At 38.8% G+C, this 72,089-nt stretch overlaps 3 protein-coding genes and 2 long non-coding RNA genes across 5 annotated transcripts; all 5 read right to left on the reverse strand.

The window, feature by feature from the left end:
- Positions 1-620: 620 nt before the first annotated feature.
- LOC311303149 (MICOS complex subunit MIC60-like) lies at positions 621-6,616 on the reverse strand. The gene is made up of 4 exons (XM_084429464.1): positions 6,399-6,616; positions 4,121-4,252; positions 2,747-2,876; positions 621-1,742 (listed from the first exon to the last, which is right to left on the reverse strand). The coding sequence occupies exons 2-4, from the start codon at positions 4,217-4,219 to the stop codon at positions 1,135-1,137; spliced, it is 837 nt and encodes a 278-aa protein (XP_084285590.1). The 5' UTR covers positions 4,220-4,252; positions 6,399-6,616; the 3' UTR covers positions 621-1,134.
- A 15,041-nt stretch (positions 6,617-21,657) lies between these two features.
- Positions 21,658-24,597, reverse strand: LOC311303150. The gene is made up of 4 exons (XR_014629722.1): positions 24,468-24,597; positions 24,345-24,374; positions 21,903-21,995; positions 21,658-21,800 (listed from the first exon to the last, which is right to left on the reverse strand). It is a non-coding gene; the product is annotated as an uncharacterized lncRNA (long non-coding RNA).
- A 12,343-nt stretch (positions 24,598-36,940) lies between these two features.
- On the reverse strand, positions 36,941-40,178 carry LOC311303104. Its single transcript, XR_014629712.1, has 5 exons — positions 39,344-40,178; positions 38,963-39,053; positions 38,654-38,851; positions 38,285-38,428; positions 36,941-38,102 (listed from the first exon to the last, which is right to left on the reverse strand). It is a non-coding gene; the product is annotated as an uncharacterized lncRNA (long non-coding RNA).
- Positions 40,179-62,465: 22,287 nt separating this feature from the next.
- LOC311303151 (collagen alpha-1(I) chain-like) lies at positions 62,466-68,499 on the reverse strand. Its single transcript, XM_084429465.1, has 6 exons — positions 67,202-68,499; positions 67,011-67,118; positions 66,868-66,921; positions 65,407-65,597; positions 64,459-64,701; positions 62,466-63,798 (listed from the first exon to the last, which is right to left on the reverse strand). Exons 4-6 carry the CDS (start codon positions 65,533-65,535, stop codon positions 63,652-63,654), a joined length of 519 nt encoding a protein of 172 aa, XP_084285591.1. The 5' UTR covers positions 65,536-65,597; positions 66,868-66,921; positions 67,011-67,118; positions 67,202-68,499; the 3' UTR covers positions 62,466-63,651.
- Positions 65,673-66,513, reverse strand: LOC311303343 (collagen alpha-1(II) chain-like; the record flags this gene model as incomplete). Its single annotated transcript, XM_084429768.1, has 2 exons — positions 66,120-66,513; positions 65,673-65,978 (listed from the first exon to the last, which is right to left on the reverse strand). The coding sequence occupies exons 1-2, from the start codon at positions 66,186-66,188 to the stop codon at positions 65,673-65,675; spliced, it is 375 nt and encodes a 124-aa protein (XP_084285894.1). The 5' UTR covers positions 66,189-66,513.
- Positions 68,500-72,089: the final 3,590 nt, after the last annotated feature.

A 72,089-nucleotide genomic window follows, 5' to 3' on the forward strand; every position in this document is an offset into this window, starting at 1 on the left:
ATTCCTCAACCTTTCCTCCAATTTGGATGTGAATACCCTTAAAATTAAGCTGAGACTGTGCACTTTAAGCCCATATTCATTATTAACAGTAATTTGAGCATGTTTTGGTAAACAGCTAAAATAAAAAAATGTGTTAAACTCATCTTTGATCACCAATATGAAAATTTTTTTTTTTAATCCTTGAAAAAAAAGTCTTCATGCCTGAAAATATCTTGAATGTAACTCGACACCCTTGCCTCATTTAGTATGCGCGGTTCTATGAATATGCAAATGAGCCCCGCCTCCACTCACTCGCTCAGCTCAGAGATCCACTGGTTGACGATCACACGTTGATCTGATTGGTTACAAGGTAGTTTGTGACGTCAGAAACACCAGCGATTTCAAAGCGTGTGTTTGAGACTGTCTTTGGTTCACTGCAGTTTTAAGGAGGAAATACTCAGCAATGGTGTCGACTTATGAACTTACACATGGTTTGTCTTAAAGCATATTAAAAACACCACATAGACACATAAACAACATTAAAAGCTGGATTATCACCACAGGGGGACTTTAAATTAAAACGAACCCCTGCTAAACCAGATCCGACCGTTTTTAAAACTCAGACATGCAAATAACTGAAATGCCATTCTTGTCAACAACCATGATTTATTGATCTCCAATATTGAATGAGAAAAGCACTGATTATTCTCAACAATCTGGATTAATAAACAACCAGTAAATATTTAACTTTGAAACTGAAGAGTTACACGTGCATCGTGAAGCGGTGAACAGGTTACCATCCGATGACCCGGAGGCACTTCAATCATATACAGTGAGTGCCGCCACTGTCAAGATCAACACAACCTTGAGAGGTGTTTCTCTGCATATATGAGGTGCAGCTACTGGCTGTTCCTGATGGTATGCCACTTGAGAACTGTTTTAAGGGCAAAGACTTCCTGCAAAAGTAATTCGGACAGATTTCTGGCTAGCACACAAAACTATTAATAAATTAATCAGCTGAGCAGAAGGCTCCGTTAACAGCGGGCAAATGACATGCCTCGTAATTTACATCATCTCCACAGAGTGGGTGTGGCTAAGGGACCAGTGGGTGTGGCTAAGGGGCATTTGGGTGTGGCTAAGGTCATGTGGGTGTGGCTAAGGGGCCTGCGTGGTGCCCAACCCCACGGCATTAGCATACGCCGAGAGCAGGCTGATCACCTGCTTGGTTTCTAAAGTGAGCCGGGCTTCTTTGAGCCAGTCCTGCGCCACGCGCTGCGACTCGCCGCGTAGCTGGTTGATGAACTTCGCGGCTAGTTCCAGGTCTCCGCGCTCGATGCTGTACGTAGCGTAGGCGAGCAGCTTGAACGTGTCGAGATCTTCGGCCGCTAGTTTAGCCGGCGGCGCTTCTTGCTCTCTCTCGAACAAAAGGACGGACTGCAGGTAGGATAGGAAGTACTGGTATAGGCTGTTGCGGGTCTCGTCGATGAGCGCCACGCGGCGCGCGAGCCGGCGGATGTCGTAGAAGCGCGCGCGGAGGCTAGCTTCGCTGTAGACGCCTCGGCTCAGAGACTCTTCGGGAATGGCGGTGGCCAGCGCCTGGGCGAACTCGTTTTCCGCACAGGTTTCTTTGATGGCCAGCACAGCGCCCTCTAGAGGCTCGGTGGGGGAGTCGGCACCCGCGGACTTCAGCGTGTAGTTCAGAGCCTCTACGGAAAGCCACAACTGGTGAGCCTTGCGAGCCTCTTCCTCAGCAGTCACATGACCTTCGAGACAGGAGAGAACACGTCAAGCGAAGGTCAAACGCAAGCCGGATGTGGCTGAAGTTTTAAAAACTTTATTGAACAATTTTAACAACCATAATTGGCCTGGTACAAAATATTAAAAGTCTCAATCAGACAACAGACAAGTACCATAACATGAGATAAAGAAAATATAAATAAAGTAAACTAAAGAAATAAAGAAATAAAAGATTAGGGTTTTCAGCGAGTTTAAGATCCTCTATCAAAGTAGATAAGATTAAGGCATTCTCTTTCTTCATTAATTTTAATGATAAGAAGTAATGGCACAGTTCCTTATGAAAAACGTTTGGAAGTGTTTTCAGGAATCTGGTCTTGTGTAAAAAGAATTTCCCAAGAATAATAAATGCGTTAACTGCCACGTCATGCGTCTCACCTGTCATAAAAATACCAAATATTACATTTTCCTTTCTTAATACAGGCAAATCTTCAAATATAGGAAACCAGTAATGCGAATCCTCCCAAAAGGCACAGGCAAATGTACAATCATAAACCAGATGTTCTGTTGTTTCAATCTGATCAACACAAAAAGAGCAAATCGACATCTTAATCATTTTCTAGATGGAGATACTCCATAAGAGCTTTAACGTGCAATTCTTTAGCATATGGTGCAACTGGAAATTTAAGATATTTTGTTCTTAAACTCTTAACTTCAACTCTTAACTTTTATTTTAAGAAAAAGGATATAATTCCTTAAAGGCTTTCCGAGTTGTAATATTGGGTAAGTTTAGGTGAGTGAGAGACACTCTTAGGAAGACCGCGGGTTACGTTACTGTGAGGAACGTTTAAGAGGATATCTGGATTATAGATTGCGGGATCGCTTTGATAAGGTTATCATACGGTTTTCTGTCCAATAAAATACATTTTGAACAGAAAAACTCAGGTATTATCTGAAATATGCATCACAGACCATATTACTTTCTCCCGCCCATTTTTGAACGTGTGTGAAGAGCGAGTTTGGGAAGGCTTACTGTCGATGGCCTCCTCGATGCCCTTGAGTCGGGCGTACGCTGCGTTCATGTCCAGCGTGAAGGTGTCCAGCTGCTCCTGGGTCAGTCTGCGGTAATGAGTCTCCTGCTCCATCATCTTACTGCTCAGGACCTGCACACACACACACACAACGTTTAGATGGATATCATCATCTCTTTTCAATACTGATTCAGTAGAACTGGAGAACACTAGAGATAGTTATGGAAATAATGGATTAGTGATGCTACTAAAATGATGTAGATGTAGCATCAGAAACAGAAACACCAAAACCGAAAATAATGTTTTATAAGTTCTATTATTGTTGTTATTGTTTTACCCTCTTCTCTAGTTTTAGGCCTAACAACATCTGGCAAAGGAACTACCGATGAAAACTAGCCTTCGGGCTAATCTGGGTACATTTACATTTGTGCCGTGTGTAATATGTTAATATAATACATATCATTGTAACATGATTAATGTACACTGTCCCTTTTCTAAATAATAATAATAATAATAATAAAAAATTAGTTTTACTTAACCGAAACTGAAAATAAAGTTTAATAATAAACAAATCAAAATGTAGACTCAAATAAAAAATTATTTGTATACAAATATTTAAATTTTACAAAAGGAATTTTTATACACATTTTTTAATTATATAGTTATAGTTTCTACTCCAATTTGTTGTTGAAAAATAAATAAATTAAAAACCTGTTTTCATGACAGATCTATTCAAGTATACATTAAATAATGAAGACAACAGGTTAAGTAAAAATATAGTATATAATGATACAGTTATTTTTCCATCTGACTGTCGAGTTTATGATCACTGAACGGCTTTTCTGAGGTAAACGTGACGTTATATTGTTTTATTGACGTCTTTCTGCGGTTGAAACACTGACTGATGGACTACATGAGACATGACTGAGTTCAGTGAGTTGTTCTGTATATCCTGATGCTCACTGATGTTTATTTGCTGCTGTAACTAGTAAAGAGGAAGAGATGATCGCTTCATCTGTCACACACACATTAGAGAGACACAAACACACATTTACTGACTGAATTAAGTGATGAAACTGACAGAATTTGTTACTTTTGATATTGAAAAAACTAAGTCTCAGCTTTCAAAGCACAAAGCCTATTGCGATTAATTGGACGGCAGGCGCTACAAATAATGTTTAGTAAAGTTTTGTTCACGCATCCACTGAAAACAGCACAGACTAAAAGATTGATTCTTGGGATTAAAGATGTAAATATTGGTTGATCAAAGGAGAATCGACTAAAATTGAGTCAGTCAGACAGGTAGCCCATCCCATTTCTGTCGTGAGGAACTCCTCTAATTGTTAAATGAGCGACTGATGTGCATCTGTGCGCACCTCTTGAGCCTCCTCACGCAGCTCCTGCTCCTGGACCTTCAGCACGTCCCTCAGGTGATCAGTGTGAGCCGCCGCCTGACGCCTCAGCTGAGTCCTCATCTCAGCCTCCAGCACCTCACGCACCTCCTGGAGCTGACACACACACACACACACACACACCTTTAAGCTTTAAAACTGCTCCAATTTTAAAAAGTTCCAATTTCATGCTATTAAATCTGCGTAAAAAATTCTCGCCAGGCTTTCTAAAGCTGGAGTAATGATGCTGAAAATTCAGCTGTCAGGAATAAATTACACTTTACTATATATATATATATATATATTCACATAGAAAACAGTTGTTTACATTGGAATAATAATTTCACAATATTACTGTTTTTTCTGTATTTTTAATCAGATAAATGCAGCCTTGATGAGCAGAAGAGACTCTTTCAAAAACTAAAACAGTAACATATCCCAGCGTTTAAGCAGTTCTGCGTTTAGCTTTAGCGTGTGAGTGTGTTGCAGCGTGTGAGTGTGTGTTTAGCATGTTAGCATGTGAATGCGAGTGTGTTGCAGCGTGAGTGTTTAGCTTGTTAGTGTGTGAGTGTTTAGCGTGAGTGTGTTTAGCGTGAGTGTTTCAGCATGTGAGTGTGTTTAGCGTGAGTGTGTTTCAGCGTGAGTGTGTTTCAGCGTGTGAGTGTGTCTAGCGTGAGTGTGTTTCAGCGTGTGAGTGTGTTTAGCATGTTAGCGTGTGAGTGTTTAGCGTGAGTGTGTTTCAGTGTGAGTGTGTTTAGCTTGAGTGTATTTCAGCGTGTGAGTGTGTTTAGCGTGAGTGTGTTTCAGCGTGTGAGTGTGTTTAGCGTGAGTGTGTTTCAGCGTGTGAGTGTGTTTAGCGTGTTAGCGTGTGAGTGTGTTTAGCGTGTTGCAGTGTGAGTGTGTTTTAACGTGTGAGTGTTTCAGTGTGTGAGTGTGTTTCAGTGTGTGAGTGTTTAAGCATGTGAGTGTGTTTAAGCGTGCGAGTGTGTTTAAGCGTGCGAGTGTGTTTAGCGTGAGTGTGTTTAGCTTGTTAGCGTGTGAGTGTTTAGGGTGAGTGTGTTTCAGCGTGTGAGTGTTTAGCGTGAGTGTGTTTCAGCGTGTGAGTGTGTTTAGCGTGATTGTGTTTCAGCGTGTGAGTGTGTTTAGCGTGAGTGTTTCAGCGTGTGAGTGTGTTTAGCATGTTAGCGTGTGAGTGTGTTTAGCGTGTTAGTGTGTGTGTGTGTGTGTTGCAGTGTGAGTGTGTTTTAGCGTGTGAGTGTTTCAGTGTGTGAGTGTGTTTAAGCATGTGAGTGTGTTTAGCGTGTGAGTGTTTCAGCGTGAGGGTGTTTAGCTTGTTAGCGTGTGAGTGTTTAGCGTGAGTGTTTCAGCGTTTGAGTGTTTAGCGTGAGTGTGTTTAGCGTGTGAGCGTGTTTAGCGTGTTAGTGTGAGTGTGTTTTAACGTGTGAGTGTGTTTAATGTGTTAGCGTGTGCGTGTTGCAGCGTGTGAGTGTGTTTAGCGTGAGTGTTTCAGCGTGTGAGTGTTTAGCATGAGTGTGTTTCAGTGTGTGAGTGTGTTTCAGCGTGAGTGTGTTTCAGCGTGTGAGTGTGTTTAGCATGTTAGCGTGTTTAGCATGTTAGCGTGTGAGTGTGTTTAGCGTGTTAGTGTGTGTGTGTGTTGCAGTGTGAGTGTTTTTTAGCATGTGAGTGTTTCAGTGTGTGAGTGTGTTTAAGCATGTGAGTGTGTTTAGCGCGTGAGTGTTTCAGCGTGATTGTGTTTAGCTTGTTAGCGTGTGAGTGTTTAACGTGAGTGTGTTTCAGCGTGTGAGTGTTTAGCGTGAGTGTGTTTAGCGTGTTAGTGTGTGTTGCAGTGTGAGTGTGTTTTAGCGTGTGAGTGTGTTTAATGTGTTAGCGTGTGCGTTTCAGCGTGTGAGTGTTTAGCGTGAGTGTGTTTCAGCGTGAGTGTGTTTAGCATGTTAGCGTGTTTAGCGTGTTAGTGTGTTTAGCATGTTAGCGTGTATGTGTGTGTTGCAGTGTGAGTGTGTTTTAGCGTGAGTGTGTATGTGTGTGTTGCAGTGTGAGTGTGTTTTAGCGTGTGAGTGTGTTTAATGTGTTAGCGTGTGCGTGTTGCAGCGTGAGTGTGTTTAGCGTGTTAGTGTGTATGTGTGTGTTGCAGTGTGAGTGTGTTTTAGCGTGTGAGTGTGTTTAATGTGTTAGCGTGTGCGTGTTGCAGCGTGTGAGTGTGTTTAGCGTGAGTGTGTTTCAGAGTGTGAGTGTGTTGCGGCACCTTCTTCTCCTGCTGGATCCTGATGTCCTCTCGGCTGTGCTCGAGTGCTGACGCCACGGCTCTCTCCTGCGCTCGCTGGTTCTCCAGCTTCTGCTGCTCCAGCGCCGTCTCGATGTGGATCTGCTCACGCACGCGCTGCTCCGCTAGCTCGCGGTTCAGCTGGTCGATGCGCCGGTGCGCGTGAGCGATCAGGGAGTTCAAGTCATCGGCGCTCAGCTTTCCCGCTGGCAAACACAACAGAGCAGTGCTGGAACTAGTTTGGCATGAGTGGATACACTTCGAGCATTATTAAAGACAAGTAAACACTCGGTAATTAAAAAAGGACAAATTAGCAATCGCAACAAATAGACACAACTGAACAAATATACGATTGAAATAAACAGTGTTTTAAGATTTTCAGGTTCAGAAACTGTAATCAAATGTAAAATAACAGGCTACTTTATATATAAAATATACATTACAAACATAGTTACAAAGGTTATTCAGTGAAGAACGAGTGAATCTTCTGTCTTTTGTTGTTTGATCAGTGTTATTATAGAGACGCAGCAGGAATATTAGTGCTGTCACTTTAAGAGCTGCACAGATCCAGTATACTGACACACACTCCTGAAGAAAACAGTGTAAGAGTCTCACGCTTTAATGGTTTAAAGTCATATTGAAATGCTCACAAAGGAATCATTTCATTTTGATTCAATTTGATTACTTTCATTTCTGTAGTATTTCTTACCTGAATATACTGTTGGACCTGGCTGAAAGTCTGAAAGCCCTGTTTATTTCATTTGTCTGTTTATTCTATTGTATTTATTTGTGCTATCTTTTTGTTCTTATTTTACTACTGCATGTTTACATTACTTTTTTTTGTAAAACTAGTTCAATGATTTAAATTAAGCCTGTTGTGCTGTGTGTAAGTTACTACAACAAAATTACCCAAATTATCAAAACGTTATGAGATAATATCAAATTATCTGGCGGTATGGCAGTTTTCTCCATGGTACTGAATATCAATATTATTCAAGGTATCGTATCGAAGTTGGAAATTCTTGGAAAATTGACAACACTAGTTTACTCCTGGTATTAAGATGAGTTGTGGTGGATCGGATCACAAGTAGACGAGGGAGACACATTCCCCTGGACACCTGGTCTCTTTTGTCCACTTTTAGCCACTTCTGTCCTGATTTCTTCAAAAGAAAGGGTCATTGGCGGGTAAATATATGGGTTTTTTACAGATCTTTCCATCTAACAAACGCTGTGAGTGACTCTGTCTGGCGAACTGTGAAAAAAACAACAAAAAAAAAAACATTAATCTTCCACTGACAAAACTGGTTTACTCACAGCATAAATGCTAGAATAGAGGTTATGCGTGACGTCACCGTCGGCTGGAGTGACTGCGGTTACGCCCACTAAGTGGCAAAAAGACTAAGCGGCAGCATTTGTTTTCAGCATAAATGCCGCGAAAAACACACAAAGCACATCTAAAATGGAAAAGAGCTTTGAGATTGACAATACAACTAGATTTGACAAGAAAGCAGAGGTTTTATTTTAACAGACTGTCAGTGTGTTAGAAATCAGGAATGGTGAGAGAACATTGTGCTTGGCACGTTTCTCACCTTCAAACCTAACTTGTGTCTTCAGCTGATAAAGTGTAAATCCCGTCTGGCTCGAGCGTTTCCCATAATGTCACGCATGAGGTCAGTAGACGGAGAGAAGACATTCGACCACATGAGCGTTTACACTAGTAAAGCAGTGTGTGTTTAACTCCCTCTGGAAGTGCTGGAGAGAGTGGACGAGCTCAAAGCGTTTCAGACCCGTTTACACCTGTGTTTAGAGTCGTCCACTGGTGATCCGATCGACCAAAACACATCTCAACACCTGGAGTAAACGATTGCGGGAAAAAAAATCAATTCATATATGAATTGCGATTCTATCTTCTACCGATTTGTATCAATTCACAAATTTAAAAAATTGATTTTCTAAAGTGTTAGACTTCTTTAACTTCGCAGTCCTACTTAAAAGTTAAAGTAAAGGACTGAAGGCGGAGCTCGCGCTGACGGACACACAGATGAAGTACGAGCACAGATGAGCCTCTCACATGCGATCGCCAGTGCAGTTCTCTTTCACAGATACACACACGGTTGTGTCAAAGTGCACATTATGTGGAGTATTCAGTGTAAACAGAGTCTGTTATGTCCTACGTGAACGAAAACAAATGAGAGAAAATCAGATGTGTAACAGTATATTAGATCCGTGCATTCACTCTTAAAGGGACAGCAGCCTCATAAACTGTTGCCTTCAGTTTCATTAATATGAAATTGTTATGAAAAGTAACACAAAACAGTAAACGACAATCAAATCTATGCACATATCAAATCGAAATTTGATAAAAAATCGAGAATCGATCTGAATGGAATCGTGAGGTGCCAAAAGATCCCCACTCGTAGTAAACTGGGCCATGTGTGTGTGAGATCTTACAGAGTCCCTTCCAGTTGGCCTGGATCTCCGGTGTGATGTTGGCGAGCTCCTGCTGGAACTGAGCTTTGGCTTCGTTCACCAGCTCATTGTACTGAGACACGACCTTCACCTCCGACTGCGCCGTCTGCACCTGCACAACACACGCACACACACACACACACACACACACACACACACTCAGGTGTGAGACGCACTCCAGACGGGACACACTGATGCGCCTCTGTGAGTATTAAGATAAAGGGATTACAGGCTCTATTCTCATTCATACAGTCAAACCTTCATTATTCAGACTCCAACATTTCTCACATTATTACAGGTTATTCGCTATAGTTTAGAAAATGATGATAAAATATGAGCAGAACTCAGTTGATATTTGACTGGTTTTGTCCGTCCTTCTGTTAGACTGTCTCACACATGAATTATGTTGAACATCTGTCAGCTGTTAAATTTAACTACACAATTAGATAATACCAGTTTAGCTCAACCAATCACCAAGCAATGCTTCATTGTGTTCAGTCTGTGTGTAAAAAGAGCATTAGTTATTAAAGAGAAAACACTTCAGCAAAACATGATCAGCTCAAAGTGTCTGAATCATTTTTGGTCCCAAATTTTTACAAATTTTACCGGTAGTCACTGAATGAAGAATATGTGGGTATAATATGTCACAGTTTACTTTATTCCCTTAAGTTTAATGAACATCAGCTCTGTGATTGGTTCTAATTTCTTTCATCTCCGCTTTCTTGCTAAAATTAAGGCGTTTCTATCCGAGAAGTCTCTGGAAGTCCCAATCCATGCTTTTATTACGACTAGGCTGGATTACTGCAACTCCATCTACTATGGTACATCTAAAGCTCATATTTCTCATTTACAAATGGTTCAAAATGCAGCTGCACGATATTTGAAGGGATGTACAAATGTACGCGTCTCAGTTCCCCTTCTGAAAGACCTGCACTGGCTGCCAGTTAATTACAGACTCGAGTGTTAAATCCTATCACTGGTCTATACATCTCTACATGATCAAACGCAGAGCGATCTGTCTGTTTTACTACACCTCTACAATCCCTCACGGGTTTATAAGGTCTGAAGATCAACACTCACTCCACACTCCAAGAGCTGGCTCGGGTGATAGAGCTTCTTCTGTGGCTCGTCACACTTCTTCTAATACATCGTAATGTCTTGTTTTGTTCTTCTCTGTCTCCTGTTATCTGTCATCTTATGGTCTTCTTCTTCTGTACTGTACACTGTGGTCAGCCGTGCTGCTGTCACTAAATGTGCTTTAGAAATAAACTAAACTGAAACTGATGTTGCTCTCCTCACTCACATTAATGAACTATAGTGTCCTGCACACACTAGTAAAAAATATCAAAAATGATATCTGGTGTCTGAATAGTTTGTGGTTTGACTGTATTAACTCAGTCAGATTGAGATCTTCACCTTGGTCAATACTTTTTTTTTATTTTTTTTTTTTTTATATACATTATTAAAGATAAACATCAATACAATCAGAGAAGCAAAAGTTAAAGAAAAACACAAAAAGGAGAGAAAAGAAATAATAAAAAAAAAAATTATTTACACAGACAGCGAGCAAAACAAGATTATTAATCAAATAAACACATTAAACAGTACAATTAACCACAGTTTTAACAGCTTTTTTGTTTTGTATGGAAGAGACGGTAGAAATATATTGTTCTATTTCAGTTTTTAGCACCGAAAAAAGTGTTTTTTTATTACTAAATTTGCACTTATGGATATGGAATTTGGCAATAAATAAGATTAGGTTTACTAGAAATAGTGCATCATTGTCTTTCCCACAGTCACTAAAACAACCAAAAATTACATTTTTGTAGTACAGGGAGAACTCAGGAAGAATATTGTCAACTAAAAATGAATTAATGTCTTTCCAGAGCTTATATGTGAATTCACAAGACCAAAATAAATGTGAAATAGTTTCAGGATGTAAACCACAAAATGAGCATTTGACATCAATGTCATTCTTATTTAAGCATACATTTGTGGGGTAAAACCTGTGTAGTAACTTGAATGAGACTTCTTTAATTTTGTTAGTTAAAAGGAACTTTTGGGGTAGGGACCAGACTTTTTCCCAGTCTATATTAAGGTCAAACTTATTCCAATAGAAGGATGCAGGAGAAATCGAGACTAGGTCCGCTTGAAACAAAGATCTAATTTTGGAGTTCGATGCTTTATAGGTAGAGAAACAGACTTTACCAAACGGAAACAGAGTCGGATCTGGAGGTGACATTGATAATGGCGGAGAGATATCAATTGACCTGAATAACATACGAAGACCTGAGGGTACAGCATCAAAAACTATAGAAAATTCTTTTGGGCTTACTGGAATCTTATATTTGGTAAGAAATTCTGAATAACTGTATAGTAGTCCATTCTTATTAAAGGCACAATATGTATTTTTTTTTTGCTTTAAAAATATAAAAAATCACTATATCTATGTTATATATTTTTTAAAGTTGTGTATTTACATTATCCCGACAGTTCCAATTAACTTCTAAATCCAGAGAAATTAATATTTTAATTCGAAGACACGGACCGTGTCTTTATTTCCGTTTTGTCGCCGTCAATGCCGTCATATCCGTGTTGTCTCTGGTTTCCGCTCGTGCTGCCATGGCAACCAGAGCTATGACCCAGAGCCCTCTGATAGTAACCAAACTGACGCGGCCAACTGTGTAGTTCGCAATGTCTATTTGCACGCTGTTGTTGTTTTGTTCAAACATTATGGACCATGGCAAGCAGACTTTGGATAAAAAAGGAGAACTAAACCGAGAATCAATATCAGCGCTGTGTTTTCGAGATGCCGAGAGCTCCCATAGACAGTATATAAACGAGAGCTCCACGTCCGAGACTTCGACAACTCCTACATGTACTTTATTAAACAGGTGAGCACATTTACATAAAACTAATCAATATTATATAGTTCAACAATGATAAAATGTTAGAATATGATCTGTATGTTATTCTAATGTTGATCTAGCTTACTGCTAGTCTCATACAGACAAACTAACGTTAACACATACATTTCAACACATTCAAATGCAGTTTAGAGTGATTGTGTAATGTTAGACCAAGTGAAACAGCGCTGCATTACCTCACAAGTTTAATTTGTCTAGTAAACTGACCTGTGAGTAGTAATTCTGCGTGTAGTTCGGTAGAATGAAATGTCCATATTCCTTTTATATCCGTGGGACTCGCATCGCGTTTGGAGCTGATAGATGTCTCTTATCAATCCCGAACTGCTTCATATCACAGTCATGATAAAAGCATCGATGTATTCAGTCATCCATAAACATTATTAGATCGGCCGGCTTGACGTTGACGACAACATCCATAATTCTTAGCATGTGTAGCGTCATCAAACTACGCCTTTGTTATTGTAAATAGGTTAGCGACCCCTAGTGGAGAAAAATTCCATACTGTGCCTTTAAAGAGCTGACTGACTAATAAAATACCGTTGTTGAACCAATTATCGTAAAAAAGCGACTTGTTCTTATAAACAATATTAAAGTTGTTCCATATATAACATCTCTGTGGAGAAAAGTTGTGCTTGTAAAGCAAAGCCCATGCTAAGAGAGCCTGTTGATGGAAATTGCAGAGTTTAACTGGGATTTTTTGTATTTTATTGCAGAGCAGAATAAATTTTAGGCCACCTAACTGTGAAAAGACATGATGAGAAATACAATTCCAGATGGAAGTAGGGTGTTTGAGATATTGCTTGATCCAATTTATTTTGAATGTGTTGTTGAGAGAGCTAAAGTCTATGAAATTTATGCCCCCTTTGTTGTAAGAATTCAGAACTACAGACTTACGAATATAGTGAGTTTTATTTTTCCATAGGAAATTAAATAGCATCTTATCGACAGATTTACAAAGCGAGTTATCTACATGTAATGACTGAGCAGCATAGGCTAAACGAGAAATACCTTCCGCCTTGGTGATTAGAACTCTGCCTTTCAAAGAAAGATCTCTTTGTAACCATCGGTTGAAAACCTTTTGAGTTTTTTCAATGAGGGGAAAAAAGTTTAACTTACCTCTGGCTTCTCTATCTTTAGTGATATGAACAACCTTGGTCAATACTTTTTTTTTTTTTTTTTTTTTAAACATCAAAATACAAGTACATCAAGTACAATTTTTGTGTACAAACAGTAACAATCACGCCAGGGGAGAAGACAACTAAAATAACATACAATAAAAGAAGAAAATAAAAATACATAAATCATACAAATGCATTGTAAAGCAAAAACATTGTATGTGACCTAACAGCTTTCTTATTCGTAGAGCAGGAAATGGAGGAGATGTATTGTTTTACATTAACAGAAAGTTCAATAAAGGTAGGTTTCTTATTCTGGAATTTCGATTTATGAATGTAAAACTTGGTCAAAATAATAATTAGATTAATTAGATAAAACTCAGAGGTAAAGTTCATGTCATGGGTAACAAAACCAAACAGTACATTTTCCCATTTCAGCATAAAGTCAAGATAAATATGGTCGGCAATATATTTACTTAGTTTACTCCAAAGCAGCCTAGTGTGAGGACACAACCAAAATAAGTGCACAAGTGTTTCTCTTTGATCTCCACAAAAGGAGCAATTAACATCAATATCTTTTTTAAGCTTCTGTAGGTAATGATTAGTTGGGTAAAACCTATGAAGCATCTTAAATGAAATTTCTTTAACTTTATTAGTTAAAAAAAACTTATGCGGCAGCAGCCATACTTTATTCCAACACATATCACCAACAAAATTAGACCAATATGGCACTGATGATGGTACAGTGATAATTTCTTGCTGGAAAGATCGGCGAATGTTTTTATTTACACTTTTACTCTGAACTGAAAGACAGCTTTTACCAATATGTGTTTCCAAAACATTCCCTAATACAGGGGGGTTGTCATTTCCCATAACACCTCTAAATAACGATATTACACCTGTAGGGATGGCATCAAAGACAACAGAAAAATCCCCTTGGTCAATACTTTATCCAGGTCCACAGACCGGCGGCGACGTCACGGCGACGTCACAGTAGTAACGTATAGCTTACGGCGACGTGGCGACGGCGTACGTGAGAAATGTATAAAAAATCATAAAAGGTGTGTTCTATGGCGCTCGCTTTGTGTCATTTCTTTCCTAACCTATGGCGGGTAGATCATGCCTTTTCTAAGTCTACCCTGAAGAAGGCGAAGGAGCAGTCTACCCTTCCGTCGCCGTCAGTCCGTGTCTATTTTTTAATGGGATTGATAGAGACGTCAGACGACAGACCGGCGGCGACGTCACGGCGGCGTCACAGTAGTAACGTATACCTTACGGCGACGTGGCGACGGCATACGTGAGAAATGTATAAAAAAATCATAACGTCTGAACCAGGCACGTCGCCTAATAAGACGCCTGATACACACGTCGTCCCTCAGTACGTCGCCTAATAAGACGCCTGATACACACGTCGTCCCTCAGTACGTCGCCTAATAAGACGCCTGATACACACGTCGTCCCTCAGTACGTCGCCTAATAAGACTAATACACACGTCGTCCCAATATAATGTTATTTTTCCCATGTTGATAACGAAAAGTGAATAGCATGAGTAAGATTGGATTTGCAATAGGCTATATGCCTATCGGGAGACATGATTTTTGTTTTGTTTTGTAGGAAGCTTTTCTTTAAAGTGAATTTTTGTTTAATATTAAAGCCTATCTTAAATTTAAATTTGTCATCAAAAAAGAAGCGAATATTCCATAAACAGGCTCTAACTTGTTGGTCTTTCTACAGCAGTGTTTCAATAAATGGTCTATCTTTTCTAGACAGAATTGTTAACAACAAAGTAATAAAAAATCTTTTATTTGCAAAATCTATCCCTGCCTCCAGATACAAATGGTCCCCCTTGTATGAAAATATTAATTGGAATAGAGCATGGAGTAACCCACATACATTTTTAATTACAAACAAAGTAAAAGAAATATCATTTAAAATTCTTTACCATTATTACCCCTGTAACAAGATTATCTAAAAATTTATACCGTAGACGAAAAATGCAGCTTTTGCTTTATGGAAACGGAAACGTTAGACCATTTATTCTATAATTGCTCACATAGCTGTGGAATGATATAGCCAATGTTTCATTAATTGACAACATGGCTCAAACATAGCCTACATTTATCTAATTTTATCAATCTTCTTTTAATTTTCTGACTCAAATTTCTCTGTACAATATATAGTCAACTTAATAATTTTGCTTGGAAAATTCTTTATTCATAAATCGAAGTTTATGAAAAACTACGGTGACGCATTGCTGCCACATACATATAATTTTTTCCACTCAATTATGTCGTAATAACGAGATCTAATGTCGTTTTAACGACATATTTTTCTCGTAATAACGAGATCTTATTTCATTAAAACGACATATTTTCTTGGCCTTTTAAGGACGTGTGTAGTCATGTAGGCTACAAAATATGCCTTTATCCACATAAAATTGATAGCCAATCATGTCTTTATCATATGTTCAAAAAGCTGAAGAAATAACAGCCCCCAACGGACATTCATGTTAAATTATCAAATTCTGTACACACCTTATTCATAGCAGATGAGCCCAGAATACGAACATTGTGTTTAATTGCATATTAGGCTAAGCATTTTCCTCCCATAGAAAACCCTTATAATAAAGAAAAAGCTTAATGTGGCTTAATAGGCTACTTCAGTGATAAAGATCAAATGCTGTAGCCTACACACCTTATTAATAAACCATACTATCCTACAGAAAAGCAGATGAGCCCAGAATATGAACGCAATGCATTTAATTATACGTTAAGCGTTTTCCGATAGAAACCCTTTATTATAAAGAAAATAAAGGTGGCTCTTAACGTGTCTTTCTATGGGAGGATGGCATTGCGGTGCGCAGCAAATCCTTTAAATGGTATTCAATGCAAAACAAAAATGAAAAATAAAAGTAGCCAATAAAATAAACAAATTATTGTGGCATTAATTAGCCCACAAACAATATTTATTTTAAAGACTAAACGAATTTGTTTAAAGAAAAACACCAGCGTTGGGCGTTTATCTGTATAGGCTAAGTGTTTCAGTCGTCATTTTCAAACTGGCGCAATAAAATAAAACAGAATTTGATTTGTTAAACATGAAGAGGATTATCCGTCTGGCATGGCCGCTCGCTCTAACGTTAACCTAGATAAATGTTCGCTATTATGAAGCGCATATCCGAGTGTTTGTGCGGAGTGTGGAGCGCGCACTGCATGACGGCGCCGGTGCCATCACTCGCATTTTCCTATCAACAGTGGAAACAACTTAAATACTCCATCATTTCTGGTCATACAGAAAAGAATAATACATCAGTCGCAACTACTTTTATTTGTGTAAACTCTCAACAACAAGAAAACGTTGTGCTTTTGTAAAATAAAATAAAACGAGCAGGGCGCGCTTTCATGATCTCTGTGAATTCGAGCGCGTCTCAAAAATGAACCGAAAAACAGTGTATAGACAAGCCTCACAGACATGAGAAATATAACTATCTATATAAAGTTTATAAAAAATAAATAAAAATTGTTATCCACCAACGAAAAAAAATCCAATCGAAAGCAAATACGGTATACCATCTGATTATGTGATCCTATGAAAGGCGCATCTCTAGAGGCTAAATTACAGAGAGATGTAGATATGTTTGCAGGCAGCCTACACTGATTTAGAAAAGACTAGTTCATTAATAACAATTAAAATGCTTCATTATTTTTTTCAGACACATTTATTATATCATTAGCCTACTTTTGCCGGTGCTTTGCGGCAAGTTTTATGCGCTTGAGCGCGGAATAGCCATATATACACCCAGGATTGAATTTAAACGTGCGATTAGTCCTAATTGCTTAAATAAATTACTACTAGTCTAGAAAAATCCTTCAGTCTATGGCAACTCTAATCAATAGCCTACATTTAATATTTGACATTATTTAATTAGTAATTAGTATCCAGCTCTTTACATTAAATTAGTTGAGTTAGCATAATTAGTTAATGAACAAATAAAATAATAAAATAAAGTTTAAATTATACTACCGGTAACCATATTTCTATATAGCATTGCTTATTCCACCACACAAAGGACTGTTTATAAGGTGACAATCCGTTATACATGTGAAGATTGTAGCCTATATGGCTGTATCTTGAAGATTTGTGTATTGTATCTTCTGTTATAAAGATGAAGATTGACATTTCGTTAATTAAACAAAATAAGAACACAATGTTGTAAAAAATAAACAACTTAGGCTATGTTCTGTTAGATGTGTTTTGACTACTTTTTGTTTAATTATATCTCTAGGTAATGAAGATATAGCCTATTAACAAAAATAAATCTTAGGCTATATATAATATATTATATAAAAAAAAAACTTATAGGCCTATATAAAATATATTTTAAAAAGGGCCTCATTGATTCATTTTGCCTGATTGGGGGCTGTTACTATTTGCTTAAGCTTTTTGAACGTAGAAGTGTGATAAAGGCGCGATAGGCTGTCAATTTTATGTGGATAAAGGCATATTTTGTACATGACTACACATGTCCTTATAAAGGCAAAAAAAGATTTTTATCGTTTTTAACGAGATCTCGTTATTACGAGAAAAATATGTCGTTTTAACGACATAAGATCACGTTATTACGAGAAAAGATGACGTTAAAACGACACAAGATCTCGTTATTACAACATAATTGAGGGGAAAAAATAATATGTAGGCTATGTGGCAGCAGCTTTGCGTCATCGTAGTACTGCTCTTGATGTAAAGTGTAACAATTATCGTCAGCCCTCTTGCGCCCTCTGTTGGCATTTGTCAAGTCAAGTCAAGTCAAGTATATTTGTATAGCGCTTTTCACAATACAGATTGTATCAAAGCAGCTTCACAGTATTAAATTAAAATAATACAACAAGGTTTGTTTCTAGTGGAATTTATTGATAAAATCAAATTAGATATCCCCAGAATATCCCCAACTGAGCAAGCCAAAGGCAACAGTGGCAAGGAACCGAAAAACTCCATCAAGTGACCTAATAGTGTCCTAAAACTCCATCAGGTGACCCAATGGAGAAAAAAAAACCTTGGGAGAACCCAGGCTCAGTCGGGGGCCAGTTCTCCTCTGGCGTTTATTAACTAGAGGCCGGATTGTAATTTGAACTGTAAGATTAAAAATATTATATGAATGTATATTTGTACATAATATACATATGTTCATTGTTTATGTATTTCTTCATGTATTTTAATAGTGTTGTTAAATAAAATAAAATAATTAATTACTTTTAATACCCTACTTTATTTGAACCAATTATATTGCCTCATTTGTAATATGTATTTAAGTCATACTAAAGGCTATTGTTCACTTCAGATCTATCTTTATGACCAAAAAAATATATAAATAAAATAGTCGACACTGACAGCCCTAGTTTTGAACATTTGAACATGAACCTACATTGTTTTGCATTTTGTGACTAAAAGACTATTTCCCTGTCTTATATTTTTTCATTGTTGATTTCTTGAAAATAATAGGCTATTAAAATACTTTCTTGTCACCTTCTCCTGTAAACAATATCTTGAATAGTTTCATATTGTGTATTCGCCCATTATGGTCAACTGTGTAAATTAAAATTATTACCACCTTCAAAAGTAAAAACTCAGAATGACACATTCCAGAATATTATGTTTATAGATCACAATTAATGAATTTATCTGCTCAACTTTAAAGTTGTTGTTAATAATTGTGCAAAAAGTTGTGACTTTGATGGTGTATAATTTGCATAGTCCTCATATCCAGTAGAAAGTGGGTGAATTATTTAAAAAAAAAAAATACTATGTTCATAAACCATTCAGAGATGACATTAATGACATACACAACTTTGTATACAATACAAAATTTGTATCAATGATATTTTCAATGTCATCAGAATACAAGAAAAGAATGATTGATTAGAAAGATAACAAAGGAAAGATAAGAAAAGCTAGGGGGAAAAATAGGTATTATTTTATTGTGATGCGACGTTGGAGTCACATGTTGGTGTCACGCGTCTGTGGTGCGACCTGCTGTGGTGCGACGTTGGACGTTGGTGTCACGCGTCTGTGGTGCGGCATGCTGTGGTGCGACGTTGGAGTCACGCGTTGGTGTCACGCGTCTGTGGTGCGGCGTACCCCTTCTGTCACGTAAAAGTACACGACTGTCGACTTCGGTAAGTTATCCGTGGCACTATCCACTCGTAACGGATCGACGGACTGCAACCGCGTGCAGTGTGAAAGCTCTAACCTGTTAACATGGGTACGGAAAAAAATACGCACCGCATACGCAATGCAAACGGAGTATGTGTGAAACGGGCGTAACTCCATCAAACTTCTTCTGTGCAATAGACCACTCCCCAATAGCTAGACAGTTCCGTTAATGCACGTCTTCTCTAGCTTAACCTAATATGTATTTAGCCACAAGGGGGCATTAGTGTCTCTTTTATAACTATAATACAGATTGGAGCCTTTTTAACACACTGTGTACATTGTTTTTGTGGGAAAAATAAAATATATTTGTTACCGTGTATTTGTGTGTTCTGAGTATAAAAACAATATTCTCAAATATTTTACAACACACTTATGTATGTACTGTCTGTAGTAAGTGTAACACTGAACAAAAGAAAGGCCTAAGTCATTATGATGATTGGAGAAGAAGTGTTTTACAGTGAGCACATCAGTGTTCAGCTGGCTCTTATAAATGTCTATTCATGTGATGGTTTGTGTGTGTCATTTGAAAACAAAATACCATTTTGAGAAGAAATAACATTGTTTTGAATGTAAAGTTTCATTTTGCAGGAGAATTGAGGGGTTTTGCCCATTGTGTGTGTGTTTTTTTGGATTTGTGTGTAGAGTTCTGAGAATATGAGGCATGCTTTCAGAAAATGTGTGTAAACAATCGAGAAAAACTGTAAACACAACACCTCATCTTCAAGCACTATTCACAGAACCTCTGACTCTTCAAAATCAAACACTGCTCTCAAATCATAGACAAAGTGATCAAAATGATATACACTATCAAGCAGTCAGCAAACAATACACCAAAAAATAGAAAACACATTGTTCGAAACATATAGTTCTCAGGGAGAAGTACATTTTTAATCTCAAAACAAATTTCATATTTTTCTGTCATTGTCTTTTGATGAATGAAAACATGTTCTATCATAGTAGCTCAAAACTGATCAGAAATGACTACTCTGCTTTGCTCTTTGCAGTTTTTTTGTTCTTCCTCTTCTTGTACCCCTATTCTTACAGTACTGTACCCTGCATCTCACACACTTTGTCTCTGTGATACTGTAATTATTGTTCTTTGTTGATATGAACCTGCAACCAGTCAAAATCTATTGAGCAGTCAGTGCTGTTAACAAATGGAAAGCACAATGTTCAGGGACATACAATGTGTTCACTGTACAGTATACAGCCTACAATACACTACTACAGTATACAATACTAATATCAAAGGAGTAAACGTGATCAGTGTGCTTCTTCTTGTCTTTGGGCATCATCTGAAACAGGTTAAATCAGTTTTGAGTGGTTGTGTTCAATCAATGACGTGTGTTCTCTATTTGTATTTGATTGTTGCCACTTGTGTTTACCAGTATGGATGACATGTGCATTACAGTGCAGAATGTGTTTAGAGAATGAGAATGTGTTTAGAGTTTTGCTGAAAAGTCTAAGTGAGATCTGCAAATTGTTTTACCATGTGTAATGGTTTAAGATATTGACAACAGACTGAGCAATTAGCTCAATGAGTTCAGGCAACTGAGAACTTTGTTCAGCCAGTGGGTTTTAGTGTTTTAGCAATTGAGAAAAACTGTAATACCAGCTGTAAACAGGAGCAGAGAGGTTATATATGTCTGTGAAAACAGCATTGGTCACTGTTAGTCAATCATTTCTGATGACCTCAAATCAAGAGCTTGGCTTTAAATAACCTCTGGCGATGACGTCACTGGAATGTGCATTCGTGACGCTATAAATACTCGTGAAACAGACGCACCTTCAAAACCTCTAAGACTAGTCTTACAAGTTAGACATCATTTTTTTCTTTAAGTACTAGAACTTAAGACGCAACCAGCCCCAGGTTTGTCTTCAAAGGTATTGTGTGTGTGTGTGTGTGTGCGTGTGTGTGTTAAAAAAGCTCCCCTTTGTTAGGAGTTAGAGCTATTTGATAGGGTGCAGTAGCCTACTTTCTGAAAGAAAAGTAAAAAAAGAGAGCTCATCATGTCAGTGTATCAGGAGATTCACAGCCACAACATTAAAACATGCCTAGACAAACCCTGAACTCTGATCACGTTCCTCAAACCCTGAACTCTGATCACGTTCCTCAAACCCTGAACTCTGATCACGTTCCTCAAACCCTGAACTCTGATCACGTTCCTCAAACCCTGAACTCTGATCACGTTCCTCAAACCCTGAACTCTGATCACGTTCCTCAAACCCTGAACTCTGATCATGATCCTCAAACCCTGAACTCTGTGTCACGTTACTCTCTCTGTCCTCACTCCACTGGTCTAACACTCAAACTGGTCCTCACAAAGATAGTTGTACAAGTACAGTACACACACACACACACACACACACTCACTCTCTCTCTCCCTCTCTCTCTCACACACACACACACAAACTCTCTCTCTCTCTCACACACACACACACACACACACACACACACACACACACACACTTGTCCTAATGTAAGCAGAGCGAAGTAAAGAGACGCTGACTAGTCAGACTGCGATAATGAAGAGAATTTTATTAGTATATTGAACAGAATGTTTCATTGACTCGGCTCAGATGAGGAGGCCCAGAACTGCCGCCACACCGGCCCCTGTGGCGCCCACAGCCGCCTCAGCCACGACCGGGATCCCAGCGGCACCTGCACACACACACATACAACACACAAGCGTTTCAGAGACCAACTCATTAGGAAAATAAAGTCATCAAATGCATTATTGACTGTAGGTCATCTTCCCATTACCAGCCATCGAGGTGGCGTACGAGACCGCGGCGATCCCGGCACCAGTAAAGCCCACGGTCGCCAGAACCACCGGAGCAGCCATCACTGCACCCGCTGCAACACACACACACACACTGATGAATGATCCCTGTGTTGTGCGGAATTTCAACTCCCTGCCAAATTGGTGCGCGCGCAGTCAGCGGAGCCTCGCGCTGTGGAGCCAGGAGAAAGTATAGGCTTAACCCTCTTGGGTAGGATAGTGGTGTGGAGTACGTCCGTATTACACGTCATAAACTGCATATCATATGCACGTAAAAACTATTTTCCGAACTGATGAACATCTGCGCCGGCTACAACACACACACACACACACGACATGCGGGAGAGCGTATTGCATATGTAAAAAAATTATTGCATCACAAAAAGTGTATTGTTATTGTCAAAACATTTTAGCAACTAAACTGAATTTTATTAGGTTTAGTGACATGTTACAATGTTTACATGGTAGGCTACAATTTCTGGTGAGCTATGCTTTTTTATTATTTCAGTTCAATTCAATTATTGTGATTTGATTTAATATTGACTCATTTGGATAAATATTAAGTAGGCTACACAAGGTAGGCATTAATTTTTCTCAAGAAAAAAACAACTCACCTAATGCTGTAAACATACAGAGAGCCCTATCAGCTGGCAGTATTATTTAAGGTTAAAAATAACTCAAATAAATATAATGCGTTTTTTTTTTAATTATAATAACAACTTTATTTAATGATATAAAATATCATTATTATAAAGTAAAAATATAATAAATATGTAATATAGTACACATTTAGCAAAATACTCTCTATAGCTCTTTTTTTCTAGCCAACTAACATGCTATAGCCTATATTATGGTCATCAAATGGCTTTCCTGAGGTAAATGTGACATAATTGTTCTCCAGCTGTTTTATTGACCCCTTTGTTTGATTGATTGGTCGATATTATGTATGAGGAATATACATTTCGGCAAGTTGTACTGTATCGTGTTCATTCGTGTTTATTTACTAGCTAGTAGAGATGATCGGTTCACGTGCCGCTATAGGGATCTGTCACGTCACATTTACAAGCGCCAAAACGGTTATTGTTTGAATTTCGTAATAAAAGTGACAGAATCTGAGAGCTGAGATTTTTTTATATCATATTCATAAGTAACCAGCTCTGTCTTATGGAAGGAATATCCTGCCAAATTTAAATAAATAAATTAAATGATTAAAATTAAAATTAAAACCATATTAAGGATTTCATTACAGAAAACAGCACGCAAAATATGTGACAAAATTGAGAATGAAATTAAATGATTTCATTTTCACAGCATTATCCCTGTCAAATTGAAAAATAAAATGCAATTGGTGATTTCACATTTCATTTTCACTACAGTCTCGAGGCAAGACTGCCAATATTAAAATGAAAAGCCAAACGTGAAAAAGAAACTACAAATACAGTTTTTATAATGCTCTTTAGTAATGCTCACGCAATAATAGTGACACAATTCAAATACAAATGTAAATTTTCGTTTTCATTTTAATTCCTCTTTTATTTCAGTTTTCATTTTCGTTTTCATTTTCAAAGACAACCTGCATGCAAATTCTATGTTAATGAGTGGGTGTGGCTTATTCAAGTAACGGCGCTGAGACACGCCTTCTAGCTAAGTCATCGATGTCCCGCATGAGTTGAATGTGTGAAACGAAATTATTTAAATGTGATTATATTGTAATCGAGACGACGAGATATGGCGAAATCTGTTAGTGAGCTTTTGCGGGAAGCTGCCGCAGCATTAGTGGAAACAACCAGCCTGACCATGTTAGTTATGATGTTATAGACCATAATCGACGATGAGGTTCATTCATGTATTAGGCTGTTTTGGAAATTCAACTATTTGGGTGTACAAAGGTCTTAGTAACACAGTTTCTACAATAATTATAGCCAGACATTAATACCCGCTAGCTTTAACCGAGGACCTCGGCCAATGTTTCATATTCGCGTCATGCCTAACAACGCCCTTCAGCCGTGACTTATTCAGATACATTAATATTAATATACATATAATACACTGAGTTTGTGTAAAGAGCTGCCAACTCTCACGCATTCACCGTGAGACTCACGCAACTCTTCACACGCTCTCACACTCTCTCACGCCACACATCCATTTTCTCACGCACAGAAAAATCGCGAAGCAAAGAGGACACGGAGACCGACAGACTAGACAGTATGGAAGGAATATCCTGCCAAATTTAAATAAATAAATTAAATGATTAAAATGAAAATTAAAACCATATTAACGATTTCAATCTCAACTGATGAACACCGTAAGATTGTTTTAAATACCTCTAAAAAAATACTTTGGCAAGTATGACATTGACTATTTCATTTTTTTTTAATTATAGATCATTAAATTATGTTGTTTGTTTGTTTGTTAGATTTTACCTGCTCCAACGCCAGCTGCTAACAACATTACTAATATAGAAGAGAAAATAAGGGTTAGATTCCTTTAATACTGATAAACCAACATTAATATTCTGCAGTGATATGATAAGGTAGGCTACTTACAGAGACCCATCTTCTCTCGGAATGAGCTCTTGTGTGTGTTGGGATTGAGCTAAACTCCTCAGGGCGAGGCTTTTCGAGAAACGAAACCTATAGTGATGTCCAGTTCGGGAAAGAATCATTCTTTTGAATCGGTTCTTTTTAGTGAACTGAACCAGTTCATCCAACCGGACTGAACCTTCTCAAACAGTAACAATCAAGCTAGTTTTAGAGTTCAGAAACATCAAATCGATCAAAACCATCAAATCGATCAAAAACATAAAATCAATCAAAAACATAAAGTCGATCAAAAACATAAAATCGATCAAAAACAAAGTCAATCAAAAACATCAAATCGATCAAAAACATCAAATCGATCAAAAACATCAAATCAATCAAAAACATCAAATCGATCAAAAACATCAAATCAATCAAAAACATCAAATCAATCAAAAACATCAAATCAATCAAAAACATCAAATTGCTGCTGATGCTTTTTATTATCCAGACACACTGATTTGTGTAGGCCTATTTTTAACTTATTAGTTTAGAGCTGCAGTTTAGAGCTTTTTGGATTCATCCCCCTTTATTTTCCTAATTTATTTGAGGTAAAATTATATTACATGTTGCTAAATAAATTGTATTTATAAAATTATTTTATTAACAAGTGTCATGTTTGTGATTTTCATTTGTCAAGGAGCCAGCTTCTGACCATGAAATACTGATTTTATGACTAATTTAATTTATTCAGATAAACAGACGTTAACATTCTTTTTTTGTCAGTAGGCTATTGGAAACTCCAACAGCCTTCCTTCGTTTAACGTTTTTCCTCTTTTTTTTCTTCTTATTTCTTTTTTGACGAACTGCACAGATTTTCAATGTGCTATATTTTCCTCATCCATTTTGAAACAAAACTTTATTATATGTTATAATATACATTAATTGTTTTTTTATTACAAGTATCATTTTTAAAGACCATTTAGACTTGACTATCAAGCAATATACAGAAATGGGTGCAGTGGTACCTGTTCTTTTTCTGATAACTTTTATTAGATTGTTGATTGCAAAGAATGCTTGTTATTTTTTATAAAATGGGAGCAACAGCCTATTCCGAATTTATACACTGTAAAAAACAACAACATGTGAAATCTACAGTAAAATAGACTTTTTTAGTGTTTTTTACAGTGCATGAAGTTTGGCTTCATGATTTAGCCAGGTTTCCATCCAAGGATTTTTTTTTTCTTTCACATGTGCAAAGGTAATTACTGTATACAAGTTGATAGAATACTGTATATTCAGTCGAAAACTGTAGTAATGAAAGAAGTAAAGGCCTGCTATGATAATCACATCAGCAATGTCCTGTAGAAAACCACAGAAGTGAGAAATCTCCAACAATGTGCTGTGGAGAAGGTCACAAACATATCTTTCTGTTTAGACTGAATTACATTTTTTTAATGCTTTATTTACTGTTCATCACCAGTGATTAATGCAAGCGTTATATGGAGCGAGGAGAAAGGCTTCATGCTGCATTATCAAGACTGGGTACAAAATGTCACACCACGTGTGTTTGTGTTTTACACCGTTCCCGCCTTAGTTGTCATGGTTTATTTGATCTCATCATGATGTCAGGTGTGTGTGTTTCATTATTTACACACTTAAGTTCTGTTCTGTTTGAGTTTCACTGTCGGGTCTCATCAGTGTGTGTTGGCTGCTCATTTGAGTTGGTGTTTGCCTTGTTAAACACTGCTATACTTCTTCTTCGTTGTGCGTTTGTCTTGATCCACACAACCCGTGACAAAAAGACTGTTGTCACAACAACTGCTTGATTCCACCGGTAGGAAGTCCTTCAATAATTTATCGTGACAGGGTTACGCCTTTGGAAAAATACTGTTATCTCAATGACTGGTGAGAGGCAGTCTTCCACAAATGTAATTTGTTTATCTCATTTCATTCATGCCATAAAGAATTCTCTTTTTCCGTGTGCTTAGACTTAATGGGCCTCTTTTATCAATCTAACATAGAAACGAGCGCAGAAATCATCTTAGGGACTGTTTGTTTTTTATTTAAGGGGCCACCGGAGGAGTTTTGAGATCTGTAGACAAAAAATACATGACCCTCCCTTCGCCAGCAATAATTTTTTCTATGACCCTCCAAAATGATTGTGAAAAAAGGCATGACCCTCCCCGATAATTACTTCTGGTTTGGGCTAGGCAAAGATGTTCAGATAGCCATTGTTTTTTTTACAACCATAAACTCCTGCTTTCTCATCTTACTAGGGCTGTAACGATAGACCAAACCTACGATTCGGTTTGTATCACGATTTTTGATTTTAGATTTGAAAAAAATCATGTTTTCGGTGCTGATGCGGTGTGACGCGTTCAACGTGGGTGGCACAGCACTGCAATAAAGCATCTAAAAGCTGTCACAAAGAACCGGCAAAAGTAATGATTATGAATATGTCAAATATAGCAAGGAGACATTTTAACTGTTTATTAATAAACAAGTGTTTTCTATGTCAACTGCAAAGATGAAGAACGATGCTGACTCGCGATCTTCGCAGTAGTCAACGCGCCAGAGAGAAATGAACATTTCATACAGATTAAGTCGAGAGCAGTCTGTTTTCTTTCGTTTTGAACTGTTCTGTTTAAAAGTAGACATTTCAAGCTTTCTATACATGTCTCAGGTCTGTGAGGCAAGTACCTTACGCTGAGTTTCGGTTCATTTATGAGACAAGAGTCCAGTTCACTCACCGGCGCCTCCGTGTCATGATTATCTATTTTCTACTATATTGACTTAAATCCAGGCAATTGATTGATGAAACATTGATTAAAATTCAGATACAATTAATAAAAAAAACGAAATTCACTTTAAAGAAAGGCTTTGTGCTTTCTGTTTGAGGTCTCTATGAAAGTTTTAAAGCCGCTTTCAGAGCAGTCATGTCCGTAACGGAGAACTGTCACGTCCGTAACATTGTTTTTTTCCTCATAAAAGCGAACACGAAAAATAAAATAAAAATAATATTTTATGTTCTGTGGAGGCCGACCCTTCTTCATCCGGTGGGTATACATCTTTTGGTTTGCGCAGTGTAATTCATAGAATTAATAAAAAATATTTTGCCACCTAAAAGTTAAAGATTTTTTGTGTCACGTCACATGTGTATTTCCCTCATATTAAATATAAAACGCATGTGTAGACTGATATTTTTCTAATGTCTTGACTCCTTTATTAAGGGAGTATATAAACAGACGTTTCAATATATTGGTATTAAATGCATTTTCTGAGAATTTATATTTCAAGTTTTGAATGCAAATATCTCGTCCATAACGCTGGAATTGCCCAATTTTAACGAATTTATCCTCAACTAGTTTTTTGGTCTAGGTCTAGGGGAGAGCGGGGCACAAAGTAACGCTTTTTGACTTTCTCAGTTTGTGTAAATCTACTTATGGTTCAGAGTATTTATTTTTTTCCCACATTAATTTCCCACATGTCTACTACAATCATGTGTTTTTGTTTTATTAATACAGTATATACTTTTTTCTTGATATACCCCGAAAGAATGGAAGTGAAATGTGACAACATGCCCCATAGGTGGGGTACATTGTAACATGTAAGGGGCACATTGTAACATTACATGACAGCTTAAAATGTTATCTGATCGAATAAAAAAATATACAAAAACTAAAATATTTTCTAAATAAAATACAATTAAAAGACTTTTTCATATAAAATAATGGCAATTTTTAATAATTAAATATAAACAATTTTTTTTTTTTTTTTGACTACGAACACAGGAAAACACAGCTATACAACATAGTTCAAAACAAATAAATAATTAGTAATTTCTGAACATTGACTCTCAGTCTTTATTCACCTTTTTCTCGCGTTTTCTCAATAAAATTAATAAAAGTATAGAATATAATAGAAAATTTCTAATAGGGGCACATTGTAACGCAGTGTGACAACATGCCCCGCCTGCACAACTGGGATTTAAACCCGGCTAGTATCTTCTGCTAGTTAGCGAAGCATTAAATAACTATCTCAACTGTTAAATAACATCTTGGAGATTAAAATAATATCAGATTTGTCTTATTTTAAATAAACACAAAAAATAGAGATGAAAAATTAACTTAAGTAAGAAATGTACCTTTGCTATGTTTTAATAAATGTCTATGGATATCTTCCAAAAAAAAAAGAATAATTTTGGCTGATTTTTTTTTTTTTCTATATAGTGTTGATATGGCAACTAGTAAATACACAAAGTTTCGTCATCCAAGCATGTGCGGAAGTATTTAAAACAAGCGTGTTACAACTAGCCCCGCGCTATACGTATTTTATTATGTAGCCTACCTTAGTAATTTAAAGATGTGGTAGCCCTACTACATCTTACACATCACACTCCACTGTTATGGTGGCAATTTTCAGTAGATTTACTCACTAACATTTTTGTGGAAACGAAACTAAAATATGGTAGTATCGCATTCGCACTAGCGCACATTCTATCAGCTGCAGTTCTGGCGCCTCAGTCCCAATACTGTAAAACTCGACGTACATTCACATCACATGTTAATGCAGCGGTAGAGTTACACTCACAGGACACTGCACTTTATATTCGCAACCATAAAAGTTAATTATTTGTTCGTGCTTTAAAGCTTTGCCGGGTAAACATTACATTGGCGTTCTGTTCTGACATGATGCACTTTTTCTAAGCGCATAGCCTACTGAAGTGCGCGCGCACTGTCAAACAGCGCCAAACTGGATTTTTGTTGGGTCAGACGCATCTGATAGCGATGGGGGGCCGAGACCGCGAGAGCTACATGTAATAAAAAAAATGCACCAAACAAGCCACTTTGAAATGTTGCTGTTTTCACAAAAGTTGGGTGACCCTCCCCCTAGACTAAAAAAAGTTGGATGACCCTCCCCTCAACAAAGAATAAAAAGACATGACCCTCCCCTATTTTCCTCCGGTGGTCCCTTCCATAAATACCGAACGGTCCCTTAAGACACAGGGTTCATGTAAAGGATCCACTGGAGGCAAGTCTAAATGAGAACCCAAGTGCAGTTTATTATAAACAAAACCAAACGTGAAACAAAAACATGGCGTGGCATATGAACATGAACATGAACATGAACATGAACATGAACATGAACATGAACATGAACATGAACATGACTCGCAAACAGTGATTACAGAGAACAATACTTGACAAAGACACATGGCAAACATGAGGGCTTAAATACACAGACTAATGACAAAAGGGACACCTGTGAACAATGATCAGACAATTAACAAATGACAAGACACATGGCAGGATCACATGACAAACAGGGAATGACATGACAGACATGAAGCATGACAAGACACAGAAACATGACAAGAACAAAACCAAAATCGTGACAGTTCACCTGTATAGAAGCTTGTTTCCACCACAAAATATAAAGGTAATTGCGATTTTATATCTCACAATTCTGACTTTTTATCATCTTTTATCTGCGACTTTATTGCATGATATAAAGTCGCAATTGTGAGATATAAACTTTTTTTCTTAGAATTGCATGTTTATATCAATTATATTTTAACACAAGACAAGCTTCCATATGAAACATTTGTATGCTGCCAATCCCATCGTACGAATGATCGGACTTTGATAAATGTGGCACTGAAAACAATCGTCATTTGAATATCACGCCCCTAAATATTCACGATTTAGACGCCTTGCCTCTAGTCTAGAGTTTACGACATGGAGAAACGTAACCTGGCCAAGAAGAGGAAGTATCTCATGAAAGAGAAGATCTTACTCCAAAAAAACACCTGTTAATCTCATAACTGCAAACAATTATATTAATTTATATGTATATTAAATACCGGTAAATAAAAAGAAACATTTACAAACATTATAAACACTATAAACTAGGCTATTTCCCCCTCACTCCTCATCAAATCCTTTAAACTGAACGGTATTCAGAACAGAACAAGAATGAAAAATAAGTCAAGTAGAGAGTAAAAGTTGCTAATGTATTTGATACTCAGTAAAACAACAAAGTAGCTAAAAAGATACTTAAGTACAGTAACTAATTACATTTACTCCAATACTTCACACCACTGCATCATGGTCATATTCCAGCATGGTAATGTGAAGATTCATAAGCCTCAGACTGAGAGAGAATGAAGAATCATGTTCACCCCAGAGTCCAGATCTTAGTTCAGTGAGAGTGTTTGGGATGTGCTGGAGGAGACTTCACAGAGTGCTGGACTCTTGCATTGACAAATCGAGATCTGGACCAAACATTGATGCACCTTTTGGTGGAAATAACATCATAACATTTATTTCTGTCAAGAGGTGTGTTGCGGCAAAAACAAATAACTAACAAAACAGCATCAGGCATAAGAGACATCAGGATTAAAATTGTCCTTAAAATGTTCCCAGTCTACCCACAGTCCAGCTGCAGGCAGAGTGAGACCCCTCAGAGGTGTTTGGCTGGCAGTTTTATAATGTTCTCCTCAAAGCTATTTCTTACAGCCCCCACCAAACAAAAGAAACAGAGGAACCCCTGTGGCTCCCCTACCCCCGGGAATCTTTCCACCTCTGAAGTCTCAGACACACCCCTGCAGCTGTACTAACATCATAAAAGAAACTCAAAATACAGACAAATGAATGTATGGCATTCATTTGTTAAATCATTGAAAATAAAATATAGAGAAAAGATCAATTTTTTCCATAACAATTCCTCCTCTTTATCATTCTCTGATAAACGATTTGGTTTCATTAACATTAGGTTTGATTATAACAACTTAAAAACACGCTTGTTTCTAATTCTGCATCAAACCCATAAATGATAAGAGCTGTTTCAAGTCTTTACATCACAGTTACCTTTCATATCTGATTTTCGTATACCTGCTCACTCTACTTGAACTTTGAAAGAAATAAGAAAAATAAACAAAAAAATAAAAATATTATGGATAAGCTAAATGGATAAGCACTGCTACCGCATTCCCGATAAATCGGACCCTCAGTCACTCCAGTAACTTAAAGCATAGTGTGACGTCCCTGTCAGTCCGTTCTTATTTTGTGTGTATTTGTGTTGTGTTTGTATTGTCTGCAAGTGTCTGGCTGATTGCAGCGTGATTGGGAGCACCGGTGCGTAGGTTCTTCGCTCTCTTCAAAAGCTGTTGGGTCATGTTGACAGGGGGGTTCTGCTCGGGTTCGACGTGACGGCGATACAGATAGCTGTAAATAGCCGAATTCCAGCTTGTTGGAAAGAACAATGTGAAATAAAACGGCAGTTCTGAGCAATGAAATGTATTCGTTCTCTCCTTTATTTGTGGTGATTCTTCGGAGTCGCAACAAATGGGGGCCCGTCCGAAATAATTATAGTGTTTTTTTTTTTTTTTTTGTCAAGTTTGGTAAGTAGCTTACAGCCTAGATAATGGTTTGCGTTGCTGATTGTTTATGGATTTGTATTGATTGGGATTAGTTTGGTGAGATTAATTTATTAGATTTTGTGTAGGTTTGTTGTTATATTTTGGCTTGGTTATAGCTTAGTGTTAAAGTTATTGGTAGGAGAGACGAGTGCATTTATTTTTGAATGCTTATTTTTCTTTCCACAGCTGTATTGGATTTAGTGGGAGGCCTTGGGACTGACTTCACTGTTAGGATTTAGTGACATTTCCTTTCGGGGTATATGTCGTGTTTTTTTTTTTAGTTTGTTATTTTTGGGCAGATCAGTGGTTAGAGCACTAGTCTCGGGAGCACGCCGAGGTTTGAGGGAATCGCCAATTTAATTGGTTGTTCTGCTCGACTTGCGGTATCAGGTGCATAAAAACCCACCACTGTATGCTTGAAGATTAGTGTCTTCTTAGTGTTTTTTTTGGTGTGTGTTTAGGGAGGGTGTGAAGTTAGATTTCCAGGTTATCTTTTTGTGGTTTTGCAGTTGGGGTAATAAAGTAAGTGTTCATTGTTAAAGAGCTATCTGGTATGGAATAATTGTGACATCTACCGAAATAATTGGATTTATTGAAAGTCCGTCTGAGCAGGGTTTAAATTTATTAACAAAAGATCAGTTGATTGAAGTTGCAGCACATTATGATATTAGTCTTTCCACGAATGATAAAAAATTACAAGAGAGTATTCGAACGGTTTTAAAAATCGCACTGGTAAATGAAGGAATTATTTCGTCTGTAGCGAAGTTGGTAGATCCACTGGAAAATATACCCGTTTCTTTAACGCTGTCTTTTGAGCAACAAAAAGAATTAAAAAGTTCGTCGAGACAAACTTTAAGTTGGCTTGAGAAAGCCGGACCAGAAAGTTTAAAGAAGTTTAAAATAGTTTGGAGTTTAAAGTAGTTTGAAGTTAGGGTTAGTTTAAAGTTTAAATTAGTTTGAAGTTTAAATTAGTTTAAAGTTTAAATTACTTTAAAGTTTAAATTAGTTTGAAGTTTGAAGTAGTTTAAAGTTTAAATTAGTTTAAAGTTTAAATCAGTTTGAAGTTTAAAGTAGTTTAAAGTATAAAGTAGTTTACAGTTAAAAAGTTGTTGGGGGTTTTCTAGTGGGTTGCTAGGGTGTTCTGGGTGGTTGCTATGGTGTTGCTAGGCGGTTGCTAGGGTATTCTGGGTGGTTGCTAGGCGGTTGCTAGGGTGTTCTGGGTGGTTGCTATGGTGTTGCTAGGCGGTTGCTAGGGTATTCTGGGTGGTTGCTATGCTGTTGCTAGGCGGTTGCTAGGGTATTCTGGGTGGTTGCTAGGGTGTTTTGGGTGGTTGCTAGGCGGTTGCTAGGGTATTCTGGGTGGTTGCTATGGTGTTGCTAGGCGGTTGCTAGGGTGTTCTGGGTGGTTGCTAGGGTGTTGCTAGGCGGTTGCTAGGGTATTCTGGGTGGTTGCTAGGCGGTTGCTAGGGTGTTCTGAGTGGTTGCTATGGTGTTGCTAGACGGTTGCTAGGGTATTCTGGGTGGTTGCTAGGGTGTTCTGGGTGGTTGCTATGCTGTTGCTAGGCGGTTGCTAGGGTATTCTGGGTGGTTTCTAGGCGGTTGCTAGGGTGTTTTGGGTGGTTGCTAGGCGGTTGCTAGGGTGTTCTGGGGGGTTGCTATGGTGTTGCTAGGCGGTTGCTAGGGTGTTCTGGGTGGTTGCTATGTTGTTGTTAGGCGGTTACTAGGGTATTCTGGGTGGTTGCTAGGCGGTTGCTAGGGTGTTTTGGGTGGTTGCTAGGCGGTTACTTGGGTATTCTGGGTGGTTGCTATGGTGTTGCTAGGCGGTTGCTAGGGTGTTCTGGGTGGTTGCTAGGGTGTTGCTAGGCGGTTGCTAGGGTATTCTGGGTGGTTGCTAGGCGGTTGCTAGGGTGTTCTGGGTGGTTGCTATGGTGTTGCTAGGCGGTTGCTAGGGTATTCTGGGTGGTTGCTAGGCGGTTGCTAGGGTGTTCTGGGTGGTTGCTATGCTGTTGCTAGGCGGTTGCTAGGGTATTCTGGGTGGTTTCTAGGCGGTTGCTAGGGTGTTTTGGGTGGTTGCTAGGCGGTTGCTAGGGTGTTCTGGGGGGTTGCTATGGTGTTGCTAGGTGGTTGCTAGGGTGTTCTGGGTGGTTGCTATGTTGTTGCTAGGCGGTTGCTAGGGTATTCTGGGTGGTTGCTAGGCGGTTGCTAGGGTGTTTTGGGTGGTTTCTAGGCGGTTACTAGGGTGTTCTGGGTGGTTGCTATGGTGTGGCTAGGCGGTTGCTAGGGTGTTCTGGGTGGTTGCTATGATGTTGCTAGGCGGTTGCTAGGGTGTTTTGATGGTTGCTATGGTGTTGCTAGGCGGTTGCTAGGGTGTTCTGGGTGGTTGCTATGATGTTGCTAGGCAGTTGCTAGGGTGTTTTGGTGGTTGCTATGGTGTTGCTAGGCGGTTGCTAGGGTATTCTGGGTGGTTGCTATGGTGTTGCTAGGCGGTTGCTAGGGTATTCTAGGTGGTTGCTAGGATTTTGCTAGGGTGTTTTGGTGGTTGCTAGGATGTTGCTAGGCGGTTGCTAGGTTGTTCTGGGTGGTTGCTATGCTGTTGCTAGGCGGTTGCTAGGGTGTTTTGGTGGTTGCTATGGTGTTGCTAGGCGGTTGCTAGGGTGTTCTGGGTGGTTGCTATGATGTTGCTAGGTGGTTGCTAGGGTGTTTTGGTGGTTGCTATGGTGTTGCTAGGCGGTTGCTAGGGTGTTCTGGGTGGTTGCTATGGTGTTACTAGGTGGTTGGTAGTTGTCACAGATGGTTACTATGGAGTTTTTATAGAGTTCTTAGCATGATCTTGGCATGATTTAGCACTTAACTAATCGCTATTAGCATGTAGCTATTCACTGCTAGCATGTGTAGCATGTTGGAAGTGCTGTTTGCTAGCATGAGTCAAAAGAGCCAAACCTCATCTCTATACGATGTTCTGATGCAGAGATATAGGTCTTGTAAAACGGTTGCAGAGGTCCATCTCTTGGGCTACTGATGGGGTTTCTCTCAGATAACACATCAGCGCTGGTCGAAGTTTGAGCGTTATCAACTATTGGCTCAGTCTCTGGCACATCTGTGGCTGCAGTCGGCTCCGGTGTGGGTGTTTGTGGATGCTCCTGCGATAACACAGCAGCGCTAGTCGAAGCTTGAGCACCGCTGCTATCCATTTCCTCAAACTGCATGTAGCCTAAGGAAAAATTAAAACTAACATCAGAAAAATCAGGCTGAAACGGACATGAATCAGAGTGGTAATGACTAGACACTCACAAACAAAAAGTGTAGGTTATTGTGATTGTCACAACATTTGGTAGCCTTACTAAACACTATTTTATTACGTTTATTGACAGCATGGTGCAATAATTGGTACAGGCCCGGGGTTTTCAAAGTGGAGGCCGCAGAAAGTTGGGGAAAAAAAACGTAAAAATATTTATATTATTATTAGTATTGTTATGAAATAGCATTATAATAATTTGTCGCATAGCCTAATTGAACATTATACTTTTAATGCTAATCTTTTAGAGATGCACTGATTGATCTGCTGGTGACTGGAATTGGCCGATTTTTCTACGTGATCGGCCATGACCGGCCTATCAGTCTGAAATTTAGATATTCGTGCTCCGGTCAAATGCATTCGGGCGCCACATGATTAACATCAACATCACGCAACATCAGCATCACATGTGCACACAGAACGCACATGTTTGACTATGAAACCTTGTGTATTACGGCCATTTCAGACCGCAAGCGTGAGCGACAGTGAAGCAGGGGTTTCGGTGCCGAGTCTATTTATGCTGCGCTGCTCACGTTCAATTAAAGTGAAAGCACACTTTTGATGGACAAAAAAAATAAACATGATTTGATTCACACAAAAAGTGCCTAAAATGCACATAATTTGCTTGTCTAGTGTGTTTTAACCAGAAATGGAGTAGGCTGTGTCAGAAAAGAAAATGAAGACTCAAAAATATTTATAGAAATTTTACCCAACTTGTTTTTATTATTCGGTTTTGGTAAAAGTGTATGGTGTTTTATTAAAAAAAAAAAAAAAAAAATATATATATATATATATATATATATAGATAGATAGATAGATAGATAGATAGATAGAGAGATAGAGAGAGAGAGAGAGAGAGAGAGAGAGAGAGATAAATAAATAAATAAATAAATATGATAGAAAGTAAATATTGGTGTGTGCTGTAAAGTGGTTAGAAAAAAATGAAATTGGAATCTGCTAAAATCTGTATATCGGTAATTGTATAAGCGCTCATTAATCAGTGCATTATGTTACATTAAAGATGCGCGCATCAACCGCCGAGTCCGCTGTTGAAAGTGACGATCATCCATTTATAATCACGCGTAACAACACAGAATAATTGTAATTTGACCATCGGGTGCGGATACTTAAATCAGAGAAAATTATTGGGGCGGGTGTATGATTTATTTTTGGCTGGCGTTAACAGCTCGGGGTGAAAACGGTTAACGTGGTTTATCAAGTTAGTGGTATTATTACCTCCTTCATATTCTATTTGTGCGTGACAGGAGCGAACACAGTGCGTGTCTTCTGCAGGTCGTGCTTACCAGGTTGTTCATCAAAGCCGGAATGTGCCCAGATGTAGGCTTTAAAAGTAGTTGGAGCATTTTTTATCACTCGCGTCTCTCCTCCCTCTGCCATTGTATGCTACCGCGACAAAGCACGTACGCGACAAATGATGTCAGAAAAGCGTCAGTAGATTATAATCGGTTATGGTCTATTACTGAACCAATACCCAGATAGCAAATTGGCTTTGGGCCGGATCTGGCTAAATTTCGGCTGAGATTTTGGCCCACATACCGCATGGAATTACGGTCCAAGGTTGGCCCAAGTGCTGTTTGCCGAAAGTCAACCAGATCAATGCCGGAAGCAGACCAAAACTCACCCAGAGTTTTACAATGTACCCAGATATTATCCAGAACTGACCCAAAACAACGCTGTAATCCCCAGATGTCAGCCAGACAAAGGCCAAACTGCCACCAGCTTTACCCCAGAACTCAGCCACAACTTATCCAGAAAACAGCCATAACGGGGCCAATATTATACCAGTCCCCAAAACTGAACCAGAAATTATCCCTGTGTAATACTTATATATTGTGCAAGGAATAATAAAATAATGACACTACACAAATGCAAAGTACAGCATTTTATTGAGAGGGGAAGACTATCTCAGCCAGATAAATGGAAAAATAAAAACTACGGGAAAAAGACAAGATAAACCAATACTAGAGTAAGGCAAAACAAAAGCAACAAATATTCACAATACAAGAATAATAAAAAGACAGAGCACTAAATTAAAATGTTACAAAAATTAATGCAATTATGCAATTTAAAAAAATTGTATGTGGCATGCTTAAATAATGAAATACAGACACGAACCAAAATACGGTGGCCGAGAGATCTCAACGCATGCAAACAGGTAAAAACACCAGCAAACTAAGAAAACATCTTCATCAGTTTGACAACACACATGCTGAAAACACTCAACACAACCAAATACAAAAATGCGCTGCAAACAGCAAGAGACTTCAGCGTCCTGCAACAGAAGAAAACATGCAGGAAAAACACCAGCAAGTAAAAAAAAAATCAGTTTCACAACACATGCTGCAAATACAATACAACCAATAAATAATAATAAAAAATAAATAATAAAAAAACACTACTGTAGATATTTGCGTTGTTGGTCTGCCATTTGCAGCACGTTTGTGTTTTTGGTTGTGTTTTGCATATTTGCAGCACATGTGCTGTCAAACTGATGAAGATGTTTTCTAAATTTGCTTGTGTTTTTTCTATTTCCATGCGTTGTCTTCTGTTGCAGTGTGTTGACCCCTCTCGGCCACCGTACTAAAAAGCAACAGAAACCAAGCAATAAATTAAATTGATACAAACAATAAAGCAAAAGTGTCATGCATAAATCAAAGTACAGAAACAAACTAAAAGCTGGTTATAAAAGACAAATGAAATACAATTAATACAGATGTGCAAAAAATTTAAAAATATAAGTTGCAACAATGCAAAACAGATTCCCTAATAACTTAAAATGTGTAATTTACATTAACATTTTGCAAAGGTGTCCTCCTTCTTCTGCCACCCTCGCGTTCACCGGCTAGATGAAACCACCTTTTAATAACTTTTTCGACCTCCAGCTCAGATGTCTGTGCACACACAGGATTTCTTCTTACAGCCGCTAGAATAGGAGCATACAAATACAGAGTTAAAAAAATGATTTTAAATAAAATGAACAATAGACATATAAAGCATTTGTATCAAAAGACACCACCAGTCAAAGAATTAAAACTTTCAACATTCATTCATGACATGAGGGAATAGTCATGAAGTTCCAGATAGACACAACAAAAATGCACTTACCAATCACAAGCTTTGGAAAGGTGTTTTCCCATGTACACCTCTCCAGTTTACCACTTTGACAAAGTCATTTTTGATTGCTTGCCTCATAATCCGCCAGACCGTGTCCTTTACGTCGACTCCACTCAACAATCCCAGTTCAAGTACCTGAAATATTTTTAAAACATGCCATCACTATTAAGTCAAAACACGCTAATATCAATATTATATTTACCAAATTAGACAAATATAAATAGTTTTTGTTACTGTTAGATTTTTCATGTTTTAGATTGATCACACACACACACACACCATTTAATTACAACAGTAATTACAACCAGACTTGTGAGTGATAACAGCATGCAACTGTGCATTACTGACAGTGTTACCTACCACTTTTTGTCTTGTTACTGGACATGATCGAAGATCACATTCCAGGGAAGTTAATGACCAAACAGTTTTGGACTTTGACTTTGGTTCTGTGCCTCTGTGATCTCCCGAACGTTGTTTGCTTTGAGATCTCGCACCATCCTTACAATGTTTCTCTGCTGCTCAGGATTTCTTGTTTAGATATTATGTCATGGAGAAGTGCTAAAACATTAAACACAGGTATTGAAAGGTTTACCACACCACCTCTGCTATGACATGAGCCTTACACTAACAGTGAATATATGATAGAAAAAAAACAAAAAGAAATCTTACATCTTATTAATCGGTCATCGCTTGAGAGGCTTTTTCTCTGTGGTCTGGGTGTTTCATGATGCCACGGTGATTGTATTGCCTGTTCGGGAGACTGTAAAGTTGTATCCTGAATTAATTTCTTTTTCCAAAGATTCAAACATCTCGTTGACTCTTTTAATAGCCCTTTTTCTCATGTTACCTCGCTCACTGTAAGCCCACATATGTTCATATAATAAGCACTGTAAATGGGGGCTAATTCTAGACTTATTCTAGAACCTCTAACATAAAAGCAAATCAAATCCAACCACAGGAAACAACCAAAAAAGCCTATCTAGTAACGTTACTGCGCTATAGATTAAAATCTACGTGATAGTTTAGATATGTAAAAAAGTATCAACTTACCTTGATCAGGTATTAAAACTCCAAAAGATAAAACCAAGATAGCGTAATTGTCGAAGTTAGAACGACAATTTGAATTTCACCGCGAGACTGCGTTGGAAAATATAGGCTTGTTTGAGATGCGCCTTGCCTCGCCTGAAATGTAGCCGAGAGTAGGCGGCTGCAGTGAGAGGAGGAGTGAAAAGAGCGCAGGCAAGCCGGACAGATCTCTCTTCTCGCAGTGGATCAGACACCTGTGAGATCAAAGATGGATATTGCGGGATTCACGCTCGTGCACATTGTTGCTAATAAACTGGATGGAATTCGAGTTCTGTTGCTTTTATATGAAAATAAATAAAATGAACAAGACACCCAAAGTACTTGTTATTTAATTCCATTCCAAATACATTTATCAATAATTTTTTCTTTAATACAGACATATGTGTTTTTATTTATTTTATTTTTTTATAAAAATTAAATTGCATAACCCAAAGAGATCGCACTGTCAGATAGTTTGGGAATATTCACACATAACATATACACATAAAACATGATATTAGAGTTTTAAAATCAAACATTTTAAAAGAGAACAATACATCACAGTTGTTTAAACCAATGAGCATTAAGCTGTGTCGTCAGCAAGTCGTTTCCCATCATGCTTTTGATCAGCGCAGTCGGTGGAGAGCAACTGCGCTCGACTGCAGAATCCGACACCTCCGCCTAGCGCTCGCGAGAGATTTTTGACATACGTCAGCATGACATCAGAGCAAGGCGGACCGCACTCGGACACATTTCTAACCGGCATGCATCTCGCGCTGATCACCGGTGATCGGTTCTGCGCAGATTTTGCTCATCTCAAACAAGCCTTATGAGTTGCTGAATAACTGCTACGTAACTTCCGGATCCTCTGGTAGTCACGGGGTGCATTCTGGGAAAAGTAGTCCTTTTTGTAAAGCGGATTTAACACCTTATATGTAAATCAACTACTATTTCCATGATGCATTGCAAACTGCGTCATCGTATCAGCAACAACAGACGCGCATTGACCCGTCTGCCGAGCAAGACTGCTCTAAAAACCAGTTTAACCATGGGTTTTTGTAGTAAAACTGTCGTTATACTGTACAAATGGTAATCAGTTTGCCAAAACTTTTTTGTGGCATATATTGATTACCATTTGGATAACCACAAAGTACTCATTCAGTCCCATTCAATCTTTTGTCTTATATGATGCTGCTGACTGAACCATTTGTCTTTGTCTTCGAACATTTTTTTTTTTTTTTGCACATTGTCACCTCCTTAACTGCCCATTAAAATAATCTTGCCAACAGAATAATCAAGTCTTCTTTCCTTTAAAAAAAGGAAAGGTCTTCTTGCCTCCTTATGTGTAAAAGTGTACAATTTGAATAAATATTGTAGGAGCCATTTATGTTTATTGTTTGCATACTATTTTATTTTGTTTGGATAGATTTATGTTAGTATTTAGGACACTGGGTGACAGTGATTAGATGCACATGGTTGTATATAAGGGGGGATAGGTGACAGGAAGTGATAGCCACAGGTAGGGGGAGCCCACACAGTTCTCACAGACAGACAGACAGACAGACCACAGACAGAAGAGCACGGATTACAGATCAGATACACGGCACGCTAACAACTGGGAACAAGATAAGAAACAACAATCAACTGGTATGTTCATCTGTTTGTACAATTTATTACAATAAACCACAAACCTCAACTGCAATAATCTCTGGAAAATCTTTGTGTGTCTGCGTAGAAACTTCACCCCTACCTGTGTGCATGATGGCAAAATTGGTTTAAACTAGATAAGGATTGCCAATACAAAAGTGAGAACTAAGCTCTATGAGTGAAAATTGAGCCTGTAAAAGTATTGGAACTGGATAAAGATTGTTTCCACGGAAGAACTGATTGTTTTCTTTCATGACTGGACGCCGTCATTCCCAATCAACGGAACATTGACGCCACCTGTGCGGAGCTGATTGACGGAGATTGGAAACTCCGAATGACAACGCGCAGGCAGAGGGGTATGTGCAACATTAAGCTTTATTGGAAAAGCCAGAAACAGCTACATTAATGGACCTAGTTGACTGAAGCATATACTGTCACCACAATATCAGCTGTCTGAAACCTTCTGTGATTGCCGTGTGGTTTACTGGATCACGCTAAAAGTGAAACAAATATGTCCATTGTCATGTCTGATGTTCGGTCACAAGATGGCGATGTTGCACTGGATTCTGAAAAAGAAAAAAGGGTTATTAAACACACTGCTAAAGGTTTGGAAATGTTCATTGAAAACTGTCAGAAAATAAGAAACTTGAAATGTAAACAAGCTAAGAAGTTAATGGAATTGTTGAAAGAGCTCATGAAATCAAAGGAGAATGCAAATGAAGTGCAATCTAACTTGGTTAAATTAATCAACATCTGTGATGAAGCCAAAAGAAATCATGAGTCATTGGTGAAGTTACCACTGCCTGAAAATGAACTTGAAAGGCAAAATCACTGGTTTCAACAAAAAATGGATACTTTTGATGGTTTTATACAGGATGTAAATGTGTGGTTTTCAGAGGTTGGGTGGCATAAAAAACACACCATTGCTGAAAGTGTAAACACAGATGACATTGGACCGGATGACAGTGTTTCTAATGTGTCAAAACATAAATCAAACCACAAATCAAGTTCTTCATCACGTGCATCTTCAACATCCTCTGCTCGCATTAAAGCTCAGGCAGAAAAGGCTGCTCTCATGGAACGGGTTGCCGCTCTGCAGAAAAGGCATGAACTTGAGGCACAGGAAGAACAACTGAAAAGGAAGAAAGAACAACTGGAATTAGAGACTGAACTGGCAGCAACCACTGCAAAAATTAATGTACTTGAATCAATGGGATCAAGAAACAGCTCAAGCGTATCTGATGGGATGAACTCGTATTTGAGAAAAGGAACTGCTCAAAAGAAAACGTCAGTCAAATTAAATCCACATGCAAAGACCTATTTACCTGATCAAGTGCAACAAAGACAGAATGTACGGATGGGAACTGAATCTTCTTCCCAGCAACAGGTTGTTCGACCAAAGGAAAGAGCTGATGGACCATCTGCTAGAGCTCAGGATATGACTCCTCTAACACAACAACCTGTATTTAAAGATGACAATCAAGGTGATATCTATCACATAATTCAAAGGCAAAGTGACATCACAGCTCTTCTCACTCAACAAAATCTCTCTTCTACTTTACCACCAAGAGACATTCCTGTTTATGATGGTGATCCATTGCAATATGGAGTTTTCATCAGGGCATTTGAGAGAGGAGTGGAAAGAAAGACCGATGACTACAGTGACTGTCTGCATTTCCTAGAGCAATACACCAGAGGGTATCCAAAAGATTTAGTCCACAGCTGCCAACATTTGCCTTCAGCTGAGGGATATAAAAGAGCTAAAGATCTGCTTAAAGAACATTTTGGTAATGAACATAAGATTGCCACAGCATACATGGACAAAGCATTTGCCTGGCCAGCGATCAAGCCAGAGGACGTGAAAGCATTGCAAGCGTTTTCATTATTCCTGAGAGGTTGTTGCAATGCAATGCGACAGCTCACCTATATGGAGGAGTTGAATGTTGCTTCCAGTATGAAGACCATTCTTCTGAAACTGCCTTACAAGCTCAGAGACAAGTGGAGGAATAGGGCATGTCAGCTCCAAGAACAACATGGACGTCGAGCTAGTTTCTCTGACTTGGTAGACTTCATGGAGAGACAGGTGAAGATATTATTAGATCCACTTTTTGGAAACATCCAGGATGCTAAGACAATTACATCTGTCAAAAGCTCCACCTTTGTCAAAGCAAGAGAAAAGCCGAGACCAAGAGGAAGCAGTTTTGCAACTACTGTAACACCTGTAGAAACAGAAAAACAAGAAAGAATTACAACAAATGAAACGAAAAATGTATCTGCCACTAATTCTCAAAATTGCTGTTTGTTCTGTGATAGAGGTGGTCACACATTGGTGCGGTGTCCACAAATCAGGAAAAAGATGCACAGGGAAAAAATAGACTTCTTAAAGAAAAGGGGAGTCTGTTTTGGATGTTTGAAAGTAGGACACATGAGCAAAGACTGCAATAGTCGTTTGACTTGTGACGTGTGCAATAAAAATCATCCTGAAATACTTCACATTGAACAAAAGGACATGGGAAAGAATACAGAACTGAATGAGAAATCAATTGGGAGCAATGTCGTTCTCTCACCTCATACATGTGGGCATATTGGGGCCGGTGAAGAAGCCTGTCTCTTCTCTATTGTTCCAGTACAAGTAAAGACCCCCAAGGGAGACACAGTGTTGCAGACTTATGCATTTTTGGATCATGGAAGCTCATCTACCTTCTGCACAGAAAGCTTGATGAGAAGACTGAATGTTACAGGACATAAGGCTAGTATTCTTCTGCGTACAATGAACCAAGAGAAACCTGTGACCAGTCATCATATTTCAGGTTTAGAGGTATCAAGTCTGGACAAAAATGATTTCATACAACTGTCCAATGTATTTACACATAAGACCATGCCTGTTTCCAAGCTCAACATTCCAAGAAAAGAAGACCTAACTCAATGGCCTTACTTGAAGGATGTCAAGATTCATGAAATCGACGCCGGTATTGACCTGCTCATCGGCACAAATGCTTCTAAGGTATTGGAACCTTGGGAGGTGGTCAATAGCCAAGGGGATGGACCATACGCTGTGAGGACCCTACTGGGGTGGGTCATCTATGGTCCCTTGAGAGGAGACAACGACGTCAGGGATGAGAATGGCTGCCCTGTTGCTGCTGTCAATCGAATGTCTATTGTGAATCTAGAGGAGCTACTGGTTAAACAATACAATCATGATTTCAATGAAGTAACCAGCAAGGAAACAGAGGAAATGTCCAGAGAAGAGATTAAATTCTTGGATATGGTGAATCACTCAATAAAAATGACAGATGGTCACTACTGCCTAGACTTACCTTTTAAGGAAAAAAATCCCAGCATGCCAAATAACCGTTGCATAGCAGAGCAGCGCATCCAAAGCCTGAAACGCAAGTTTGGTAAAAATGAGATGTTTCACAATGAATATACAACTTTTCTCAAAGAAATGATTGACAACGGCTATGCTGAAATGATACCAGTAGATCAACTGAATCGTAATGATGGGGAACTCTGGTATATCCCACATCACGGGGTGTATCACTCAAGGAAAGGAACCTTAAGAGTGGTCTTCGACTGCGGTGCTGGCTTTAAGGGAACATCACTCAATGAACAATTGCTACAGGGTCCAGATCTTACCAACTCACTCATCGGAGTACTCATCAGATTCAGACAAGAACCAGTTGCCCTGATGGCTGACATCAAAGCAATGTTTCACCAGGTCAAAGTGTCAGAAAAACATATTGACTATCTGCGATTCCTATGGTGGCCTGATGGTGATGTGCAGCAGGATCTCGTCGAATACAGGATGAAAGTACACCTCTTTGGAGCAGTGTCATCACCGAGTTGTGCAAACTTTGCACTAAGAAAGACCGCTGAAGATAACAAAGCTCACTTTCCAGCAGAGGTTACAGAGACCGTAAAGAACAACTTTTACGTAGATGATTGCTTAAAATCCATGTCCACAGAACAGGACGCTGTTCTTATGGTAAGAGACCTGACTGCTCTCTGCCAGAAGGGAGGTTTCATATTGTCAAAATGGATCAGCAACAGCCGTAAAGTATTGGCATCCATTCCACAAGAATACAGAACCAAAGAGACAAAAGAGTTGGACTTGGACAGGGACAACCTGCCAATGGAAAGAGCACTAGGATTGCACTGGTGCGTTGAAACAGATGTGTTCATGTTCAGAATTACTGCACAGCCACGAGCATACACCAGACGCGGCATCTTGTCTGTGGTTGGCTCTGTATACGACCCTTTAGGATTCCTGGCACCATTTATTCTGCCAGCCAAACTGATTATGCAGGAACTCTGTAAAAAAAACCTTGGATGGGATGAAAACATACCCCAAACTGTTTCTCAGCAGTGGACAGGATGGTTGGCAGATCTGAACAAGCTGACAGAGTTTTGGTCAAATCAGAAATGCAGAGTTGCACCACTTTTCAGATGCAAGCGAAAGTGGATACGGTACGGTTTCATATCTTAGACTGGAAAACAATGACGAAGAGGTGCATGTTGCTTTCATGATAGGGAAAGCAAGAGTATCACCATTAAAACAAGTAACGATTCCCAGATTGGAGCTCACAGCTGCAGTTCTAGCTGTCAAAGTTGACAGAATGCTTCGGAAGGAATTACAGCTTCAGCTGAACAAATCCATCTTCTGGACTGATAGCACAACAGTGCTGAAATATATCAACAATGAAATCAAACGTTTCCGAACATTTGTAGCAAATAGGATCTCCTTTGTAAGGGATACTACCGATGTGTCACAATGGAGATATGTTAGCACAAAGGAAAATCCGGCAGATGAAGCCTCTAGGGGGCTAACAGCAAATCGCTTCTTAAGCTGCAAAAGATGGATCAAGGGACCAGAGTTTCTCTATCAACCAGACAGAGAATGGCAGAAACCTCATTTGGAAACTGCAATCTCTGCCAATGATCCGGAAATCAAGCAAGACATCACAAGCAACCTCATTGTTAAAGGTCCATTGAACCCCACCAGCTCTCTGATAAGTTATTTCTCCTCATGGAGAAGTCTGATGACAGCTGTAGCTTGGCTACTTAAAGTAAAAACAACCATCTTACTGCTGACTAGAAAAAGAAAGGAGATTCAGACTGCTGCGAGTAACTTTAAAGATGAGTCCAGCCAACTAAAGGAGATGCAAGCTTTTAAAGCAACACTCCAAAGACAGTGTTTAAATCCTGAGGATCTGATGCAAGCAGAACGTGCAGTTATTTCTTTCAGTCAAAGACAAAGCTTTGAAGAAGAACTATCTACGCTAGAGGCTGGTAAAAATGGGGTTAAAAGAAGCAGTCATCTGTACAAACTGGACCCAGTATTGGATGATGGACTTCTGAGAGTAGGTGGTCGCCTGAGTAGACTAGCGATGCCTGAAGAGGCCAAGCATCCAGTTATTCTCTCAAAAGACCTGCACATATCCACATTATTGCTACGACATATCCATGAACAACTTGGCCACGGAGGAAGAAATCATATGCTATCTCGACTCCGTAAAAAATACTGGATTATCAAAGCTAACTCGGCAGCAAGAAGGATCATAACAGACTGTGTTGTGTGCAAACGACAACGGGGAAGAGTTGGAGAACAGAAAATGGCAGACTTACCCCTGGAAAGGATTCTACCAGATAAGCCTCCATTTACAAATGTTGGAGTAGACTACTTCGGTCCTATAGAGATTAAGAGAGGACGAAGTCTTGTTAAAAGATATGGCGTAATCTTCACCTGCATGGCAAGCAGGGCAGTACACCTTGAAATCGCATATACTCTTGACACAGACTCCTGCATCCATGCATTACGAAGATTTATTTGTCGACGAGGTCAAGTGTTGTCTTTAAGATCAGACAATGGCACAAATTTTATTGGAGCTGAAAGAGAACTGAGAGAAGCACTCAATGCCTTGAATCAGGACAAAATCCAGACTGCTATGCTTCAGAAGGGAATAAAATGGTACTTTAACCCCCCAGCAGGATCGCATCACGGTGGTGTATGGGAGCGTTTGATCCGCATGGTTCGAAATGTACTGCACTCTGTTCTTAGCCAACAAGTTCTGGATGACGAAGGGTTGCAAACTTTAATTTGTGAAGTTGAAGCAATTTTAAATGATCGACCCATTACAAAGCTTTCTGAGGACCCAATGGACCTGGAAGCACTCACCCCAAACCACCTTCTTCTATTGAAAACCAAGCCAATACTACCGCCTGGACTCTTCGTAAAAGAGGACCTATACCAAAGGCGCAGATGGAGACAAGTCCAATACATGGCAGATCTCTTCTGGAAAAGGTGGACACAGGAGTACTTACCTTTAATCCAAGAACGTCAGCGGTGGTCAAAGGTAAAAAGGAACTTTGCCCCAGGTGACATAGTTGTGGTGGTTGATTCCACTGCACCACGAGGCTCCTGGTTAATGGGCAGAATACTGGAGACGAAAGCAGATGCACAAGGCCTTGTGCGTACCGTTCGGCTTCAGACAAAAAACAATATATTGGAAAGACCAATAACAAAGATATGTCTGATTAAAGAGACTGAGATTGAGAAGGACTGATGGTAAAGACCAGATCCCACCATGTGCCATGTTCTGGACACCTCTGGCCCAAACAAAAATAAAAAAAGTGTATAATGTATATAGCTCCTTTCATTATTTTTTGGTAATTGTTATTTATATAAGACAATTAGGGGCCGGTGTGTAGGAGCCATTTATGTTTATTGTTTGCATACTATTTTATTTTGTTTGGATAGATTTATGTTAGTATTTAGGACACTGGGTGACAGTGATTAGATGCACATGGTTGTATATAAGGGGGGATAGGTGACAGGAAGTGATAGCCACAGGTAGGGGGAGCCCACACAGTTCTCACAGACAGACAGACAGACAGACCACAGACAGAAGAGCACGGATTACAGATCAGATACACGGCACGCTAACAACTGGGAACAAGATAAGAAACAACAATCAACTGGTATGTTCATCTGTTTGTACAATTTATTACAATAAACCACAAACCTCAACTGCAATAATCTCTGGAAAATCTTTGTGTGTCTGCGTAGAAACTTCACCCCTACCTGTGTGCATGATGGCAAAATTGGTTTAAACTAGATAAGGATTGCCAATACAAATATCTATAGGTATTTTTAACTAGGCCTATAATAAACAGATTTCATTTTATTCTTTTTGACAAAATTAACCTTATAATTATGTATAAAATATGAACCAATTAACAACACATCTTACACAGCTATTTTACAGTAGAGCACATTCATGCCAGAGATCTTTTATTTACTCTTCTACCAGAACCCAACCAGATCTCAGCCAAATATTTTCTTATTCTGGTAGACCGAGCTCAAGCCAGGGCTCAACCAAAAAGATACAATTTGATTTTTTGTTTCTTTTGGTTAGCCAGACTCCAGCCAGAGCTTAGCCTAGTACTGTTTGACACAGGAGTGTGAAAAAAACAGTGCCAGAATTAAGCCAGAAGTGCCTAATTTAAAGGGACACTTCACCCATTTGCATTAAGCTTTGCATTGTTAGAAACCCAGTCATACTATTGAATGGTTGTGCAACACTCTCTCATTTTCCCCTGAGACGGGAGAAATTTGTTATTTACCTCTTACACTTCCTCCTACAATGACGCAAAAATCGTCATTTTGCGTCATTGTAGGAGGAAGTGTAAGAGGGGGGGATTTCTGTTGAGACTACAAGCACTCGTTCCTCATCTTTCCCAGGGGGCGGGACCCGCTCACGCTACAGACCTATTACAGATCAGTGGGTGGGACTTTACTCTCTGAAACTGAAAGCAATATCCTCCATCTTGTTTGAAGCTAAGCTAACAGGCGCTGTGGAGACAGATGTAAAGTTATGACAATAGCGGAGGAGAGTGCTCAATATGATATAGAAGAAGAGGATTTCGGAAGTCTGATGCTTGAATCAGGTGTTTGTGGCTACCTTTACAAGCCGCATTATAGCGAAGAGCAGCCGAGGCAGAAGACCTGCCTGCCGCGGACGAGGAGCCCGGACTGGCTCGGGTTAGGGCGGACTGGTGGCGCCGGTGATCTCACTATGCAACTACGAACCGCTACGAACACAGAGATAGAGTCCGTCTGCGGCAAAGATTTCAACGATGACAATTTCTCCTGGACGAAATCTCTGAATCAGACGAGGACACGGACGTTTGTGTTGTGAACTAGTTTCCTAGTTTCGCACCGCATATGTTCTGACTGAACATCCAGGTACCATGCAATAATTCACCTTTTCGAAAGAAATACAAACGAGGAGTAATGCACTAATGAGTTCGCCAACTAACTAGACATTTTGTGTGAATGTGAAATGAATTTCAAGCTCTGGTGGTAGCTAGACTTGTAGACGGAAGAGTAATTTCTCTTATAGGCAGATATGCGCTTTCTAGATTAGTGGGAGTGGCTTGCGGAGCTGTGCAATGTGGTGCATTGTGGGAGTTGTTGTCTTTCATACAAATGCGTCCTGAAGTTATTTTTTGTCTTTTCTCGGTCACAAAGGCACCAAATTCAAAATTTCTTTTACATTTCGACTACATATATGACCCACTTTAAATAAAAAACAATGTTCAAATGGGTGAAATGCCCCTTTAAGCCAGACTTGGCCCAGACTTTGTTGCTATCTGGGTACCGAATCGTCCTCGTCTGCATCGCGATGCATCATAGAAACGATAAATGTTGACACCCCTAATATTTTGGTATATCTACTCAAGGGACAATACTATTATAGTATTAAAATAATAGGCAATAAAATAAATGGAGTTTCTCCATCTAAAGTATTTAAAGAGTTTTACCTCGAGACTGACGCTTCTTACAGAGAAACCGTAATAAGAGTCCAGCGGTGATCAGAACCGGAAGAGCCAGAGGGATGATCAGAGAAGAGCCTGAAAACACAGGAGAAATAAGCAGAGAATATGATCACTTTGAGCTAATTATATTAGAGTTATAGCCCTTTGTTGGTTACAAATGTCTCTACTCAAACCAATACTTTCTCCATTTCTTTGTCCTTGATTCCAACCCATTTTCTCTCTTGTGAAATGATGTATGTATGGGACTAGTATTTCTTTTTTTTCTTTGTTTTATGCCCCTTTTCACAAGATGTAAAATAAGTCTCTGATGTCCCCAGTGTGTTTGTGAAGTTTTAGCTCAAAATAACCAACAGAGACCAGACCATTTTTTACAGCATGTTTAAATTGTCACTTTTTGAGGCTCACAAAAACGTGCAGTTTTAGTGTGATCCCTTTATGCAAATGAGCTGCTGCTGCAAAAAAAAGCGGGCGGAGCCTCACGAGCTTGCGCTCAGAGCCAGGACAATCTCATCTCACGGAATGATGATAATATCAAAACAGAAACTCTCAGTAACGGTGTTCATTTCGACCCGGAGTCAGACAATAATGCCCACAGAGCCAAAGAATAGATGCTGTATGGAGATGGAACAGGTATAGCCTAGTTTAGCTGTAATTACAGCTAAACTACGGTTATAACCAATGTGTCATTGCTTGTAGGCTATCCTCTATAAAAGGAAAAGGATTATAAAAGGACTTTATCTTATTCACCGTATCCCCCAGAGTTAGATAAGTCCATACATACCCTTCTCATATCCGTGCGTGCCGTAACTCTGTCTGACGCACCCACCGCTAGCCTAGCTTAGCACAAAGACTGGAGGTAAACGGCTCCAGCTAGCATACTACTCTCAATAAGTGACAAAATAACGCCAACATTGTCCTATTTACATGATGTGATTTGTATAGTCACAGCGTGTACAAATAACTAGGTCACACGAGACACAGCCGCCATCTTGAGTACGTATGGACTGATCTAACTCTGGGGGATACGGTGAATAAGGTCCCAAAAACTCAGTGTGTTCCTTTAAGCCTGCTGACGACCCCATCCGAATGATGGCCAAAAATATACTGATGAGTTTTAATAAAGTTTATTGCAGAGGTGGAAAGTAACGAATTACATTTACTCGCGTTACTGTAATTGAATCGTTTTTTTGTGTATTTCTACTTTTTTAAGTAGTTTTTAAAATCTGTAATTTTACTTTTACTTAAGTATGTTTTGTTTAAAGTATTGTAATTCGCTACATTTTAAATCATATCCCAGTAGCAGTTTTAACATTAAGTGACATGGCATCTGACGCACAGAAGCCAATGGCACATGTCACTATGCGTATCGGCACATCCGGTGGCACATCCGGTCTTCATTGGCATGTGCCAGGGGATAGTGGCATGTGTCACTGACATCGCGACACACTGACACTGACATGACACCTGACTGACACCGAGTCGCGGAACATGTCACCGTGTTGCGACACCTCCAGTAGTGACTGACAGATTAATCGAACACCTATAGCCTACTGACGTAATTGTGACACAAAATCCTAAATAAATAGCCTAATTTTGTGATATTTAAAATAACAATTAAACGAATTAAAGTGCATTAATATTTTTTCAAACGTGTTATTTGTGTCACATCTGTATTTGATTGGTATGTGTCACTGAATGTTTTGTAATACCAGTGTTATTTTATGTTGTTTATCTCGCAAAGTCACAAACTGCCCATTCTAGGAAAGACACGAAATAAATCTATCATGGGTCACTACGAATACCGTATTAACAGTCGTGTCCGTTACTGTAAACCTTTATTTTTGCGTGATGCTGCACAGACGCACGCCAGTAGGTCCGCGCAAGATTCTCATCTGTGGCTTTAATCTGACATTGACCTGGCACGTCTACTACATACTCAAGTACGCGACGCGCTCATGGTGTTTTCAGCATCTCACAAACAATATGAGGACATGAAAACATGAACATCTCCAGAGCTGCTCTGAGAGAACGCCTAGTGAGCATTTTCATAATTTTATTTGAGAAAAAACTAAAGTTTGGTTTAACTAACGTTAGAAGAAATGATTGTGGGCCTACAATATAATGTACTTCTCATAATAATATTAACAACAACAATAATAATACAATTTATTTAAACATTATATATGGAATATATATATATTTTTTTGTTCATGGTTTAATTGAGTAAATCTGTTTTGCAGCACTTTGCCAAAAAATAAAAGGATAAAAATATTGTTAAACTTTTATTTGATTACCACCGTTTTGGATAATATATTTGTTTTAAATAATAAAAAGAAAAATGTTTTTTCTAAAAGATGAAATATATTTCATAGAAGTCTATTGTACATTTCAATAAATTATTAATGATAAAAAAATAATTAATAAAGGCCTTCTGAAGCAAAGCGATAAGTTTGTGTAAGAAATATATTCCTATTTACAAAGTAAAATTCTAGCTTCTGGCCATACGCAGTCTACTTACACCTAAAACGCAACTCATGACGTCAGAAGTAGCGAGCCCGATCTCACGGGAAAACGTACAAATTCTACGAGGTGGCTTATTCGTACGAATTCATACGACCTGACTCGTACGAATTAGTACGATTTTTGCAAAATCGTACATATTTTACGAATTGGCCAATTCGTATGAATTCATACGAATGACCTACCCCTGACCCTGCCCCTAAACCTACCCATCACGTGGGTTTAGACAAATCGTACAAATTCGTACGAGTGAGGTCGTACGAATTAGTACGAATTAGCCAACTTTTTATCATTCGTACGAATTCGTACGAATTGGTCGTGAGATAGCGTTGGAGCAGCGTAGTGCATCCTGGCGTAGCGTAAATATCAGCAGTACGTCAAATTACTTACATAAGTTGCACTTTAGGTTTTAGTCGAATCCATATATTCGTTAGGCCGGAAGCTAGTTATTTTACTTTATAAAGTTTTAAATATGAATATCTTTCTTATACAAACTCAACGTTTTGTTCCAGAAGGCCTTTATTAATTTTTGTATTATGCAGGCCAGACAAGTATTTTGGTGAGGTCAATATGTAAAGAAAGACTACTCGCATGCACACATTCAAATGCACATACCTATAGATTAAACACGTAATACGCATGTGCACACCGTCAGCGTTTTCACAGATTCACGTTTTTGAAAACATTTCCGCATAGGATGCACCTGTGTATCCTCGCTCATGACTTCTCTGGAAGCCTCCTCACTCCTTGATCCTCGCCTCCTCGCGGTGCAATTAGAGAATTGAGATGTCCTTAAAGATGGCTGAGCTCGATCGGTTTCCGGGTCATAGGATGGAGGACGGAGGAGCGAGACGACGAGGAGGGATATTGAGAAGCACCCCCAGGTTCCTATGGGAACCGGAGCTTCTAAGAGATCTATGCAGTGACGCAATGACTCTTTACCAATCAGCGATTGGCTCTTTTACTTAGAAGGCAGGACAGTTTCTCCCAGGGGATTTTTTTTTTTCAATGTTCAAAGTGATCAACTTTATTGGTTTTGTAAAAATAGAGCATAATGCTATTTTTTATAATGCTATAGCAAGAAAAAAAGTGTCAAAACGCGTTATAAAACGGACACTTCCAGTTCTTGATTAAGATTGTCTGAGCTGTGTTCGATGCCATTGCAATATACTTTGTAACCACACAGTTGAGAGTCGTAATAAAATGAGATGACGCGCAGCCAGCAAAGTTGCAGAGGAAAAAATAACTCTACAGCGCCAAATACGCACGGGGACAACGAGGTTCAGCTTCAAAGATATAGTGAGACAAATAAATATATCATGTAGTTTATCACATCATAGTTTAAAACGTTTGACTGGACATATGAAGTAGTAATTAATGTGTATGAATCTTAATTGATTTTAGGCTATTTAGAGCTGGTTTGGTTGCTGAGAGACGGAGATGGTAATTACGTGTTGTTTGATTTGTGATCATGCTGTGCCTATTCCATTCATTGGAGTATCATATTGTACAAGGCTTAAAGGCACACTATGCAAGATGTGTACCTTAATATAACAGCTTCGAAATTGTTTCGATGACGGCGCTGGCAAAACCAGCAATGCAAGTTTGAGAGGTGGCGCCCCAACAAATCTCACGAGAATCACAACTTGCTTTACGGCATGACGTCACATACATCAACAACATATGAAGCAGCCTCTGTGGAAGACACTAGCACGCATTTCAGACGTGAATCACGGCAGAGTCGACTAAGAAAATGGAGCGCAGTCGGAAGAGTGCAGAGACGGCTCTGTGTGAGTGGTATTTACGACAGTAACGTTAAACAGACTATGGAGACTCTAAAGCCTCTGTTATACTCCAGTTTGGACGCGTACACGACAGCTGCGCACAGCTCGGACGCGGACTACTTGTATTTATACATTCTGCTTAGGTCCACTCGGTGAACGCGTTCAACGCATGAGCAGTAGATCGGTCGGGACTGTATAATCGATAATATTTTTTATATTTATAGTTTATATTTGAATTTATGTCAAAACCTAGACACTTTCAAACATCAAAATGACATTTATTAACATGTATTCGTGTCAAAATGACATATAAACATCTTTTCCTATTCTATTTTGCCTGGAAACGCTTCCAACACGCTTGCATAGGCATTGGTTCTATTTCAAGCATGCGTTTTCCGTTTTTTTCAAATTCGGCGTCCATGTTATTTCCATCTCTTTCGTGGTTTTAACCTAATGAACGCGCGCCCTTTTGACCGCGCGGTCACAAAAAATGGGAGGCACGCGGCTGTCCGCAAGGAGCCTCCGCGCGCACCCCCGATGACGATTTTTACGTCACACGGACCCTCGCGGACCCTCGCGCCCTCGCGGTCGCGGAAAGTATAACAGAGGCTTAAGGGTCATTGTTTGAGAAAAACGGAAACTACATAGTGTGCCTTTAAATAATTTAAATATGCATACAATAATATACAATATAATTTTGTAGAACATGTCTATGATGTAGCCTTGAAGCCAATTTGAGTTGATATTACTCTTGCTAAGCTCGGATTTCTGAAAGATGCAAAATTCTGAAAGACGGATTTGCGCTCGTTTCATTTTTACTCTCACTCATTATTGCATAGAGATTTTAGATAGGGTAGGCTATTTGGCTTCGGGAACACCCCTTAATCTACTCCAGTAAAACAAATTCTGGAGGATGATCCACCCACATTTTTTTTTTGCTTCTATGTGTAAACTTTTAGTAATGTATTTAACTTAAATAATTTAAGTAATTAAATAACTCATTGTTAAGTAATGTTGTTGTAATCAAGATTATTAATGGGACCTGTTTATGTAGTATGTACAGTATAAATTGCAGGAGGTATAATGCTGTGTATTTAAAGGTGCATTAAGTCATGTTTATTTGAACAATATGTAACTTTATTTTAAGGTGTCATTGTTACAGTGTAATTATATACTTAAGTAAAGGAATTACACGCTGGAAACTACCGGAGAAGAACATTAAATAACGACCGCCTAGTCGAAATCTTCCTTTTACTGTCAAAATTCGGCACAACACAGGATTCGGGCCATTGTTGTCCGACTCCCACATCTTTTTGGCTAACTGGGACTGTTATTTCTGCATGTGAGTTTTGATTTGTATTAATATTACCTGTCATGTTCTCCCCAAGCGCGTCTAGGCTGCAGCTGGCGTTTCTCGCAGATTCAGCGCTGGCCCATTGTTGAGCGTAATTTAATATTTCCTCCATGTTGCCTAAATGCTTTATATCTCGATAATCCGTTTGTTAACTATATTTCACTTACGTTATTGTAACTGTCTATAAACTGTGTGTTTAGTTTGCACAACACGCTCCCCTACTATGACATCATGAACAGAACTGGCATGTGACGTCACAGAACCGGTCAAGGTCGAAGCTGCTGCCAAAGCCTAGTTCACACACTACAGGATTTTAAGCCCGATTTGCAAATAACATAATGTGAATTATAGAAATGTGAGAGTGTGCTATGTTTATGCTAGGTTGAAGAGGTGTGTTTTTAATATAGATTTAAACTTCGGGACGTTGGGTATTTATGGAATGGACCACCGGAGGAAAATAGGGTAGGGTCATGTCTTTTTATTCTTTGTTGAGGAAGAGTCATCCAACCTTTTTTAGTCTGGGGGAGGGTCACCCAACTTTTGTATTCATGAAAACAGAGGGTTTTTTTTAAGTGGCTTGTTTGGTGCATATTTTTCCATGTAGCTCCTTCAGTCTCGACCGCTGTGTGAGAATCGCGACACACCCCTTCCAACTCCCAGAGTTATCCTCCCCATCCAGATCCAATGCTACCACGTTTAAATTAAGTTAGCATTATAAAATAGACCTACACCACAAAACTAGTTAAAGGATAAATTATTTAAAATTGGGCATTTCCAGCGTTATGGACGTGACATTTGCAATAAAAACAGAAAATGCATTTAATAGGCTACCAATATAGGCTATTGAAACGTCTGTTTATATATCCATACTCCCTTAATAAAATAGTCCAGACTATATATCAAAATATCATAATATCATGTTTTATATTTAATATGAGGAAAATATACATGCCGTGACACAAAAAAATGAAGTTCACATTAAAAATTAAGAGTAACCTTTTTCTTTCTTTTTTTTTTTATGTCAAAATTTGAATAGTTTAGTATGAATTGTATATGGTTTCAGCCTGGTTCAAGACCCACACTTTCTTATTTATTTATTCAATATTATAATATTATGAGTTAGTAAATTAAATTTACTATCAATTAAATTTAAATTAAGTTTACTAAAAGGATATGTGACACTGAAGACTGGAGTAATGATGCTGAAAATTCAGCTTTGATCACATGGAATATATTATATTTTAAAGTATATTAAAATAGAAAACCTCTATTTTAAATTGTAAAATTATTTCACTGTATTGGTTTTTTTCTGTATTTTTGATCAAATAAATAAAGATAAATAGCAAGAGACTTCATTCAAAAACATAAAAAATAGTAATGTTTCCTAACTTTTGACCAGTATTGTATGTATATACCCATATTTATGATAATATGGTTTAAATTAAAGTAGAAATGATCAATATATTTTACATTTAAAAACACATATTTTGTAAATTAATAATAATAATATTTAAATAAAACAAATTGTTATGGCGTCTCCAAATGTCATTCTCATAGTCAAAAGCCCAGTGAGGAGTGTTGTAGTTGTAAGTTCCCACATTCACCAGCTGGGGGCGCTTCACTGTTACATGTTATGGCTAATTCAGATGATGATTATACATCACATCTCAGATATTCCACGAATCCACAACCCGACAAACGAGAAAACCAGCACTAACAGGCTTCTTTGAGTGTGAACAGAAGCTGCGTTTGTCTGAGCGTTTGACAGACACAGCAACTACTTTCCTGCAGGGCATGATGGGTAATTATGAAGCCACATGCATCCCAATGTGCATACTATCCACCCTATCTGCCCTAAATAGTATTGACAATTACTAATGTCACATATTATTAGGATGGATAACATGCACATTGGGACGCAGGCTGTGAGCTTCTCATATTCAACAGCTGTGGATTATTATGAATTCATTTTAATAAGTAATTAGTCATTGACACGGGTGTAGAGTAACCCTTACCATAACTCTTGAAATAACTGAGTTTTAATGACAGATTGAGTGAAAGGTTTCCCAACCGTGATGTCAGCGACCTCAGCGGGTGTTCAAGTCCCGTGTGTGTGTGTTTTCTGACGGGATGGACACATAATTCAGGGCAAGAGCGGTTCTGTAAAAATAACCTGAGATTTTCTTTGTTTCTCCTCGGGAAGCTGAGGAACTGAGAAGCTCAGAGATATTATTGATCGCTGTCTAGTAATAACAGTGTGTTGAGTGTGTGTTGATTAGCCAGCATAAAGACGAGATGAAACCCTTGGAGAAACATATCAATTAATCTATCTATTTGAAAAAAAAAAAAAAAGAATAAAGTTTACATATATAAACATCTTTAATCTTTATTGCAAACTTAAGGATAAGGCTGAAGATTTAATACGTACAGTACATAATTCAGTTATCGAAAAGTTGTAATATCTTCTTGTGACTAAAAGGCACCAAAAATAAGAACTTTTTGTTTGCAGTTGAGGTAAATGTGTAACTGCCTTCAGCATTGTTTGATGCTCAGAGTTTTACACACTTTTCTAGCAACACTGCGTAAGTGTCAATGCTACAGAAAGACATTTTAAAAGAGTTTCTATTGAAAGATTATTTCAAGCTCAAAGTGGCGTGAAGTGTGCTCAGTATATTGGTTAAGAGTTAATACAGAATTAATTACGTAGTAATGTAATAGAGAACAAAAAAAGACAAACAACTCATTCTAAGAGACAAAAATGAGTCAAACAATTTAGAGATGGGTCACATGATTTGTTTCTGAAGCTGTAATGCCACTTTGTGGAAATCCTCTGGAACTGCAGGAACTGTTGGCAAATAAAAAAGACTGAGTTAACTAAAGTTCATTTATCAGGCAGTATATTCAGTCATTTGAACTTTTTTGCATTCTTTTACCTTAAGACAATCATATTTTAAAGTGGTCCTTTTAATGCTTATTTATATGTTCAACTTGTTGCTGTTTGAGCCTCAAAAATCTCTGCAAAGTTTCAAAGCACAAAAGTTCTTCTCTATATCAGTGTCAGTGTTTCTGAACTCCTGAAACGCCTCCTTTGTAGTCTTGAGTTTCTTCTGGGAAGGAACACGTCACAATATTCCTAATTTAAATAATTAATATGCAGAATAAAGGGGCGGGGCCTTGTTGAGTTAGGGGCCGCTCACATATCGCGCATAAAAACGCGTCGAAAACGCTAGGCGCGCCGCGTTCTCCTTTTTTCCAAAGCGCTCGGGTGGTTGCGCTCCGGAGGCGTCTGTCGTTGCTAAGCAACTATCAGCTGCGCTCTCCGTTACAGCAAGGAAATTTCAGCAATGGATTTCCACCACAGAAAAACCCTTGCAGTAACTCTGTTACAAGATTTATTTACTAAGAAAAGTAAAAAACACCGCAGTGTTTGGGTGCACCCCATACTACAGAAACGCAAAAACCATGGGGAATTTCACCAGCTGATTCAGGAGCTCCGCCTGGACAATGGGAGGTTCTTGTCACGTGACCTGCGGTGCGCTTGCGGCATTCTGAAAAGTTGAGATGTTTTTATCTCGATGCGGCGCGGACGCGCTTGGAAAAAACGAGCGCGTCGCACCGCGACCGCGTCGCTTCCATTATGAGCGCACATACCGCGCGGCTACATTTGAAATAACGAACTTGCGCGCGCAAAAGACGCGATATGTGAGCGGCCCCTTAGTTAGTAGTGTGTTAAACTGGCGGTTATGGTAAGGGGCGGGACATTTCCCAAACACACTCGAAGCGCTCGACCAATCACAACACACTGATCCAGCCGACCAATCAGCGCACAGTGTGCTTTTCAGAAGGAGGGGCTTCATAGAGACAGGAACTAAACAGTGGTGCGTTGTTTCTCGTATAACGATCTAACTCGCTGGTTAACTGTCATAGTGCGATGCAAAAGACTTTGTAAAAGGGCATAATATGTCCTCTTTAACACAGCAATTCAAGACACTAAGGCCCAGTGACTTTTTCACGTTTTCTGCAGATTCTGCTTGGAAATCTGTTATTCTACAGAATGGATTTTTTTTAAGCATCATTTAAATAGCTTGTATTCAAACTGGCAGTATGATAGTATGATGATGGACACGAATCATTAATAAAAAATGGCTTATTGACACTTGCCTTTTCATCCAGTCAAGTAAAGGAGCAGGAGCAGGATCGGCATCATTGTAGGATTTCAAACACTCAGTCTGCTTCCTTTTTGTATTTGACAGGACCTTGAGACACACACAAATGTTCTTTTAGTCAAATAAAAGACACTCTTCTAGTTGCTCTCTTAAAGTGCTGTGGTAATTCTGATAGTAAAGTCTGGCTGGCGCTCTAAAACATGTTTGGTCAAGGAGTGACTAGATTAAGTGCTGAGATCCTTCACATGTTGACCTTGCTTTTACAAGTTCAGGATTATCCCTAGAAAGCATTAAGAGCGTGTCTTTGTGTGTGCGTGTGTTAGAATGTCTGCATTGCGATTTTAACATAAAAAAAATTCAAAGGAAATTAAAGTGCAAGAACTAGTTACCCGATTTTCCCTGTCAAAGAATTTCAGTAAAGTCACAGAAATCAATTTGACTGTATAGAAAAATTCTACTTTTACATCTACTTGTGTGTATCATTAACTTCCTTAAAGGAAAATGAGTCCAGCTCCATTCTGTTTTGAACTTTCTAACCCCTCTGAAGGATCCATCCTCTCCCATAATGCACCAGGATTGCTCTTTGACCTTCCCAGGAGAAGACCTTCATATCTTTCATGGGTCAGCTGCAGGTCAGTTGGCCTATTTTCTCGGATATAGGTGTAAGTGTTCCTTAACAACATAAAACATCATTCCAAGTTACTGTAAACCAAACTCAGTGACGTTGTTCTCTTTGAATATTTTATTAAAAATACATAAATATGACATTGCATAGGCTACACTACCGCTCAGAAGTTTGGAATCATCAGGATTTTTTATATTTTTAAAAAGAAGTCTCTTCTGCTCTCCAATGCTGCATTTATTTGATCAAAAACACAGTAAAAACAGTAATATTGTGAAATAACTGTTCTCTATTTGAATAGATCTTAAAGTGTAATTTATTCCTGTAACGCAAAGCTGAATTTTCAGCATCATTACTCCAGTCTTCTTCATTTAATTCAATAAAGATTTCACAGCAAAACGTAGATCAACGAGAAACATTTAGTAGTAGCTTCCACGCTGTCAAAAATTCTACTAGAGGTATCAGTTTCTCGAGACTGGTTTCTGGATTTTGTTGTTGTTGAGTAGTCGGTCCGTCGCCCTGTAATGGTGGACCGGCAGGGAACGACTGAACAGACTGCTCTGAAACCCTCCTCAGAGGGGGCGGGCGTCCCGAGGCCACTACGTTTCCGGGTGGTCCTTGAGATATGTGCTCGCCGGAGACCGCTGCGCCCTGAAGCACCGGAGGTGGCAGGGTTGGCAGAACGGTCCCCTGAGGGCACCGAAGGGAGACGGGCACCGTAAAAGGAGGTGTTGACCGATCTGCTTCGGGGGGGCTACCCTCACTGGCCTGAGCCCTTGGGTGTCAGGATTTTTTCCCCACAGCCTTCTTGGCGATGATAACGGCCCGTGTGACGTACTTTTGCACAAGCCCCTTCCACGACTGTTGACTGACACTGCAGAATTAGCATAGCCCCGCCCTGAGTGAGCTTAACACAGTCCAACATTGTTTTGATGCAGGGCAGTTGTAGACAAGAATGTCTTCTAAAGCGATTGAGGTGTTTCGTTGTTGGATGCTTCTCCAGAGAGCACAAGTTGAATTTGCTCAGCGAGTTACTCTGGTGTCGAGTAATGATGCTCATTAAATATGTCCTTGTATCTGAGCAGCACCAATCACATCCGGTGATCTGATATAGGCGGGCCAGAGGCGAGCTAAACAGAAGACGACAGCGCTGTGACGTCGAAGTCATAAAGTAAACATTGCAAGATGGCTATGGATGAACACCAGTTGTCTGAAACGGCTTTGGCCGCTACAATGAACGAGTTAGACTTGGCTTTTTATCTAAAAGAGGAACAGAAGACGGCGCTCGAATCCTTCCTTTGCAAGAAGGACGTTTTTGCTGTTTTGCCGACCGGATACGGCAAGATTATAATCGACCAGTTAGCTCCGCTGGTAACTAAGCGTATGGGGCTTGTTGGGATTGGTCGTAGTGTTATCCAATAGCCCAGTTGCATGCAGTGAGATTTTCAAATGCACGCTTGGTGCCGTCCCTCGAGCTGGCCGATTTTCATTCGTCGATGCCAGACCGTTAATCTTTCAGATTTAGGTCTGGATTTCCAGGCTAGTTGGATGTAAGAATGAACATAGCCATCTTCATTTACTCTCGTTGTTACTCGAGGATGGATCAGACGACTCTTCACAAAACACAAATTATTTCTTAAAATTTAAAACTTTTTAAATAAGCTCTTTAAAGTTATACATTGATGCGAGAATCACACTTACAACATGTTGTGTCGCTGTTTAAAATATTTGATACACCTTGTGTTGAGTTCAGTTATGATGTAGGTGAGCAGGAGTGGAAAAGTGAATTTTTGGTTTGACAAGGGCCAATAGTACCCAACATTTGTTTGCCAGACTGTAATGGAAAAGACTGGGAAGGGGCCTCACTCATGAGTATTAAAATGTACATTGAAGAACTACTGTACTTTTGTTTAAAAAGAGAGGTGTACAAATGCAATAATATTTTGATTGCCAATTAATTTGGTCATTTTTACTTTTAACTATGAACAGGAAAACATTTTATTTTTTTCAGAAATATGACAGTTCCCTACCCATTATCAACATGCAACCCAAGCACAACCCCTGGAAATAAAGTAGAAATTAAGGTAGTTGAGTGAAAGCATCGTAGTTTGTTTAATTCATGCTTAGAGAAAGGCACCAAGGCACTTCATGGCAAGAAGATAACATATCCAGCATCCAGTTGACCACATAAACATGCTTTATTTCAACATCCAAAATAATTAAAAACATCTTGAAATACTATACATGTACAAAATAAGTACAGATCCTTTGTTGGAACCATTGGAGGGTTTATTTCTTCCGTGCACTTTTATTTTTGCCGCCTCATTTAAGTTTTTATAAAGAAACCTTTCACTGAAAACAAATCAAACAAACTACAACAAAAATAAAATAGAAAAAAAGATGTGCATTGCATTTTGAAAGTAGAAATAAAATCAGGAAACTGGGGGAGCGGCACGTACAGACAAAAATAAGACTTCTCTAGAAACTTCAGGAAGGGGAAATGGAAATGAGACGAACTGGCAATCAGTCCATCCACTTAACCCGTATCAGATTAAGTGCAAATCTACAGTAACCGACCTATCCTGCTGTTTTATTCTCCTCATCCGCTGACACTTTGATAAGAGCAATTGCATCACACTGACACACAAGACATTCTGTTGACATTTAGCACCAAAAAGGCCCTGCAAGTGTAAGTGACAGTATAAAAATGAGTTTGTTTTCTCTCAGATACAAACACACCACAGACAGGACCTGGAGAGGAAGTAGCACCTTTTCATTCCTGTTACTAATCGGTTGAATTAAAAAAACTGCCCTCGTTTCCCCCAAAATCTCCATGCACTTTTTTGTCCTGAGGAAGCCGTTATATCAAGATGACGTCATACCATTGACCTAAATCTGTTCCCTGTGTGATGCTTTACTTTCAGTTAGAAGGAACGAGACACTTGGCTGTCGTTTGTCATATTTATTCAACACCAGAGAATGGTACATTAGCATTTGCTTGTTTTTCATTGTCCTTTTGCAGTGGTCAAAAAAAGTCACCAGGTGGTAGTTTTCCTGTGGACTCCAGGGGGCGGGGCGTTTTACAAGTATATATTATTTTCTTGTTGTCAGCTGACGCAAAGGATTCTCATGAAGTGTCCATGATGGTGATACAGGCTAATGTAGCGGTCCTCGATTTTGTTTTTAAGAATGTTTCTCAAGATGGGAATCGCAACAAGCACCGTCTTCAAGGATTCAGGTTTAAGCACATGGACCGCTTGCAGCCGAATTAGAGTTCAGGCTTTTTTTTTTTAATGAACAGGAAAAGATTTGAAGATGACTGCTAGAAAAAAAACAGCAAAGTCATGTCCAGATTTTTCTTTTTACAAGAAGCAGACTGGGCCAACTTCTACACCGAATTCCTGATCGGGAGCACCAATGTCCATAGGAGCGATATCAATGATTGGCAGACGAGATGTTTTCGTTGTCTTATAGTCAATGACTGTCTTGCCCCATGTGCCAGTGTGTGACTGTGGAAAACAAACAAACAAAAAAGGACAAATTAATTATGATAAGATTAATAGAATGCTGCAGGGATGACGTATTTGTGTAGTTTAGCACGCAATCGTCCTGAAGTCAGTGGGTTTTTGGTTAAATGCCTGAAATAAGGTCTGTGGTGAACACGAGCTCTTTTCTTTTCACAAGCACAATTTTCTTGTCTAACAAGTAGACATTAAACATCATCAGCCGAACACATAAACTCATCTACTCAAAAGATGCTTTCACAGCCTCATTGTGTTTGTAACCGCACGCTTGCAAACTATTCTCTATTGCAAACTCAATCTTTCAGAGAAAATGTTTCTTTTTTTTTTTTTTTTTAAGACTGAGAGTTGTCGAAATCTTAACTGTGGTGCAGTTCATTTAAAGCCTACATTTAGCTTTTTACTTATGATTGTGTTTAGGCATCAAAATTCATAAAATTAAGTTTATCATGATGAGCAAAACGTTATTTTCTCCAATAATCCTACTGGCTTTTTGTCGAAGGAACCAGGGTGATGCAAACATATAGGCTGGACTACAAGAACACGTCATCTCTGCAGTGCTCTGTTTGAGTAACATTACGAGGAAGCAAAGGAACACAAATATGGGGGCAAAAGAAAAAGCAATGGCAGAGATGGTGGTGTGCTCACCGTGCAGCCATCCTCACTGACTCTGTATGTAAAGCGGCTGTTGCCCTCGGCTCTGATCTCGATGTCGTTGGAGCCCTGCAGGAGCAGAGCCTTCTTCAGGTTGCCCGTGGCCTCGTCCATGTAGGCGATGCTGTTCTTGCAGTGGTAGGAGATGTTCTGAGAAGCCTCGTTGGACATCAGGCGCATGAAGGTCAGCTGGATGTTAACATCCTCTGGATCAGAGCCATCGCTGCCATACTGGAACTACATAGAGGACACCACATTACTTCCTGTATTCATCAGCGAAGATCATGATGTATTTTGAGACCACTAATGAATATGTTTCTGTTTGGTTCTAGAGAGCATCTTGAGCTTGAGTGGAAGCTAGAAAATCTTAGCTTTTGTACAAAATGTCAATGTCAAAAATGTGATTATTTGATTCATGTCTTAGAAATAGTGCAGAATCTGAAATATTTCTTTAATTTGAAGTAATAAAATAAAATATTTCAAATTCTGCACTATTTGAGCAAATGATCAAACTTGTAACTAATCAAAATTAATAAAATTCACAAAACTTTCCATTAAAAATCCTAAAACTATTTATTTGTTTATTTTGTTATTTATGGTTTGCTGGAACAGGTTTCAGACCTTTGATCCGAAAGAAAATAACAATCTGTTATGTATATATGTGCACATAAACATCTTTTAAAATGTATTTTTAATGTAAAATGTAATATATTTTATAAAATGAAAGAAATACTTTCAATTCTGCAGTATTTCAAGACCATTAATTAAATTTGTAAGTAATCAAAATTTTCGAAACTCTTTTTTTTTTTTTTTTTACTGTTTTGTATTTTAAATATAGACGTAATGCATTTTATAAATGATCAGCTAAATAATTTTTTGTAGTTTCTGGTCTTTTCACAGTCTATGTATTTCTGTATATCCTAGTATAAGGCCTTGACGTACCTGGAAGCCATTAGGCATGGACTCTCCGAACCAAACATGCTTCTTCTCTCTGATGTTCTTGCTAGTGTACCAGTCCTCCATGGGGATGGTGGTCTGAGATGGGCTGACGCAGGTCTCGCCAGTCTCCATGTTGCAGAAGACCTTGATGGCGTCCAGAGGAGAGCCCTGGTTGGGGTCCACCCAGTAAGATCCTTGCAGGAAAAACAGATTTAAGTGAATTTCAGAGCTTTGAAATGCACAATCATTTCAATACATCTGCATTTGATCTACTGCCTTAAATCGAGTCCATGCTTACCACTCTTCCATTTAGGATGGCGCATCCTCAGGTCACGGCACATGCGGGCAGGGTTGGCCTGGCTTCCTTCGGGGCTACGGATGTTCTCAATCTTCTGGCTCAGATATTTCAGGGTGGTGTCAACCTCAGCATCGCGGTCACGAACGCCAGCATCATCAGCTCTGTAGCCTCCACGCAGTGGATCTGGACCCTTCTCGCCCTGTGGCATGGGAAGGAAGGGCTCACCGCTGCCAGCAGGTCCAGGAGGACCAGGAGGTCCAGGAGTACCAGGAGCACCCTAGTTAAGAGAGAAACTATCTCATGAGTACATCCAATTGGATGTTATTTAGATCTGTTGAAGTCCACGCTAAAACAGAGACCACTAAAAAATCTTAAAAGAGATAATTTAGCAGTAAAATTGTGTTGATTTCAGACTTACAGCGGGTCCCATTTCTCCAGAGCGACCACGGGGTCCAGGGGGTCCAACGGGTCCAGGAATACCATTCATGCCATCCTTACCAGGAGATCCATTGGAACCAGAAGGTCCCTATTGAGTAGACGAAACCGTTCGGAATATTACAATGTTTGCATGCAGAAGCTTGTCCTGTGATTTCTCATTTCAGAGCAATGTTTTCAGAGCAAAACACACCAAACTATCATTCAGATTCAGCCTGTCAACTGCTATTGTCGTATGGAAAAGAGCAGCGAGGACATTCTACCCAGGGTTGCCAAGTTTGCGGTTTTCCCATGGAATCGGGCTACATTTAAACTGTTTGGTTTGGGATATGGCAACCCTGATTCTGCCAAACATCTAATTTAGTCTTCAACATAAGAAGGTAAGTCATATGAGATTGTAACTACATTAAAGTAAATAAACAATGACAGAATTTCATGTCTTTATATCATGTAGTATAAGCCAAAGAAAGTAAATGTTTTTTTTTCTCTACTACCGTCAATGTCACTTTTGTCTTTAATATTTAGAAATATGTAATGCACTATGAGATGAGAACAAAACTGGAACTGAACTGAACTGGATAATAACTGACAATAATGTCTTCTGTAGAGCTTGTAATTAAAGTAATTTCATAATTGATGAATTTTTTATTGTATAAAGCGTTATAAAAATATATTTTTTAACTATTTAAGTGAGGTCATATAAAACCCATGATATGTGATGTGCTACTTACACGAGGTCCAGCAGGGCCAGTGGGTCCGGCAGGTCCTTGGTCACCAGGAGATCCCTAAAAACATTCAGAAAGGGTCAGTTTTCACTTCGAGTGGATTCGGCGGTTCAGATTCAGTGTGTAACTGTGACATTATGCTCACTTACAGGAGGTCCAGGAACTCCAGCCATTCCAGAGAAGCCACGGTGTCCCTTCATGCCTCTATCTCCAGCCTCGCCAGCCTCACCCTTGTCTCCACGTGGACCAGCTGGACCCTGCATGAAGAGAGATGACAATGATCAGACTACAAGATGAATAACTACAAGATGAATAACTGATACAAATGAGATATTCGTACCAGGGCACCACGAGCACCAGCAGGATCGGACGGACCAGCAGAACCAGCAGGACCCTGGAAGGAAGAGAAAGAAAGAAAGAAAGAAAAGAACTAGGGATGCACGATATTGCATTTTGGCCGATATTCGATATGCCGATATTTTCAAACTAATTTTGTCCGATGCCGATACCGATATATATACACATTTTCCCCCTGATATATTTACACTTTAATTTTACTGAAGAGAAATCCAAGTCTCTCTCCTGTACTACCTTTGCCGTATTACACTCATGTGTTGTAGATAAGGCAATACACAAGACAAACAAAACAACATTTGATTCTACCATAAATGTATAATTTTACAAATGTAGAAAGACATTCACCCCTGAAAAATAGGCAAATTATTTCACTTGGAGAATAAATGATATGCCAGTGCCACATTTTATTTTTAAGTTCAGACTTCAAACTTCAGTCCTTAGGAGTAAAATAAATAAAAATAAATGTTATTTATTCTTGAACAGGAATAAATCTTCTACTTGAACAGGTCTACCAAATGCTCCCCTGTTTTCGGTGCTGATGCAGTGGTGACCCGTTCATGTAACATGTAAGGGTGGCGCTGCCAATAAAGCAACTAAAAGCTGTCACAACGAACCGCAAAAGTAATGATTATGAATATGTCAAATATAGCAAGGAGACATTTTAATTGTTTATTAATAAACAAGTGTTTTCTGTGTTGGCTGCAAAGATGAAGTTGACGATGACTCGCGATCTTCGCAGTAGTAAACGCGCCAGAGAGAAATGCACATTTCGGATTACATAGTTTTCTTTCGTTTTGAATTGTTCTGTTTAAAAATATGATTTCAAGCGTTCTGTAGATAATAGATATATTTCTCAGGTCTGTGAGGCAAGTAGGCTATGCTGAGTTTCGTTTCATTTATGAGACTAACTCCAGTTCAATCGCGGGCGCCTCCGTGTCGTGATATCTATTATCTATTATCTGCTTTGCTTATTATTTATTAAATCCAGGCAATTGGTTGATGAAACATTGATTAAAATTAAGATACAATTAATACAAAACGAAATTCACTTAGAAAGGCTTTGTGCTTTCTGTTTGAGGTCTCTGTGGAAGTTTTAAAGCAGTCTCTTTTAGTGCCGCTTTCAGAGCGCTCACGTCCGTAACCGAGACTGTTTTTCCTCATAAATGCGAACACGAAAAATAAAATGAAATAAAATGAATAATTTATGCTCTGTGGAGAGCATAGTAGCTTGGAGAGTTTACATTAGTAAGCTACAGGACATCGTCTTTCAAAACATGACCTGCACGAAAGAGAAAAAAAATTACTGCGTCATTTATTTATTTATTTATTTATTTATTTATTTATTTGTTCGGGACAGTGCACATTAATGAACAATCTAACATTTCTGTACAGACTGTAAATGAGCCAGGTTATAGCATAAATGCTAATTTTCACCTGTAGTCCCGAGACAGGAAGACAACAACATAAAAATAATGCAACACAAAAGAACAGACAATATACAGTATCAAGCAAGAAACACATTAGCACACATTCAGGCAAATTACATCAATAAAATTAGTCAAAATGAGGACATATCTGGGAACTTTTAAGAAACTGTTTAAGGTGCATTTTAAATGTGCAGTAAGTAGGACATTCTCTAATATTTGTTGGGATGCTGTTACAAAAATGACCTCCTCTGATAGACAGAACAGTTTGTCCAAAGGTAGTTTTCCTGTGCGGGATCTCTATATCTCCTCTAAATGAGGCTCTGGTGCAAAAACCTCTGTCAGACCTAGGTTTGATGTATGTAGAAAGTGAAGGTGTGGCCAGTCCGTAAAAAACTTTATAAATTAAACAGCTATTTTTAAAATTAATAAAATTTTCAAAATTGAGCATATTGTATTTTCCCAAAATATTACACTGATGGAATGACAGAGGCTTTTGATCAAGTATTTTTATAGATTTTTTGAATAGCATTTCTATGGGTTTTAAAATTGTATTTCCAGTGAGTGACCAGGTTGTGATGCAGTAATCTATATGTGAAAATATCATTGAATGTAGGAACATTTTAGCAGAAGTAATTGTCATTGATGGTCTGATTTGTTTAAAGTTATGTAAATTGAATTTGATTCTGTTCGCCGTAAGTTTGATGTGTTTTTTGAATGAAAGTGTTGGGTCCAGTGTGACCCCGAGGTACTTGAACTCTTCTACAATGTCAAGTTCCACTCCCCCCAGGAACACATTGGACCGCTCCAGTTTTATGAATTTTTTTGAGAAAATCATGGTAACAGTTTTCTTTTTGTTCAATAGTAGGCAGGATTTAAGCAGCCAATGCTGAATATTCTCCAGTGCTGATGTAAGAATGGATGATGCTTCCTGTGTGCTTTTAGCAGGTGTAAAAATAACTGCATCATCAGCATACATTTGGAAATGGACTTTTTGACAAATGTTTGGCATATCATTTATATATACAGAGAACAGTACTGGTCCCAAAATAAAGCCTTGTGGGACTCCTGCTGAACATTCAAGATAAGACGACATAGTGCCACCAACACTCACAGCTTGTCTTCTATTGGACAAGTAAGATTGAAACCAAACTAGCGCATCTTCTGCAAAGTTGAAGTGAGTCAGTTTAGACAGAAGGGCTCGATGATCTACTGTATCGAACGCCTTCTTTAAATCAAAAAAGACTGCACCAACACATGTGGTTTTATCAAGCGAGGATTTCACTGTTTCTATGAAGACACAGTTTGCAGTCTCTGTGGAGTGGTACTGGCGAAACCCAAATTGCATGGGGTGCAGGAGTGAATGGCCATTACTGAGATGTTTATTCAGCAGCTTGGCGATCCACTTTTCTGCAACCTTAGATACAACAGGGAGGATGCTGATGGGGCGATAATTTGAAATGTTTGTTTTGTCTCCTGATTTAAAAATTGGTGAGACTATAGCCACCTTCCATCCTGATGGAACAACTGCCATTTTAATTGATAGATTTATCGGATGTGTTATCGGGCATACCAGCACGTATTTGTGTATTTTTAAAAAAGATGTATCAAGGCCAAACGCATCTTTGGCCTTTGATGGTTTCATGGACTTAATAATGTTAGCCACTTCAAGATCAGTAATTTGCTCTAACCTGAAAACCGGCTGTCCAGGATTAATAGACTTACGAGCTATCTCTGAGGAACTAAACATTTCTGTTATTTCATTGACAGAATTAATAAAGAAATTATTGAATTCAGTTGCTAATTCTTTTGGATTATTTAGCAGCTCGTTGTTAACTTTTATTTCCAATCTATCATTGTCCATTTTATTTTGCTTTCCAATTAGTTTATTGATATTTTGCCATATTATTTTGCCATTTCCATTTGCACCTGTAATGACATCCAAGAAAAAATTTGCCTTGGCTTTACGTAAGGTATGAGTTGTTTTATTTCTCATAGAAGTAAATCTTTGCCTATCAATGGTAAGACCAGATTTTAAAAACACTTTGAGTAAGATGTCTCTTTCTTTCATAAGTATTTTGCAGTGATTATTCAACCAGGGTAGATGATTTCCCCTTTTTTTACCTTTTCCTCTTTTAATAAAAGGTTCCATAACATCTGTAATCTTAGCGTTAAATATCTGGGAGTTGGTTTCAATATCATTATCAGAAAATAATCCAGACCAATTTACTTCATTTAGAGTAATATCAAGATTTTGATGTAGATGGTTTGGAATACAATTGTAATGGTTATTACATGTAGATGAATGAAATAGCTTTTTACTTCATTTTCGGGAGAAAAATACAATATTATGATCAGAAAGCCCTGTAATGAGATTGTATGTTTTACTAATCCTCTCAGCGTGGTTTGTGAATAACAGATCTATTAGAGTTTCCGAATGGTTTGTTATTCTGGTTGGTGTTTTTATCATTTGTGTTAAATTAAAATAGTCAGTAATTTGTTTAAGAGTTGTTCGTTCCCTCTTTATATTCCAGTTAATATTAAAATCACCCATTAAAATAATTTCCTTGGTTTTATCACAGTGTTTAAGGAGAAGTTTAAGTTGTTCATAAAAATCATTTTTTGCAGTAGGCTTTCTATATATACACACTATAACAAAAGACATTGTTGCAGAAAGTGATATGTCAACACCTACACATTCCAAAACAATTTCACTTGGCCATTCAATCATTGTGCACTTTAAAGTATTTCTAACATACATTATTACTCCCCCACCCCTCCCATTATTTCTGTACTTTCTAAATGCATTATACCCAGGCATATTTACAACAGCCTCAGGGGAAGAATGGGTTAACCACGTCTCTGAAAGTCCTAAAAAGTCAATATTGGAACTGCACAGCAGATGTTCCAGTTGTTCACATTTTGGTTTCATACTGCGTATATTTAAGTGTCCGCCAAATAGTCCCTTTACTTTTGATAACGGATCCCAAACTACCCTTGCCTGATTTAATGTGCGAAATATTTTGTTGGTTCTGTGCCTTTTGAAGACTGGATTCCTGTGTTTTATTGGAGGAGTCTGTTGATTAACATTGCAAAAGTCAGCAACAGTTGTTTGTGTTACCGGAGTCACACGCTCACCAGTGCACACTACCGCCGCGCACATTGTACCCAGCACTTCTGAAAATGCACTTGCAAATGCGTCTCTGTCCCCAGCACATCTCAACCCTAACTGAGGCCCATGCTCCAAATGCCTCCACATGTTAAGTTGCTGGCCCTCATGCACGGTCGTCACGTGCACATAGGAAACACGCCACCCTATCGGCAAGGCTCATCGGCAGAAATGATCATATCGGCCGATGCCGATGATGGACATTTAAAGCTTTTATCGACCGATACCGATGTTGTGCCGATATCATCGTGCATCCCTAAAAAGAACAATTTTAGTAG

Source organism: Rutilus rutilus (genome assembly GCF_951802725.1).
Source record: "Rutilus rutilus genome assembly, chromosome: 14".
Classification (NCBI taxonomy): Eukaryota; Metazoa; Chordata; class Actinopteri; order Cypriniformes; family Leuciscidae; genus Rutilus; species Rutilus rutilus.

Bases quoted from the DNA above. Each gene is read 5' to 3' on its own strand.
- LOC311303149 (XM_084429464.1), bottom strand. From the start codon at position 4,219: ATGAGGACTCAGCTGAGGCGTCAGGCGGCGGCTCACACTGATCACCTG. The intron at 2,877-4,120 runs GTGCGCACAGAT...GTGTGTGTGCAG, and splicing joins TGCGTGAGGAGGCTCAAGAG to GTCCTGAGCAGTAAGATGAT. The intron at 1,743-2,746 runs GTAAGCCTTCCC...CCTGTCTCGAAG, and splicing joins CATCGAGGAGGCCATCGACA to GTCATGTGACTGCTGAGGAA.
- LOC311303151 (XM_084429465.1), bottom strand. From the start codon at position 65,535: ATGGAGACTGGCGAGACCTGCGTCAGCCCATCTCAGACCACCATCCCC. The intron at 64,702-65,406 runs GTACGTCAAGGC...TCCTCTATGTAG, and splicing joins CCATGCCTAATGGCTTCCAG to TTCCAGTATGGCAGCGATGG. The intron at 63,799-64,458 runs GTGAGCACACCA...TGTTTTCCACAG, and splicing joins TCAGTGAGGATGGCTGCACG to TCACACACTGGCACATGGGG.